At 42.5% G+C, this 60,948-nt stretch overlaps 1 protein-coding gene across 1 annotated transcript; it reads right to left on the bottom strand.

Annotated features, from left to right (window-relative positions):
- Positions 1–290: 290 nt before the first annotated feature.
- On the bottom strand, positions 291–43,770 carry GRXCR2 (glutaredoxin and cysteine rich domain containing 2; the record flags this gene model as incomplete). The annotated part of the gene is made up of 3 exons (XM_082257032.1): positions 43,353–43,770; positions 22,684–22,881; positions 291–509 (listed from the first exon to the last, which is right to left on the bottom strand). Exons 1-3 carry the CDS (start codon positions 43,683–43,685, stop codon positions 291–293), a joined length of 750 nt encoding a protein of 249 aa, XP_082113158.1. The 5' UTR covers positions 43,686–43,770.
- Positions 43,771–60,948: the final 17,178 nt, after the last annotated feature.

Here is a 60,948-nt window from a genome sequence, read left to right as displayed (position 1 = left end):
AAGTATACTGATAAAATGTACATTTACTACACATCTACCAATGTATAAATTCTCCTCTTCGAACCCTTCCCTTGAAATAATGATAATGCTAAATATCTGGTTTTATGGATTTTCTGTGTTTGCAAGATTTAGAGAAAGTCCTTTCAAAACTATTTTTTTCTTTTTAAATTCAGGGGGATCACAGACATAGGAAAAGCCTAGGTCTGTTAAATATAATTACATTTGAAATTAACACCAGAGGAAGTCTGCCATTCAATTTTATAGCTTTATTATAAGCCTATAATAAGGTTTTAGGAACGAGGGGATAGTGATGGGCTGTATCCCCCAGAATCAAAAGCACATGTCTGACAAGGCTGCAGACCATTCTTGTCACAAGCTGGACAACGCAATGCCCTGTATGACTCTTTAAACCGGTTGGCAAGCATGGTCAATTTGCTACCATGGCATAAAGCACAAGGGGAGCTTCCGGAGCCTTTACACTGTGGGCAGTGATGAATATTCTCTTCATCCTACAATACACAAACAAGAAAATACGTTAGCAAAAATATTTCAGGCTAGTAAATAAATATAAGTAAATGTATGCATCTCTAAGGTTGGCTAATATTCAAGAAAAAAGCACACTTTAAACAAAATATGGGGCCTGTTTGTATTTTATCTTCAGTGCAAAGGTTTTTGTTTTTATTAAATGACCTAATTGGGCTAGTCTTGTCAGCAATGTTTCTGTTTTCTTGATGAAGTTGATTTAGGCAATGGGCAGCTTAACCCTTTAGAGCCAGCACCTGCCGGCCCTTTAAGGGGTTTTGAATGCCGGGAGGTGGGGTGCGGCATATGGTCATGTGACCACTGTGATCAGCAGCCACATGATCGGAAAGTTCCCAATCACAAGCCGTGAAAAGAAGCTGACCGTTAGCCGACGGTAACTGTCCTGGGATTGCCCAGGGCTGCTCTCTCGGCACAGCTCTATCGGAGCTATTGCACAGAAATATATGGCCACATAGTGCCAAGGCCCAGCCGCCGAGAGGCTGCATATTTTTGTGCATTCGGCGCGAACATGTTAAACAACAATTCCAACCAAAACTATTTTATAGTTGTCAATTGACTGGAGACAGGTTAGAAACCCTGTCACCTTTGTATTGCTGTCTGTGTCCCTATTTGGGAAATCTTCTACTTACCTCCTGTCTGTATAAGGTAGGGCAGAGCAGGAAGTGAATGAGAATTTTCCTATTACCTATATTTTATAGAAAGGTATGGAAGTATGGAAAATTTAGAACCTCTGCTAGGATTTCATTTCTGTCTGTGTCCCCATGGGGGAGATTTCCTCTCACTTACTCTCTGGCAACGGTTACCAGACCAAACAGAAAAATAATCCCTTCTATGGGAAAATATAAAATCGGACAGAATTTTACAGACTAATTATAGTTTGTTCTGCACTGGGTGCATCCACCTTGGTGGAGACAGTATTATGCTTTCTTATGTCAGAAGCCTTTATCATGAACAACTGGCAGAAGGTCTGAAGTGATATCACCAAATTTCCGGAGACTAGCATTTTAGAGGTGGTAGGACCTTATATTTCACACAGTAATCATACAGCTATGAGGCTGAAGAAACAGGAGTGCCTAGGCACACTCACATATCAGGCAGTGCACAGAAACATTTAGAACTAGTTAAAGACAAATAAGTACAGTTCATGTCAAAATGTTCTCTATTACATTGCAAATCTTCACTTCCTGATTTAGGTCTATTTTAAAATTTTCTACTGCCACTGTAACTGATATAGTTGCAGTGCCAGAATATGTAAGCGACCACAGCAGCCGAGAGTGTGCTTAGTTTTTTTTTTTTTGCCAGCTCCAGTACATAGTAGAAGTGATTCAGGCAGCTTTACAGCCACTCAATCACTTCTACATGATGAGTAATATGCTACTGATCTCCCCTGGACATCTGAACATGAACATCTGTTCGCTGAGCTCCCCTGTGAATTATTAACCCAAAAGTGCTCAACTCTGTTGGTTAAGAGCTGTCAAACCCTGGCTGCTATAGCCTGGAAATAAGCTGACCAAACAAAGTGTGTGCTCAATCAGCTTCAGCAAAGGTGGCATTAGGGGTCCAATAGGGGTCTCCCAAAAGGGAATCTGTCCCCTGCACTATGCTACCACATAGGAGGCTTTTTCGCCACCTTGTGATATCAATACATACCGTAGTTTAAAAAAAAAAACATTTTTAAAAACTAAATTTTAATCAAGTTGAAAAGATATCAACATTTTTTTAAAAGTACTCTGCACCCATGTGCACATATGAACACAAATTCATGCATCATATGAAAATGAGTGAAAGCAATAATTCTTGGGGGCATCGTTCACCATTAACACTAAACTGATGCCCTGTAAATTATTTTAAAGCCATACTTCTAGCAAATTTACATATTTAGAATCTATTTACTGGACACAACCTTATCCTTTATATTTTATCAAAAAAATGCGATTAAATTGTGTTGTGTACACAAATGAAATTGAGTGTATTATTTTACTTAAAATAAAGATTTGAATACCAGTAGCGTGAGTATCATGTGACTTGAAAAAAAAGTTGCAAGCACCACTGTTTTATTTTGCAGGGTCTGTGCTTTCAGAAAATATATAATGTTTTGAGTATAAAGTTCATTTTCATTTACAAAATGTCCATTTTAGTATGTGCAAAAGGAAAAAAGGCTCTGGAAGCTAAAGGATTACCTACTAACAAGCCTGTAAAAGCTGTGCTAATCTGTGTCAGCATTTGTATGATATAAAGCACGCCATGTTATATTACATACATTTTACAAAAAAAATTAGCACTTCTAAAAACCTGTCACAAACCAGAGCAATTCAAACTCAATGAATTTTGAGAATACAAATAAGCAGAAGTTACATTCAGTATAAACTATATTCCAAAACCTAGATCCCAAGATAAATGCAGCTTAAATTCCCCTCACCAAGTCTACGCTATTGCTGTTTGGTATGTAGCTCTTGCCATAATACTTATTTTTAGTTTCAATAATTTTTTATTATTATTAGTAAATCAGTAACAATAACAGTATGCGATAAGCCGCAATGTACAGTTTACTAGGTACATCAAGCAAACAAACAATCACAATGTGCAGTGAATAAAGGAACCAACTGTCAGAATCGTATTTAACAGAATGAACAAAAACGCTTCTACTGGAACGTGGGATTTCCGCTCCCCCTGGGCACCCCATAGGGATCACACTATGCCCAAGGGAAGGGGGCCCACTATAGCATAAAAGAAAACAATATACACATTGGAATGTTAGTTCCATGGGATGAACCCATTGTTATGCCAAAGAGGTTGGGGAGGGGGGTGGGTCACACAATACAGGGGGGGGGGGTGGGAAACATATAAGGAGGGAAGAAACAAGAGGGTAACGCAGAGGGTAGCTATTGCAGAAAAGTGAATCATCATAAATGATATGCAAGTATATATTATGAGATATCAGATAGTGACAGTATATTTGCAATGTGGTAACCAAGCATCCCATTTCCTGTGAAAAGAGTGTACATTAGAGTACGTGCGAGCTAGGATGAATTCCAACTCACATTGTTGGTTCAATGTGAGAATGGTGTCTTCCATCAGGGGGGAGTCAGTAGATTTCCAAAGTCTTGTAATCATGAGTTTGGCTGCTAGGAGGAGGTGCACTATTATAGCTCTATACTTAGGCAAGATGGTATGAATATTAAGATGAAGTAGAGCAAGGGCAGGATCAGAGGGGACTTGCCGGCCACAGATATCCGATATCAAGGAGAATATTTGGTTCCAGAGGGATCTAAGCGAGATACAGGACCACATCGTATGATATAGGGTACCTTGTTCTCCACATTTCCGCCAACATAAGGCTGGAAGAGACGGGTATATTTTGGAGAGCCTAAAGGGGGTTAGGTAAAAGTGGTGGATCGTTTTGAGGTATTTTTCCCAGTGGCCGGCACATTTAGAAGCAGAATAAGTAAAGGAAAATGCTTTCTGCCAAGATGTCACAGGGAAGGACACCCCAAAATACCCTCCCATTTCTCCATTGTAGTGGTTTTGGGAGTGGAATTTTGCCAGGAGTCCATCTGATAGAATAGGGTTATGCCCTTGCACAGGGTATGGGTATTATGGAAAAACTGCATAATAGCCGTGGGTATACAAAGATGTGTGGGTAGAGGGCAGGAACGGAGAAAGGAGTGGATTTGGAGTATGGAACGTTTTGGGGGGGGGGAGATTACATTTCCTTACTAAATCAGCGAAAGGGACCAGTTCCCGGTCCGGAAAGAGGTCATGAAGGTAAATTTGTGGGCAGGAGAGGTTACTGGACGTCCAACATTTAAGGTCTATCTGAGGAATGAAGTACGACAAGAGAGTGAGTGGGAGTGGGATCCGTTGACCCGGGTCCCCGGGAGGTAGCTGTAATGGGAGATCCATCCATGTCTTAAGGGAAGCTCGTATTGTTGGGGAAGGGGTCGGAGGTGGTTTAGCCCCTATTTTAACTGCTAAGAGTGCGAGTTGTAGATTTTTCAGAGGTGTCATATTAGTTTCAATTGTGGTCCATAGTTTATGAGGCGAAGGCATCCACCAATGTTTGAGTTGGGCTAGAACACAGGCCTTATAGTAGGCTTTAATATCAGGGACCCCCATGCCACCACGTGCCTATGTCGAGTCATTATGTGGAATGAGCATCTAGAGGGTTTATGATTCCAAATAAATTTGGTGATAAGTTTTTGGCCATGATACTTATTTTTAAGGAATGCTGCCTCTGCAGTCAAAGCCAACACTCAGATATCCTTCCATCTGAATAGTTTATACTAAAAAAGAAGGGTGGCGCTCACTGGTATCTGTGTATAGTTTGGCTCTATGGATGACAAACGGGAGAGTGTCTCTGGATGATCATAACAATTTATTGAGATCAAAAAGTAAAAATAAGCATATAAAATCTGCCAAACCAGTCCCGGAGCTCCTGGACCTCCTTAAGGTGCTGTGGGATTCCCTGATGAAGAAGAGGGGAATTCTTATAGCATCAGATGGTGCCAAATGGAGGAAAACGATCCCAGTACGTCACTGTGGTGATCCCCGGCTGAACGGGTACCGTGTGCGTCCGCTACACAGACCCAGAGTCGGGTTGTCCTCCGTTCGCCGGATCGCCGGATCTTCTGCGGAGACCGGAAGTGATGCAAGGATCGCATCACTGGAAGTGACGGTCAGCAGATCGATAAGAAGCTGAGCTGGTTACAGGCATTGACTCACAAGCTTTCTGGTTGCCGCAACTACATGTTTCACGCGCCTGCGCTTTGTCTTTTTCTGTGTTTCCATCTGAACAGGCATATCCGATTTAAGCATCTTCTCCATAAGCATGCAGCAACAGCCCTGAAGAAGGGTCGAGTGTTTTTCCCCTGAAACGCGTTGGCCTGTTTTAATTTGTTCCTACCTCAAAAAAAATGTCTTTCCAAACTCACATTTACTGGATACTGGGCACTTTTTTCCATCCACTCTTCTAGATTTCATGTGGAATCGCCCATAAGGCCGTATCCCGAGGCTGCAGCCCAGGCCCTGACTGGGCCCACCATCACCTTCTTTCTAGCTGGCCACTAAACGTTGGAAGGAAATTCTTCATACCTGCCCATATCTTCACCCACTTACACACAGTGACTGATCAAGTCAGGCCAGCACAATCTCCACCCTCCAAGAGCATATTTCCCAGGGATGGGAGCCTTACAACTGACAACATTTGTAAAAGGTGTGTTGCATTGCAGCTGATATTCAGTGTGTTGCACTAGTTCTTTAAGGCCAATTTCATGTCTACAACATTTGTTACCATGCATTACATTAGGGCAGCTCATTTCTAAATGGACTGTCAATTCACTACAGTGCAGTAAAAACCACACCTGACTTTTTTTTGGAAAATAAATGCAATCCCTTTTCCTTAAAGACTTGAACAAAAGACATTGAGAATTGGGTGAGGACCCATGTGACACACCTTTTGACATCAACACAAGGTAATTGAAATATTAAGCAGAACTGATAATTTGTCAGTCACCTTTAAACGATAAGGACATTTATATGGATTTGTTTGGAATTTGGAAAGACTTCATGACTGACCTCTCATCAATATTTAAAAGAAAGGGGAGTTCCCAGAGGCCTTGGGATAAAATTTTTTCCTTATTTGGGATAGCTGATAAAGAGTTCAAAAGAGATTGGAAAGCTGTTTTAGATGAGGTCCAGTTCAAATTGATGAGTTTGATAGTAGGCTTTGAACAGTCACAACGTAAAGTACTTTAGGTCGATATACTGTATAGGTACATACAAAACAAACTGAAATAACGAATTTAAAGGAACAACATATTTCCTTTTTGGGTGATAAACTAAATGCAAAGCTAGACTCTATAGAGAATGAAGAAACTCAAGTTAAGAGATCAAAATGTATGAGAGACAGGCAAGACTATGTTAATCAGAAAGTTTATAATTGAAAAGAATGGGGGAAAAAAGATAATTTACCAATCAGCCAGGTTCAAGAAGAATTACTATCTTATGCCCCAGTGCTACTCCTACAAATGCACATAAGTGAGTCAGCTTTTCAGATACAGAAGGTGACTCTTCAGTACTGTCCCATCCCCATCATACACACAGTTTATGCGAGGTGATAGAAAAAAAAGATAATAGACACATTTGCAGATTAGAGAGACAAAAAGTCCATGAAAACAAGACACAAATTCAAAAAAAGAAAAAGGAAACGTGTGGATTGTTGAGTTGAATTATTTGCTACGCTGATTGATGTTAACATTTTTGCTACACACTTGACACTTGTCAAACACTTTGACATGCCAGGGGTATCTGTTTTACAGGATATTTTTTCTGGGACCCTGGTGCTTTATGGTATTGTCTCTGGGAGAGGTGACAGATGGAATGGTTTTGATTTTCACAATGTATTTGTACTTCGTGATTTCAGTTCACTTGATCAGATAGGATACACAAGGTTTGGCATTTACACCTGAGATTAAAGAACTGTGCTATCAGTATCAAGTCGGACTCCAGTTCAAGACCAGGGACATACGTTAGATCAGGGGTGCCCAACCTGTGGCCTGTTGCCTCAAACCAGGGAAGCACTTGCTCGGGATGGGCAATCGTGATCTGGGCTTGTCAACCCACCATCCCAGAACATCATAGTGTAGTGAACCAGCGCTGGGAGTGAAGGGAGCAGGGACCGCGTAAGCCATTGCTTCCTCTGTTTTGCTGGCACCTATCCCAGGCGGTGATAACAGGTGCACTGTGCCTCTAATCCTTTCTAGCAGCCTGGAGAGAGGTTCCAGTAGCAGTTGCAAGAGGAATAGAAGTTCAGTGTATTAAACAACACCTACACTGGGCATAATAGCTTTGCAATGTGCATATTAGCACCTAGAAAAAGGGTAAAAACTATTAGGCTTCTTTCAGACTGATTCCCAGGTGCAGCGCAGTAGACCTTCGACTTTCCTGTTGATTAGCTGCACTGATCCATAGACTTCTATGATATTCTGCGGGTTTGGTGCACTGTCAGAAAGTGCACCAAAACTCTTGAATGCAGAAGTTTTGTTGTGCTTTCAGAAAGTGCACCACACCCGCAAGATATAATCAAAATCTAGGGCAAAGCACAGCTTACCTGCAGGAAAGTTGCAGGTGCACTGTACTGCACCCATGGCATGGGTAAACTGCAGCACATCAGTGTGAAAGCAGCCTTATAGGAGGCTCAGGACAGTAAGGGATTGTTTACATTTGTAGTTTGGGGGGCAGAAAAACCCCATAGTTCATTGTGGCCCGCAACTTGTCAGCAAATCACTAACGCAGCCCTAGCTCATCAAAAGGTTGCGCGCCCCTGCTTTATATCTTTTACAAAATGATGTTGAATGTGACCATCGTGCCTTAGCAGAGAATGTAAGGACAGTAATCCCAATAAAAATAACAGCATTAATAAATAGGAAAGGGCGATTCTGAGATCATTAAAAGAGAATTCTTAACATCACTATCAAGAGCCTGTCAAGGGTGGCACAGTAGGGGACCTTATCATCCAGGATTACTATAGAGAATCACTGAGACAACTCTCAGATCAAGATGCTTTAGGAGGTAATCAGTGTTTTTAACAAAGTACTGGAGATTATTATTAGAGAAGTATCATTAGGATTTCTGGACTCCAATCTGTATGAAAAGTTAATACAGTACTTATTTTCCCACCACCCAATGTACGTTATCTCCCAAAGGTTCACAAAGGGGGACCACCGGTGACTGGCAGACTTATTGTAACCAGCATCATGTCCCTCTATGAACCTTTGGGTGATTTAATGGGTATTTTGTTACAACCTAAATTGTGGAGATTGCCTACCTATTTGTTTAGAACTACACAGGTCATTAAGCTCTTGGAGCGCAAGTGATGGTATTCAAACTATAAATGGCTGACTTGTGATGTAACATCGCTATATTATTGTATTCCACACATTTTGGGCCTGAATGCTTTGTGGCATCACTTATATAATTTATATGAATTTGAAAAATTTAATTTTAGAGAATGCCAACTTTTTGTTGACTCACTACTATTTATTGGATGGGGTGTATTATCTCCAGAGGTGTGGTGCTCTTATGGGGGCATGTTTCCTTATGACAACCTTTTATATGTATTGGCAGAAGGAGTGCCACATTTCTGGAGATGTTAACCTCTATAGAAATCACATAAAGGTATTTTTTCTTTATATCAATGATTTGGTGTTTGTTGTAAGCCATGATCTAATGGTATTAATCTTCGGTTTACATGCGAGGAAGTTCAAACTAATTATTTAGACTTGACCCTAATTAACTCTTTAGACTATCTACAAGTATGCCATAAACCTACATCTGTGAATTATCTTCTCCATTCAGAGAGCTGGCATCCAATGCACATCATTAAAGCCATTCCAGAGGGCCAATTCTTTAGAGCCCGCCATAACTGCTTGGTGACTGATGATTTTGAACAAGAAGCAGCTAAGATTGGGAAAAGATTCCTTGAAAGGAGTTACAATCCTGTTTTCGTAAAGCAGGACCATACATATTCTAGGAATACTGCCAGGGATGAATTCCTAAAAATTCCACAAAGAAGGACTATATGAAATGTAAGTGGGAAAAAAAAAATCATCGTCTGTTGTTTCACTACTCAGTTTAGAAGGTAAAACAAATAATCTGTAGATATTTACCAAAATTACAAGATAATGTTGATTAGAATCAAATTCTTTCTTCAGATGTACAGTTTGTGGCTAAAAAAGCATCCACGGTTGGTAGTGTCCTATACCCCAGGCTTTTCAATGAAGGTGAAAATCACACGCATGGCTGGACACTGTTTGGAAGTTTAAATGCAAATTTACCCCCTTCTCAAGTTGTCTATTCTTGGAAGATCCCCGCTGTGTTCAATCCTGTGAAATTGTTCCTTTGGCATCAAACAATTGGTCAGTTGTCAATATATACTAATATATACAACTATGTTATTTATTTGATTTCTTGTAGTACCATTAAGTGACAGTCAGAGGATATTTACGTGACTGTCTTATTGTCCTATGGTGGCCATGCAGTAGTCTTTGTTTTTGGGGGGTGTGAGATTACCAGCGCTATGGAGTGTGTAATGTTAATGTGAAAGAATGTGGTTTAAGCTGCCTCCAACCTACCTCTGAGGTAGTGTGTGAATATAAAGTGCAGGTGATGTTGGTATGTCGGCGCTACCACAATGTGCAAAAGAATGCCTGTGATGTGCAAATAGTGACAGGTGAATAACAAAAATCTCATAAAACCTTAAAAGATCATAAAAGTGCACTGTGCATTTATATCATACTCAGGTGGACCTGCAGGGGGCCAAGGTGCCACAACATAAAGTACTGAGAAAAAAACAAATTTGTTATAGGTTCTACTAATTGAAATTTGTGCCAGTGAATTTGTGGGAAAAGGAGTGCTCACAGGATATATCGTGCTAGTATATATGGTGCCGTTACCCGTGGCCCCACAAGGTAAAAGCACTTACCGCACAGGCAGTGTAGGGGTAAGAGCTGCACGTAAATCCTGAGTCCCACTCAAAGTCACCATAGGCACTGCAAATATAAAGTAGCTTCCATTGCGTAGTATAGTTAGGAATAAAAGATGAAAGCCATATCCACTCACAGTTGAAGAAGTTTACCGTCAGCATGCAGGGTCCGACAAGCCTGAGCGCTTCCGCGCTCCACAGCCCGGAACCACTGCCACCGGAAGTGACATATGACGCAATAAGCCACGCCCTGCGCGTTTCGTCACTACGACGTCACGCTCCAGAGTCAAACGCTCCAATGGGACTCAGGATTTACGTGCAGCTCTTACCCCTACACTGCCTGTGCGGTAAGTGCTTTTACTTTGTGGGGCCACGGGTAACAGCACCATATATACTAGCACGATATATCCTGTGAGCACTCCTTTTCCCACAAATTCACTGGCACAAATTTCAATTAGTAGAACCTATAACAAATTTGTTTTTTTCCTCAGTACTTTATGTTGTGGCACCTTGGCCCCCTGCAGGTCCACATGAGTATGATATAAATGCACAGTGCCCTTTTATGATCTTTTAAGGTTTTATGAAATTTTTGTTATTCACCTGTCACTGTTTGCACATCACAGGCATTCTTTTGCACATTGTGGTAGCGCCGACATACCAACATCACCTGCACTTTATAGTCTTTTTTTTTTGGTTAAACAAGTAGGTTGACTGAAAGAAAATGGCTCGATCCCCCCCATATACACATTTAATGTGGATGGGGAAATCCTACCAGCAACACGATTGTATTCTGACAGCAGGGAGGTTACCCCGCCATCAGAATACACTCATCAGCTCAAAATTTGGCTGGTCCTTGCTGAATCCAACAGCTCTCGATCCATGTATGACTAGTTTTAGGGATCACCTACCTTATATTCCAACTAACAAAAATGCCAATGATACATGTAACTTTATGGACATACATTCCTCGAATAGACTGGAACCCCAGATAAGGGTTAGGGATCAATTCTCTCTCCTTAGCAGGATTTTCTATTTAGAAACAAGAATCCCTAAAGAGATGAATTCTGAATGATACCCATTGTTCTGAGTAGTGTAGTTATACAGTATTTTCCCCTTTTATTATTATTATTATTGTTATTAAAGGTACTTATATAGCGCCATTGATTTAGGCAGCGTTTTACACATATACTTTATATTGTACATTTACATTAGTCCGTGTCCTCAATGAGCTTACAATCTAAGGTCCCTAACTCACATACATACAAATACTAGGGCCAATTTAAACAGGATACAATTAGCCTACCAGCATGTCTTTGGAGTGTGCAAGGAAACCCACGCAGACACAGGGAGAACATGCAAATTCCAGGCAGGTAGTGCCGTGGTTGGTATTGGAACCGACCACCCTAGTGCTGCTAGGTGTAAGTGTTAACCACCTAACACTATTTTTTACCCCTTCCCTTCCCTTCCCTCCTCCTCCTTTTTTTTTTCCCTTTTCTTCCCATTCTTTTTCAAACCCCCCCCCCTTCTTCTCCCCCTACATTTCTCCTTTCTTTTTCCCTTTGCTTTTTATTCTTTTTTTCCCCTTCCCTTTTCTTTCATTTCTTTATTTTTCCCTCTTCACTTTTTTCCTTCTTCACCCTTCTTCCCTCCCTTCCCTCTGTCTCCTAACTTTTTACACAGGGGCGTAACTACAGAGGGTGCAGGGGTTGCAATTGCAACTGGGCCCCATGCTCCAGGGGGCCTGTGTGGCTTCCCTGTACACCTGGATAGGAGCGCCGGTGGGGGCAGCTTGTCGAGAAATCACTGTCCTCCTTTTTCTCCCTGTAGCTGCAGGAGTAAAATGGAGGAGATTGGTTCCTCTGTATGCTGCCCCTGACACTCCTCCTATCCAGTTCACTTGTATTCTGCTGTCTCTGGGCCCCTGTGTGCCCCCCTGCCCCCCCCCCCACTGTACTCCCTTCCCTCTCCTGTCGGCTGCTGCAGTGGATGTGTCATAATGGAGAACCAGGAAGGGGTCGGTAAATATGTAATTTACCAGCTCCTCCCTTTTCTGCATGGACAGAGTCATAGTCAGTGACATTGTAAAAAAATAAAATAAAATGATAAAAAAATACATCTAAAAAACAAAAAAATAAAAACTACTGACACCAGTGGGTGAACTTCCATGATCGCAAAGGTCACATTTGCAACAGAGCCCTGGCATTCCACCACCGTGGGGAGGCCCCAAGCTGGCAGGGAGGGGGCCCACTGCAGAATTTGTGAAAGGGTCCCGCTGCGGGACCGTAATAAAGGGCACCACAATGAGAGTAAAGGAGGATCAGTGGGAAAAGCCCCAGGCTTGAAGGGAAGGGCCCCGGCTAGGGGTCCGGGAGGCCGTCACGGTTTCTTGCATCGGGGCCCTGAAGGTTCTAGTTACACCTCTGTTTTTACACCTCTTTAGTATATGTCTTCAGCTATCCTTATTGTTTAGAGTCTGGTCAAATACTTGACCCAAGCTTTATAGAGGCTGTGTAAATAAGAGTCAATAATAATTTATCTTTGCCATAGATGGCCAATGGGATTTATAGTACTGTGCTGATATCTAGAGTTTGAAGGCAGACATGCTTACCCTGTAGAAATTGCTGTGGAAGGGCTAATAAGCAAGTGAGAGGAACTACAAACACCAAAGAAAAGCCTCCCCCAAGACCTTAAAGAGAACTTTACTAATTGACAACACTAAGGCTTTACTACAAAAGAGAAAGAGAGAATGCCAGGATCATAAACCTATTTCCCTGCACTTGCCTAATGCTGTCTATTTGCTAAGGAAATTGTGGACAAGCTATAATGGAAGCTAAACCTATGGTATATTTCTGTTGTATAAAGACTATTGCCAATGTTCATTCACTAGAAAAGGATAGATAGATTTTGAATGTGCTAATCTGAGTCAGAGTGAGTGACTCTGGGAGGCTGGAAGACTCATCAGGCAGCAGCAAGGTTCCAGCAAGTAGGGGTACCTCCCCTACTTACTGGAACCTTGGAGAAGCTTCCAGAAGAATAGAAGGGAGGTTAGGAGGAGCTGCCTGGAGTATTGAGAAGGGCCCATTCAATGCCCAGCAAATGGGCTGACAGGGGGTAGGCCCCTCTTAACCTCCTAAATACCCAGGGTCAGGCCAGCAGGTGCAATGTAGTTCAGGTGGAAGTTGGAAATGAAGTGCTGAGGAGGCTGTCGGTGGCCCTTGGGGGGTAATCCCCCAGTCTGGGGGGGGGGGTGACCTCAAGCCTGGGGCTCAGGTGCTGGAGGGATCCTCTTACAACACACAAATGAGTCCAATCCACAGGCACGGGAGAAAGAGTGAGGAAAGCAAGAACCAGTGAGCATGTCCAGGAGGTCTCCAGGAGAAGTAAGCAGGGTGGGCTGGTGAGTGCGCAGTCTGGGACGACTGTGGGATGTAGCCAGGAGGGCTAGTTGAAGGAGCTACTGCAGCCAGGCGGGCTAGCAGAGCCTGGAGAGGTGGTGCTGGGATCAATGACCTAGGGAGGAAGTGCAGTAAAAGTGCTAGTGACACATCGTTCTCAAGTATAGGGGTTCACGGTTCTTGCTTGTAAAGGGCAATTGCTACAGACTTTTTTTTACATTGCAAATCACAGTGGATTGGAGGGCTCTGCTCATTAGAGCTTACATTCTAAAAGTGAGGGTCAAGTAAAACAAGAGGTAATAACTGTGGGGATGAGCTGATGGAGAAAATAAAAGTACAGTTGCTAGGTGAAAGCAGTGAAGAGAAGGAGCTTCAGGGATCACCTAAAAGTGGACAGAGTAGAAGATAGTCAGACAGATTTGGGAGGGAGTTTCAATGGATGGGAGAGGCTCAGGAGAAGTCCTGGAGGCGAACATGGGAGGCAGTGACAAGGGAGCTAGAGAGCAGGAGGACTCGGGAGGAACAGTTTGGTTGATATTTTGAGACTATGTTAGGGATGTATCTGGGGGCTGAGTTGTGGATGGCTTTGTAACTTGTTGTCAGTATTTTGAATTAAATTTGTTGGGTGAGGGGAAGCCAGTGGAGGGATTGACAGAGAGGGGAAGCAGACACTGAACAGTTGGTAAGGTGGATGAGTCTGGCAGCAGCATTCATGATGGAATGAAGGTGGGATATCCTGTGTAAAGGTAAGCCAATAATGAGGGAGTGGCAGTAGGTAAGAAATGACTAGGGAGTGAATTGGTAGTTTTGTGGTGTCATTGGTTAGGAAGAGGCGTATTTTGGAGATGTTGCAGGGATTGAGGCGGCAAGCTTTGGACAGTGATTGGATATGAGACTGAGTCTAGTCAGGGTCCAGGATTACACCAAGCACCCCAGGGGAAAGAGGCATGTAGATTGAGTTTGAGGAAGTGGTGTGACATGCAGACTGATATGTATTTCAGTAAATTATATGTGATGGAAGCTGCGCTAAATGACAAGAACCATATGTGATTATAAGTCCAAAAAAGTCCCAAAAAAATATATATTGATATATATTGATAAATAAATGAAAAAAGTCCAAAACTTCAATATTAGCGCTGAATCAAAGTTGCCGGCCGGACCGCCAAGTCCGGCCGGCAGCTTTGATTCAGCGCTAATATTCGTACTTATCTGTAAGTGCATTTCTTTTATATTTGTTCTTAATAAATGGTTTTACACTATGGGATTCTCCATTACTATCATTTATATGTAACCATCGGAGTCCTATATGCGGGTCAGCCTCATTGAATAAGGGACCGGATCACTCACAGTGAACAGGGATATTAAGAACATTTGCCCAGTGCCATCCGGATTTGGGATATATGCAATATTATTGCCTATTTCTGGTAAGCGGGGATATATGGTGACGGTCCAAACGGGGTCACGAGTTGAATTGAGTGGTTACCTTACACCTGATTTACCTGCATGAACCTGGTAATTGGATTGTGAATGTGGTGGTGGCTCTTTTCACGGCATAACATTCCATTGGTTTGGGAATATATAGATTGATCTGCCTTTTGTATTTTTTACCTCTGGTAAGCTGCCTGTGATGGTGGTTGTCTCTATCAGCACTTTCCTCTTCTGATAAACACGGGAGCGGTTATTACATATTCTTTTTGTATACAGTATCACGCTATGTTTTTTTATATGTTTTTTACTCCAACATCCACCAATCTGTGCTCCTGGGTCTGATATCGTTGGTGAGGAATCCCCCATAAGGTTTTCCATCTGGCTTGGCCATTTATGTTCAAGGCTTATTACACTGCTGCATCTGGTAAGCAGTATATACACCCATTGTTTGCACCTGTGGATATTCGGTTGAAGTTTTTGACTTTTTTCATTTATTTATCAATATATATCAATATATATTTTTTTGGGACTTTCTTGGACTTATTATCACATATGGTTCTTGTCATTTAGCGCAGCTTCCCTCACATATTATTTTCTTGGATGCTTGTCACATATTAAGTTGCTGCTATCTTTTTTCTTTTGATATCTAGCGCAGTTTTTTTCTTTCCATTTCAGTAAATTAGTAATGCGTGAGGAGACTGATAGAGTGAGCTGAGGGGTGGAGAGATAGGTTTGGGTGTCAGCAACATAGAAATGGTATTGAAAGCCATGTAAGGCTATCAACTGACCTAGGAAGGAGGTGTAGATCAAGAATAGGAGAGCTTTAAAAACAGAGCCTTTGGAGACCCTGAGTAAAAAAGGAATACGAGCGGAGGAAGTAGAATTGTAAGTGAAGCTGAAGATGTGGTGGGATAAGTAGTGTATTTTTGATGAAAATATTATTTGAAATTTTTGGGGTGGGGGTGGGGGGTTGTCAGGTAGGCTGTACAGGGCCCTGTGAATTCTAACAGCAGCACTGTCTTCACTTATGTATTTTTTCCAATTACGCCTACCTAAAATTAGTTTGAAATGTACTTTTCTGCACAATTCTAGATTTTAAACTAAATTTATAACATTAATGTTCTGAAATAAATCAATGTACACCAATGTGTATGGTATTTTTTATCTATATGGCATGTAAACCTTAACTTGCATGCTGTGTTAAACTTTATTATTGTTGTGTCTTGCTTTAAAAAGTCTATTTGCCTGTTATCACAGTAGATGCTTATAGATACATTAGATTTGTAACCAAGTGTCTGTTTTTTAAAGATTGGATCTACCTGTGAAGTAAATATTGTTTGGTGAATATATATATAGTTTTAGATAAGGAAAACCCAGTGTTAATCATGCCATGGGGAGCTGTTTTCGGCATGATGCTGCTGCTAAATCATTTAAGATGCCCTGGCTTATGAGGTCAGACACGGATTATATCTTTATGTGCCGGTGGTTTCATAATGCATAAGAGCTTATTTCTATCTGTCTCCTCACAAACCTGGACAAAGGCCTCATTCCAATAAACACACCATGATACATGTCCAATTTAATACTTGGTGATAGCTAGAGTAAATGTGGAATGTGGCAGTAAAGCTTTGGATTAAAATTTAAAATTGTGGTTTATGGTTATGTGCTGCCTAGCATTAAGGCTAACCCTCAAATAGATGGCTAACAAAACTTCTGTTCTTTAGTAGCAGGTAACAGGAAGAACTTTTACCATTTTAGTCATTTTGTGTTTGAAAGCGAAGTTCATGACAAAAAAATGTTTTATATTACAAATTTGAAGCTTTTATATAAAAATAATTTTAAGAACTTAAAAGAGGTACACATAAAGGGAGTAAATACTTTACTTTCTCAATGGTTTGTGCAGGAGTTTTGTATTGCACTGCACCATTCCCACACCCTAAATCATCGGCCTGCTATCAATGCAGCCCAACACAAAATCGTAAACTCACATATAAATGTTGATTTTTGGGGGATTTTTTTTGTAAAAATGTGTTTACATTTAGCAACCACATGCGGCTGAAGAACAATTTTACAGTGTCCATTTACTGGACCTTTTTAAGTTTTATCTTCTTCCAAAAAATACTCCACTCTTCATAATCACGTCTTATTCATGTCATCAGTTTTTGGCAGCACCTATATTTGTGAGCAACTATTTTCAAGGGTGAAGCACATGAAGGGCAAAATGAGAATCAAAATATCTGATGAGCACCTTGAGAATTCATCGAGAATTGCTACTACATCTATTGAACCAGATATTGTGTTAGTTTATCAAAAATATGTCAAATAGCATACTAATTTTATGTTTTCCTCTTTTACTTTTTTCATTAATCCCTTGACGCTGACGTAACACAAATATGCGGCCCCACTGCACTGGGCTTTTTGCTGTGGGGCCGCATTTTTGCGTACCTCCCTTTGTACTGGGAGCCCGCAGCACGGCACAATCCCAGCACAGTGATCAGGGTCTCCCCAAGAGCCCCTTGCCCCGTTCCAATGATCAGGACCCGCAACGTCCAATTTCAGGTCACCTGATCGCTGTGATAGCCTCAGATTGGCTATCACAATGATTAGTCGTTGTGAAGCCCGCCTCCATGTTTTCTGTCTCTGTGAATGAACGAGAAAGATACATTGTACCTTTCTCTATTCTTGCAGAGTTAGAAAAAAAGTGTGTGTAGAAAAAAAAAATAATAATAATTTAAAAAATTTAATTCAAAATATTAAAAACAATATCTAGGGTTTGATCTCTAGGTTATTGCCAGGGTTTGTGTTTGGATCAAGGTCAGGGTCAAAGGTCAATGTCAGGGTCAGTATTTTTTTGGACAGGATTTTTTTTTGTAAAGTGATTGTAAAGTCTCCTTTTGTTTTTTAAAAAAAATAACAAACATTTTATATTTACCTGCTCTGTGCAGTTGGTTTTACCCAGATGCTCCTCTTCTTGGGTCCCTCTTTGCTGCTCTAGCCCCTCCCTCTTGTCGAGTGCCCCCACAGCAAGCAGCTTACTATGAGGACACCCGAGCCAAGCTGCAGCTTCGTGTGTCCATTCAGACACAGAGCTGCCATTCGGTCCCCCTCTCTTTCCTGATTGGCTAACTGAATTTGAATGACAGCCACGGGAGCCAATGGTGCCACTGCTGTGTCGTGGACATCGCTGGACAAAGATGGGGCTCTGGTAAGTATTGTGGGGAGGCTGCTACACCCAGAAGGTTTTTTATCCTAATGTAGAGAATGCATTAAGATAAAAAAACTTCTGACTTTACACCTCCTTTAATTAGTATCAGTGTCAGTGAGTGTCAGTGTCAGTGTGTTTTAGGTAGAATAAAAAAAAAGCAATATGGCCACTATCGTTTCTGGGCTTTACTATGGGTACGTGCAACAACTAACATATACATATGTGGTATCGCTGCAATCATCAGAAGCAAGAGAATTGGTTTTTGGGTTGTTCTTAAAAACAATTTTTTTTTTTTTTACTATTTTGGGCCAGTTTTCCTTTGATAATAAAAACGAAATCAGGAGATATCCATTACCATTTACCACCAAATGAAAGTCCAATTTGTCCTGAAAAAACAAGGTATAATCCACCTGGATACACAAAATAGTTGTGATGGTATGTACGGTTTTACTAACACATGTCAAAGTTGCAAAATTTGGCTTAGGCATTAAGATTTGTTTTACCTTCAGGCGCGAAGGAGTTCAAAATATTACAAAAAATTTGTTTTTTTTACTCAGATAGTACATTATCCCTATCAGTGATCATTACCTTGTGAGCTGGCTGCTCATCAGCTATCCTTATTGTTAGGATATTTTATGTGTGCCCCAAGACAATTCCTCTTCTTCCAATGTGGCCCAGGAAGGTCAAAAGGTTGGACTCCCCTGCTCTAAATAATGTATGAAGTGGGCAAGAGACAGGCAGGGCATGGCTTGCTTCTCAACCACTTTTCAGCTTACAATTACATATGGCAAAGAAAGGAAGAGCAACCATTCACTAATTGTCTGTTCACTACTTCCTGTAATCAAGAAAGCCTTTATCATACCCCCTTTAGCATGTTTAAGTAGCAGATGCATCCCTGCTTAAAGAGGTATTAAACCCAAAATTAAAAGGGTACTATTTTGCAGCTTACCAATCCTTAAAGCGGAGTTCCGGGCACAGAAATCATTTTTCAACAAACATACCCCCGGGACAGTCAGGGCTAGTACATTCCACAATGGCTAGCCTCTGATCTGTCCCGGTTCGCACTTACCTTTTAGAAGAAATACTCACTTATAAAATTTCTTCCACAGCGTTTCCATCTCTCTTGTGGGCAGCTGAAGCCGGCGCGGTACTCTTCGGCGTCTTCTTCCGCGTCTTCTTCTCCCAGAATGCGCCTGCACCGGCCCCTCTCGTCACTTCCTGTGTGGCGCCGCATTCCTCCACAGATTCTGGGCATGCCCAGAAGCTGTTTAGCAGGGGAATGCGGCTTCGCCCAGAAGTGACGAGCGGGGCCGGTGCCGTCGCATTGATTCCTGGGAGCGATGACGTTCAGCTCCCAGGAATCATTGCAAGCCAGGAAGTGACGGCGGAGCCACGGCACAGAGGGAGGAAGTGAAGACTAGGTGAGTATATTCGATCTTCAATTACAAGGTGAGTAAATAAAAAAAAAAAACCTAACTATCCAATTCCTTTTCAGGTGAAGGGGAACAAGCGGATGGGCACAAAAAAAAAATGTTGATTTTGTGCCCGGAATCTAGGGAGAGGGTAGTGTTAGGCAGGGTTCACACTATTTGAGGAGCGGCTCACAGCAGGGGTCTGCTGCATCCCTGTTCACCGTTTCAGGGGTGAATCAGGTCCAAATTTTTGCCTGAATTTGAAATTGAAATTAAGCCAAAGACACACAGGACCTTTCTGCAGTGCGCTCCGCAGCCGCCCCAGAGATGTGTGAAATGGCTCCATTGAGAGCTGGTCACACTCTCCTGTCATGTGAATTGGATGCAGGGAAACCCGCAAATTCGCATAAGTTTGAACTCAGCCTTAGATGGACTAGCGGACTTGGATGCACTAACAAACTGAAACTGAATTCCAGCTAACACTCTTTAAGGGCCGGTTCACATTAGTGCGATCACAGAGATCGCATGTAATTCGGAGCGCACTGCTCCTAAATTACATGCGATCTCTGTGCGGTGCAAATTTCAGCCATACAGTTTGTAAGGCTGAATTCGCACCGCAATCGCACTAAACACGCACATGACACTTTTTTTTTTATCCACAGCAGAATCGGATCGCATGGAGGTTCACACTAGTGCGATCCGATTCTGTGCGAACGTGCAGATCGCACTGCGATATGCAATCTCAACTAGGGGTTTCGTTAACTTTTAATTGACACCCCCTGCATATCGCATATGGCAGTGGGAACTGCCAGGGGTACGGATGCGATGCGTGAACACGCTGCATATTCGCAGCGTTCCCGCATCGCAGAAGTGTGAACCAGGACTAAGTGGTTACAGCAACAGTTGTTTTTTCCATTTGAGATAAGGCTTTATATAAATAAATAAAAGCTGATAATTGTAAGCACCTCTGTTGGTGATAAATGGTTTGTCTCAATTCTCTAACTGCCACTTTTGCAGGTTAGCTTGTTTTTTGGAAAAATAACGGACTAAGAGTCGGTTCACACTGAGGCGACACGACTCCTTACTACTTCGGGGGCGACTTGTGCATTACATTGCACCACGACTTTGGAGCGATTTGCAGGGACTTCACATAATGGAAGTCTATGCAAGTTGCTCCGAGGTCGCCCTGAAATAGTACAGGACCCTTTTTCTAAGTCGGAGCGACTTGTGTCGGTCCTATTAGAATGGGTCCTGTAGCGGTCAATGGACCCGCGAGGGAGCGCGACTTGTCAGGCTGACAAGTCGCCTGACAAGTCGCGCTAATGTGAACCGGCTCTTATTTGCTGGATCACCAATTGAAATTAAAGGAACGAAAACCTAAAAAAAGAAAATAAATTCAGCTACAACTGGGAAATGGTAGGCTACAATATAATAAATGTTTATTTTGGGGTTTAATGCCCCTTTAAAGCGGAGTTCCGGCCACATACACATTTTTTTACTAAAAATACTCTTCTAATCCTAAGATATCCCCTATTACCCTAACACTAACCCCACATTACAGGTCATTACAGTTATTAAATAAAGATAAATACTTACCTTTAAAATTTATTGCAGAGCGCGGCCGTCTCCGGTGTGGGCATCTGAAGCCATGGTGTCCCCCGCTGTGTCCTTCTTCCTGGTTCCTGGAGCATGCGCATGCGCTGTAGATTGCGATTGGCAATCAGAGTAGCAGCTGGCCATTCCCATTGCATCCTGGGATTGATGACGCTCATATCCCGGGACCAGACTTGTATAAAGTACTCGAAATTTCTACTTGAGTAAAAGTACAAGTGCTCGATCAAAAAATTACTTGAGTAGAAGTGGAAGTGCTCGCAGAAAAAGTTACTTAAGTAGAAGTACTAAAGTATTCAACATTTTTTTTACTTAAGTATTGCAAGTAGTTTTTTCAAAAAATTTGCTACTTAAGTACTAAAAGTAAAAAGTACCAGTAGTTTTGAAAAAAAATTTCTACTCAAGTACTGAAAGTAGAAGTACAAGTACTGTGTTATGTAGTTATTAAAGAAATAAGTCAAAAGTTTGAACATCATATTGTTTTTTATTATTTCAAATGATTTATTCAAATGATTAACCTGTGTTTGTTAGTAGTTTCTTGATGCACTTTTAGCGCTGTAGCACCATTTATTTGTTTGTTTCATATTTTCTTTTTATTGGAAAGATTTGGTATAGCAACTTTTATTATACACAGCCTTTATTTTCCTATGCGCTGATTTACAAATGACATTATACACATTTTTTTGAGCTTTATGCAACCTCCATCTACTGTTCTGGCAGTGGTAATTTTTTTAAAAGTAACGAGTAACTATGCAGCACAAAAAAAAAATACTTGAGTAGAAGTATCGAAATCATCGAAAAAATGTAGTGAAGTAAAAGTAGAAGTAGGAGAAAAAAATTCTACTCTAGGAAAGTACAGATACCGCATTTCGGTACTTAAGTACAGTACTTAAGTAGTTCTACTTCGTTACTATACATCTCTGCCCGGGACGCAATGTAAAGGAGGAAGTGACGCCGGGGGCCGCGGCCGCACAAGGAGGAAGAGGAAGGAAGGTACGTTTATTTTCATTAAAAACAAGGTAAGTGGAAAAAAAATATTAACTATCCAATTCTTTTTCAGGTAACTAACTGATGCTGCAAAAAAATGTTTTTAGGGTGGAACTCCGCTTTAACTAGTATGACAAGAGAATTGCAGAACCAACATGGATAGTGAAAGGGTATTGTAAAATTTATTTGAAGGGACAATTTTACCCACGTATGTTTTCTTAATAAAAGACATAATCATGGTGGTCTTCTGCAGTCACTCGGCTTTGGCATAGAAAGGAATGGGGCCTTGATGTGCATGTGCAGTATGAAGTGGCTGTTTTTGGAAGAAGGACTTTGTAGCTCTGAGCCAGGTCTTATGATGAAGAACAATAATTGGAGAGGGGGAAATGTATTTAAGGACAATTGTACAAAAAGTACAGTTGTCCTTTTAAATACTCCTGTTTTTAAAACACTACATCTGAATATGAAGCTATCTTTAAGATATAAACATTCTGAATATTGAAACACAGATTTATCTCTCATAAATATTGAATACAATCTGACTCAGGAATATTCCTAATATTTTAAAGGGGAAAAAGTTGAAACAGTATCCTTGAAAGAAAATATATTCTAGCATCTCACCTGAGTATCTTGTGACTTTATCTCAGGAATTTCATAGTCCTCCATCGATCTACAGCATAAGTCCCTCTCAACTGTTCCTTTTTGTTTAGGTGACCATTTTGGGTTGTCAGAAACATCTTTATTTATAGCTGGGGTTCTTATAATCTTTAAATTGCTGGTGTAGATTATGATCTTGCCAAAATCTATAACATCAGAATTCTGAAACAACACAAAAACGAAAGGAAGAACATGTTATCAGAAAACAAGTGATTTTTTTTTTTTCACCCAACATGCTCATACACTATTTAGCACATTTATAGTGATATCCCCATTACTGACGAACAGGTGATACTATGAAGAATTTAATGAATACTCAATATTTGCTTTATTAGTGTAGCACCCTCCTAGGTAGATGCTAGAGAGAGAGTATAGTTTTGGATCCTTTCTGCTTACTAGACGGATTGCCAGGTAAATCTATATTGTTCTCTGCCTACCAGAGAGCAGGATCTGCTAGTGAGGTCTGCTCATTGGGCTCAGGTGCAACTCAGTTTGTCTGAAGTGTTTCACACTGGTCTAATAGGGAGGCATATTAGACAGTGGAAGGAAACCTGACAAATGAGTGCACAGGCATTTAGTACAGCCCTGGTGATAGGCAGAAGAGATTGCCTTGGTGCATGCTGAGATACTGTATAAATGCCAAGAGCACATGTGCTCCGGGTCTTTCAGCTGGAGTGCTCCCGGAGGGAAAGGACCGCTGCCTCCTCCTCTGTAGTAGTTGCCATGAGGCCTCAGGTGGTCGACCTGAGGGCCTAAAGGGCTAGAGAGGAACTCAACCCGGAGGTCCTATAGAGCTGACTGGAAGGGAGACACTGGAAAGGATTTGATTCTGCATACAGTGAGTACAGATCTGCATCAAGGGGCCTGATCTGAGGGAGGGGGCATCCCTGTAGCTAGAAGAGTCAGCGGACAGGTGTCAGTAAAGGGGATGCAAGAGAGTATCCTGAAGATAATGTAGTTCAAGTCTGTTGCTGGAGAAAGAGCAAGGAGACTTAGCCCTTTTCATACACATGGCAGTATGGTCTAACCAGTGTGACTGTTTTTACAAGTAATTTGGTGAGGCCAAGTGAGAGCTGTCCTTATGCAATGTACATAGTTCAAGTTGGAGTATCCCACTATTCCCTTCTCCCACCAAAGCTCCACAATAAATATCAAAAACCAACACTCCTGGACTGTTTATTGACTAACGAGCCAGTAAGGATGAATGTGTGAACTGTATCCTAAGTGACTGTCTGCAGGTAATCAGAGGAGGCCCAACAAATCGTACAGCAAGCCCTATGGGGACAGTGCTACATCAGCATAATTAAATAATACATCAGGCATTTTTTTCAATGCACCTGATCTCTTCTGAAATAGATTCTGTTCTCCTGGAGAGGTTGTTCTTAGTGCAAAGCAGTTTTTTTTTTCGGGTATGTTCCCATCCCCACATGTGGAGTGTAGTACCATTGCTATTTGTGGTCTCTCTCCTCTCCAGTTTCCTGTTGTGATGAGAGGTTTCCTCAGTGTTACAAATGTATTTTTGGCCTAAGTAATTCCCAGATGAAATAGAAGACAGGGATATGCAACATCACCAGGATCATTTATTATATATTTCTCTGCTTTGTTGTTTTATGTCAGTACATTGGAGTAGAATGCAAAATAACACACCTCGTACTTGGGATGAAATGTAAATGGTTATTACTTGGCATTTAGAGATGCATGGGCCAATGTTGAATGTAAAGTGAGTATTCCAGCACCATTTTCTGAATTTTATAATTAATTCATGGCCATTTGAAATGATCCTAGGATCTGTTTTTACATATCCAAACATCGATTCACTCTGGTGTGTTCACTTTTTCACTAATGGATTTGTGATCAATCAAACTTTTTCCCTTGCAGACTTGACCATCCATGATAACTAGCTCTTCATGAAATTTCCAAACAGTTGACTCTGCTGCAGTACATGAGTAGTTTGCCTATGGGTAGTCATTCAGGATCATATTTTTCAGTACCTATAGTTTTGGAACAGTAGCTATGTGACATTTTTCTCTTTTTTTAGTCTGAAATGGAAAAAGCTAACATAATTAAATGCACTTGAGTCTCAAATTGTAGTGGTAGTAGTAGTAGTGGCTTTGTATCTTAGTGTAAATGTGCTTAAAGAGGAACTTCAATCTGTAGGTGAGGTGCAGTGTCAGGGGCTGACTGGCAACTTTCGGCCCAGGGGGCAAGTACAAACCAGAGGCCCATATTGCCTCTTCTCACTCTTCCTCTTTGTGGCCTCCTCTTGCCCCCCATACCAGGCTGAAGCTCTGCTCCAGGTACTCTCTACTTACTGGCCGGATCCAGGTTCCTGACCTGGCCACCAGGGTGGAGCTGGGACAGCTCAGTCAGCGCTGCCCAGGGGAGGAGAGTCTCCAGTGGGGCATGAAACCGGCCTCAGCTCAGACACAGTTTAAAACATCCACGTTAGGGGGAGGCCTGCGCTCTGTCCTTGTCTTCATCCGGTCAGCGGTGGGGACATTTTACTTCTCTTCACCAGGAATCCTTTAGGCATGGCTGTGGCAGAAGCAGTGCAGCCTTTTTACGGGGCATCAGAGTGGGGGGGGGGGTTGCCCCCTGTCCCCTGGCCCAGTACTCCCCTGTGCAGCGTGCTGCGGCGGCAATAACATACACATTACCAGTACGATGAATTAACTTGTATCGAGATAACGCAAAGACAGTTCACAAATACCCAGTGGGAAGGCAGCCCAGCCAGAGCACTTACTATTCCAACAGCGTGTAGAGAGCGGTATTCAGCCGAACTGACAGAACCTGTTAAGAGGGGCAGAATGCAATCTGGCAATCTTGTGCCCTAACAGGAAGGTGTCCAGGGAAGTTGCGAGCCCTGCGCTTTCCCTCTATGTCAGGAACCTTTCCCTGCCGCTAGTTCTGTCCCCACTAGGCGGGGTACCTATCCCTATGAACTGTGCATCCCTGTGCGTGTAAACACAGGCTTGCAGAGGTGTATGCTGTAGCATGCTCCTGTGAATGAGGCCATCCAGTAATACTTTTCCTGTCTTAGGGTGTGTGCATTCTTGATGAAGTAGTAAAGCAAACACCTTTGGACAGAAGCCTGGGGAGAGGGGAATTTGAGACTAGCAGATTTAGATGGACTTAACTAACAAATTGAAGCCAAACTCCAAATTAACCCTTCGAAGTAGCTTACAGCAAACCATTTTTTTTCTTTTAGGATAATGGTTTTACATAAATTAAGAAAAACTGACCATTCTAAGCACCCCTGTTAGTGTTAATTAGTGTGTCTCACCCCCCTAACTGCTACTTTGTATGGACAGCTTGGTCTGTTAAAGCAAGCTGAAAAATAACAGAAGTTTCGGTTCGGTCATCAGGTGAAAATAAAGGAAAAAAAGCTAAAAAGAAAAAAAACAAAAAACGAAAGAAGCCATCACATCTAAGAATTTGTAATTTGCAATTTTTTATACGTTTTTGTTTTTGGATTTATTACCTTTCTCGTGAAGATCAATTCCAAATGATAGGTTGGTGAATCAGTAACTGTCTTGTGGTATGTTAAATGTGATAAGCAAGGAGCTATCCTTCTCTAGCTTTATTTACCAGTATCTTTCATGGCACCAAAACAGTTTGCAATGACCAACTCAGAGGCATAACCAGAACCTTCAGGGCCCCGGTGCAAGAAACCATGAAGGTCCCCCCGGACCCCTGGCCGGGGCTCTTCCCACTGATCCTTGGGCCCTTTACTCTCGTTGCAGGGCCCTTTATTACAGTCCTGCAGCGGGACCCTTTCACAGGTTCTGCATTGGTCCCCCTTCCTGCCATCTTGGGGCCTCCCCACGGTGGTGGAATGCCAGGGCCTGTCGCAAGTGCAACCTTTGCGATCCTGGAAGTTCACCCACTGGTGTCAGTAGTTTTTATTTTTTTGGTATTTTAATTGTATTATTTTTTTATCATTTTATTGTATTTTTTTACAGTGTCACTGACTATGACTCTGTCCATTCAGAAAAGGAAGGAGCTGGTAAATTACATATTTACAGACCCCTTCCTGGTTCTCTATTGTGACACATCCCCTGCAGCAGCCGGCAGGAGAGGAGAGGGAGCAGCACAGTGGGGGGCCCAGGGGAGCACACAGGGGCCCAGAGAAAGCAGAACACAAGTGAACTGGATAGGAGGAGTGGAGGGGGCAGCATACAGAGGAACCAATCTCCTCCATTTTCCTCCTGCAGCTACAGGAGGAAAAAGGAGGACAGTGATTTCTCTACATGCTGCCCCCGCCGCCCCTCCTATCCAGGTGTACAGAGGAGCCGCACAGGCCCCCAGGAGAATGGGGCCTGGTAGGCAATTACAACCCCTGTAGTTACGCCCCTGATTAGTACAGTAAGGAGGAGGAAAAAGGAGGACAGTGATTTCTCTACATGCTTCCCCCGCCGCCCCTCCTATCCAGGTGTACAGAGGAGCTGCACAGGCCCCCAGGAGCATGGGGCCCGGTTGCAATTGCAACCCCTGCAACCCCTGTAGTTACTCCCCAACTTGCTAGTTGTCTTTCCTTGTGTGTTTTCCAACTCTTTACAGCAAACAGCATTTTTCTTCCTCCTCTTTGTTTTAAGGATCTATTGTTACAGTTTGTGTTCCCTCTGAGACAAAGTACATAGTACTTTGTCTCAAGTTGCTAAGTGCTTCCTAGCCCTAGTTATGAGGTCTGACCTGCCCCCACTTCCCGCCTGCCATGCCTAATTTGACAACAACTCACTGCAGGGCCGGTACAAGGATGGGGCCAAGCGGGCACCTGCCTCTGGCGCTGTGTTGAGGGAGGACGCACTCCTGGTGCTGCTCCTCACTGACGGAGTGATCCCGCTTTCACTCCTGTCACAAGGAGCAGCTGCCGACACTTGCTTGAGAGAGGACTAGGCTTTTTCCTCCCTCCAGCCAGCAGGGGGTGATAAACAGCCGGCAGACTGTCCTTCCTCTTCCCCCATATTACATGACTGGAGAGAGGAAGGAGACAGTACCTGCATTCCAGGAGAGCTATGAGTAGATGTGGGGTGAAACTGATATAAGGGGGTACTGTGATGAGGCAGCTGGTGTAAAGGGGGATTCTGATGAGGTCATCTGATCTAAAGGGGGGCTCTAATGGGGACACCTGATCCAAAGGGGGACTCTAATGGGGGCTCCTGATGAAAAGAGGGTCACCTTCTGTAAAGGGGGACTCTGATGGGGCTCCTGATGAAAAGGGGGCATCTGATGTAAAGGGGGAAACTGATGGGGATACCTGATGTAAATGGGGACACAATGAGGACGTCTGATGTAAAGGGGGACTTTGATTGGGACACCTGATGTAAAAGGGGACACCTGATGTAAAGGGGGACTCTTGGACACCTGATCTAAAGGAGAAACTGATGAGGACGTCTAATGAAAAGGGGGACACTGATGGAGACACCTGACGTAAAGGGGGACACCTGATGTAATGGGGACACTGATGGGGACACCTGATGTAAAGGGGGACTTTTATTGGGACACCTGATGTAAAGGGGGACATTGATGGGGACATCTGATGAATAGGGGGACTCTGATGGAGACGCCTGATGTAAAGGGGGACACCGATGGTGACATCTGGTGTAAAGAGGGACACTGATACACCTGCATTCCAGGAGAGCTATGAGTACATGTGGGGTGACAACTGATATAAGGGGGCACTGTGATGAGGCAGCTGGTGTAAAGGGGGATTCTGATGAGGTCATCTGATCTAAAGGGGGGCTCTAATGGGGATGCCTGATCCAAAGGGGGACTCTGATGGGGGCTCCGGATGAAAAGGGGGGCACCTTGTGTAAAGGGGGACTCTGATGGGGCTCCTGATGAAAAGGGGGCATCTGATGTAAAGGAGGACACTGATGGGGATACCTGATGTAAAGGGGGACTCTGTTGGGGCTCCTAATGAAAACCCCCTTTTCATTTGATGTAAAGGGGGACACCGATGGGTACACCTGATGTACAGGGGGGCTCTGATTGGGACACCTGATGAAAAGGGGACACCTGATGTAAAGGTAGACACTGATGGGGACACCTGATGTAAAGGGGGACACTGATGGGGACACTTTATTTAAAGGGGGATACTGATGGGGACACTTGATGTAAAGGGTAACATTGATGAGGACACCTGATGTAAAGGGGGACACTTATGGGGACACCTGATGTAAAGGTGGACACTGATTGGGACACCTGATGTAAATGGGGACACCTGATGTAAATGGGGACTCTTGGACACCTGGTGTAAAGGGGAAACTGATGAGGACATCGAATGAAAAGGGGGACTCTGATGGAGACACCTGACGTAAAGGGGGACACTTGATGTAATGGGGGACACTGATGGGGACACCTGATGTAAAGGTGGACCCCTGATGTAAAGGGGGAGTCTGGGACACCTGATGTAAAGTGGGACACTGATGAGGACATCTAATGAAAAGGGGGACTCTGATGGGGACACCTGATATAAAGGGGGACACTGATGGGGCCATCTGATGTAAAGGGGGACACTGATGGGGACATCTGATGTAAAGTGGGACTTTGATTGGGATGCTTGATGTAAAGGAGGACACTGATGGGGACACCTGATGTCAAGGGGGACACTGATGGGGATATCTGATGTAAAGGGGGACAGTGGTGGGAACACCTGATGTAAAGGGGGACTCTGATGGAGACAACTGATGTAAAGGGGGACTCTGATTGGGACACTTGATGTAAAGGGGGACTCTGATTGGGACACCTGTTGTATAGGGGGACTCTGATGGGGACACCTGATGTAAAGAGGGACACTGATGGGGACACCTGATGTAAAAGGGGACTCTGGGACACCTGATGAAAAGGGGGACACTGATGGGGACATCTAATGAAAAGGGGGACTCTGATGGAGACACCTAATGTAAAGGGGGACACTGATGGGAACATCTGATGTAAAGAGGGAATTTGATTGGGACACCTGGTGTAAAGGGGGACACTGATGGGGACATCTGATGAAAAGGGGGACTCTAATGGAGACACCTGATGTAAAGTGGGAACACTGATGGGGACATCTTATGTAAAGGGGGACACTGATGGGGACATCTGATGTAAAGGGGGACACTGATGGGGACATCTGATGTAAAGGGGGACTCTAAAATTTGCTGTAAAGGGGGACTCTGACGGGAATACCTGATATAAAGGGGGACACTGATGAGGACACCTGGTGTAAAGGGGGACACTGATGGGGGACATCTGATGTAAAGGGGACACTGATGGGGACATCTGATGTAAAGGGGGGCATCTGATGTAAAGGGGGGGGACAGTGGTGGGGACACCTGATGTAAAGGGGCACTCTGATTAGGACACCTGATGTAAAGGAGGACTCTGATTTGGACACCTGTGGTATAGGGGGTTTCTGATGGAGACAACTGATGTGTAAGGGGACTCTGATGGGACACCTTATGTAAAGGGGGATGCTGATGGTGACATGTGTTGTAACGTAGGGGACTTTGTTTGGGACATCTGCTGTAAAGGGGGACTCTGATTGGGACACCTGATGTAAAGGGAGGGCACCTGATGTAAAGGGGGACTCTAATTTGGACACCTGATGTAAAGGGCAGCACCTGATGTAAAGGAGGACTATGATTGGGACATCTGATGTAAAGGGGGACTCCATTGGGACACCTGATGTAAAGGGTGAGTCTGATTGGGACACCTGATGTAAAGGGGGACACTGATGAGGACGCCTTATGTTAAGTGGTTTTATTTTCTTTTGCTTGAATTGTGGATGTGATTGGCCTACTGTAATGTTTTATTAGAGAGAGATTTGGAACTGTTAGCAAATGTACCTGAATTTGAATTAATACTCTTTTCCCTAGGTAGACGATTGTGCCATGCAGGAATGTGTGCAAAATTCCTGCAATACACAAACGCACACAGCTCCTTTACAGGTGTGCATTGGCAATGTTAATTCTCAATTGCACAACACACATCTTGCTTTTGCCACTCATTCACCTGCAACAAAACGCATGATAACAAAGTACCATGCATTTTAGTGCAGTGGGATTTTTAAAAAAGGTTCTTTTGTGCATCCTTCACGCGTAGGGCAGCCCATTGAAAAGAACGTTTTAAGAGACTATGTCAAAGAGAGGCCTACTGGATTTATACCCTGGATACTTTAGTGCCGGGGGGTTTGAATGAGGAAGTTGAGACCAATTCTCTCATTTGACCCTATCCAATTGGATATATAAAAATATATAAAAATATATTTTTTTGGATTAGACTTCTGAAAGATATGCCCCTTCATCTTATCCATAGTACTCTTGTACATTTATAACACTCCTTTTTGATAGTCCCTTTCCTAATAGTCACATATGGAGTCAGAATAACTTAATGGGATATATCAGTGGATGGTCATATTGGCTGATGGCTTTTTAACAATTTTTTAAACAATTTTTTAGATAATTTTCAGATATTTTCGGTGGTTTTAATTATGGTGGTTTTTATAAAATGAATAGCGTTATAAAATGTATAGCGATATAATTTTATATATATGTTTTTTAATTTTTTTCTGAATTAATAATTTTTTTTTTTTAATTAATTTTTTTTTAAATTTTTTTCTGAATTAATAATTTTTTTAATTAATTTTTTTTTTTTTTTTTTTTTTTTTAATTTTTTTTTTTTTTCTGAATTCATTTTTTTCTGAATTTTTTTCTGAATTAATTTAAATATATCCTTATGTAAGTGTAATTTGACCAATGTTGATCATTGCATTTTTGTTGACTACTGCTTTGGTTGTATGTTCCTAATGCACCTAGCCCCAGTCCAGTGTTATAGAGGGTTTCTTTTGAGCAAGAATTATGGCACCTTTAGGACCCAGCTGGCTCTGCCGCTCTGCCCATTTAAGCCCTTGTCCAAAATGGCGCTTTATCGGCCTGAGGAAGGAGCGCATGCTCCGACAACGCGTCGCCGGCGCCAGTACGCATCCCGGAAGTGACGTCAGAACGGCCGGTGCTGTGTCCCTAGTGTATGGGAAGTATCGATCTTCCATTCGCTACTGCCCAGGGCTTCGAGACCGCTTGTGCCATCCTGAATCCGGACATTGGGATCATCATTCCACTTTGCAATACTGCCATGTTGTTTTTATTACACCGCTTGTGAGTACCTGTTCACTGTGTCTATTAAACGTATGATCCTGATATACTGCACTCAGTGTGGCGCCTGTTTTCTCCCTGCATTGAAATTAATGGACTGCCCTATAAGTGCTGTGCAAAACACGCACACTCCAGAGGCGTAACTAGAACCTTCAGGGCCCCGATGCAAGAAACCATGAAGGGCCCCCCAAACCCCTGTCCGGGGCCCTTCCCTTCAAGCCCGGGGCTTTTCCCACTAATCCTGGGGCTCTTTACTCTCGTTGCATGGCCTTTTATTATGGTCCCGCAGCAGGATCCTTTCACAAGTTCTGCAGTGGGCCCCCTTCCTGCAATCTTGGGGCCTCTCCACAGTGGTGCAATGCCAGGGCCCGGTTGCAAGTGTGACCTTTGAGATCCTGGAAGTTCACCCACTGGTTTGCTACTGGGCCCCCTGGAGCATGGGGCCCGGTAGCAATTGCAACCCCTGCAACCCCTGTAGTTACGCCCCTGGCACACTCTATCACATATGAAAAGGCGTAAATGGAGCCTTTGTCTTCATGCACCGCTATTAGCCCTGCCCCCTCCACCTGGGAGGGGCACCGTTTGCCATCTTTGCACTGGTGCGGGATTACCTTGTCCCAGGTCTGACTCACTGTCAGGATTTCATTCCTGTGTGTGTCCCTATCAAATCAATTCCCCGATTCTCCTCACTTCCTGTACAAGTAAGGGATGTCAGACCAAATAGGAAGTGAGGAGAAATTTGTTTAATAGAGGCAGAGATTGCATATAAAACCTGACAGAAAAATGTAAAATGATTTATATTTTCAAACCTTTTAACCCATTCCTGCTCTATCCAAAACCAAAATAAATTTTTATCCCATGATTTCTAATAAGTACAATTCTTATCTGTGTGACTTCAAGTCGCAGCTACTTCACAGTAGTCCCTGCACCACTTTGGACCGACTTGGATGCGACTTGAGATCCATAGACCTCAAGATTACACAGGCATTTAAATACATAGTTACATAGTAGGTGAGGTTGAATAAAGACAATAGTCCATCCAGTTCAACCTGTGTAGGTGTGTGTGGCTGTAATCATCTCACATACCCCTGAATGTTCTGATCCTTGAGATGTAAGTCTAAGAGTCTTTTGAAAGCCACCATACTACCCGCAGAAACCACCTCTTGTGGTAGAGAATTCCACAATCTTGTTGCCCTAACAGTAAAGAACCCCCCACGTTGCCTGAGGTTAAAACGCTTCTCCTCTAATCGCATTGTATGCCCTCGAGTCCTCATGCAATCCCTTTGAATGAACAGCTTTTTTTCTAAGCTGGGATCCCCATTAAGATATTTATAAATTGCTATCATGTCCCCCCTCAGACGTCTCTTCTCCAGGGAGAATAAATCGAGCGATTGTAGACGCTCTTCATAGTCAAGGTCCTCCAATCCCCTAATTAGTTTAGTTGCCCTTCTCTGGACTCTCTCCAGCTCCAACACATCCCTCCTGAGGACTGGCGACCAGAACTGGACAGAATACTCCAGATGCGGTCGGACCAGAGTTTTATAAAGTGGAAGGATTATAGTCTTATCTCTGGAATACATCCCTTTCTTTATGCATGCTAATATTCTGCTGGCTTTGGCAGCTGCCGCTTGACATTGCATGCTGTTGCCTAATCTATCATCAACCAAGACTCCCAGATCCTTCTCCATTTTTGATTCCCCCAGGGGTTCCCCTCCTAAAGTGTATTGTGCTTTTATGTTTTTAGTCCCCAAGTGCAAAACCTTACACTTCTCCACGTTAAACCTCATTTGCCATGTCGTTGCCCACTCTGTTATTTTGTCCAGGTCATTCTGTAGGATATCTGCTTCATGCTGTGCAGTTATTGCCCTGTCCAATTTTGTGTCATCTGCAAAAACTGATATCGAACTACTGATCCCGTCCTCAATGCTGTTTATGAATAAATTGAACAAGGTTGGTCCCAGGACTGAGCCCTGGGGCACCCCACTTACAACCTCAGACCAGTCTGAGTATGCGCTGTTTATTACCACCCTTTGGACACGCCCTTTAAGCCAATTCCGTATCCAAGAGCAAACTCTGCGGTCGATGCCTGCAGACCTTATTTTATAAATTAAGCGCTTGTGGGGAACTGTATCAAACGCCTTAGCGAAATCCAAGTACACCACATCCACTGGTCTCCCCCTATCTAGCTCACAGCTTACCTCCTCGTAGAATGCTAAGAGATTGGTTTGACAAGAACACCCATTTGTAAACCCGTGCTGATTACTGCTGATGATGTTGTTGTCTATAGCAAACTCTACGATATAGTCCCTTATCATCCCCTCCAGAAGTTTACATACTATTGATGTCAAACTGACAGGCCTATAATTTCCCGGGATATGCCTCTGGCCCTTTTTGAATATCGGAATTACGTTAGCTTTCTTCCAATCCCCTGGTACATCTCCTGTCCTAATACTGTCAGCAAAGATCAGGAACAGTGGTCTGGATATAACCTTACTGAGTTCCTTGAGTACTCTCGGATGTACGCCATCCGGGCCTGGTGATTTGTTTGTGTTAAGTTTATCCAGCCTTTCCTCCACTATTTGTCTCTCAAAGTTGATTTTAGCCATCTTGATTTCGTGTTTACTTTTCTTATTTGCCTCCTTGTATTGCTCGAAAGCTGATACTGTGCCCTCTGATTTATATTTCCTGAAGGCCAATTTTTTTCCCCTAATAAGTTTTTTAACGGTACGGTTTAGCCAGCCAGGTTTGGCTTTGTCTCTTCTAAATTTATTTCCCATAGGAATGCACTGCAAGATGCATTTGCCTAATATGTTCCTAAAGCATTCCCATTTTTCCTCTGTGGTCAGTGATCCCAGGGTTTGGTCCCAGTTTACCCTTTCCATCAATGAGTACAATTTTGGAAAGTCTGCCCTTCTGAAGTTTAGGGTTCTTATGTTCCCCACTTGCCTTGTTATATTGTTATTTACACTAAATGTGATCATCCTGTGATCGCTAGAGCCCAGGTTGTCCTGGACTACTACCTCCGAGATTAGGTCTGGGTCATTAGTGATCAATAGATCCAGGACTGCATTTTCTCTAGTCGGAGAGTCCACCAACTGTGACATGTAATTATCCAGTAAGGTTTCTGTGAATAGGCGGGCCTTCTGTGAGTGTGTAGTCCCCTCATCCCAGTCAATGTCGGGATAATTGAAGTCCCCTTATATGATGACTGATCCCAATTTTGCCACTTTACTCATTAGTGCTAAGAATTCCAGCTCTACCTCCTCCCCTTGGTTAGGTGGCCTATAGCAAACCCCCACAATTACTTTCCCCTTTTCTCCTTCCCTATGGAGTTCAACCCACACAGATTCTAACTCCATACTCATCCCTTCCGTAATGTCACTCCTTTCTATCACCTTTATATTGTTCTTGACATAGAGACATACCCCTCCCCCTCTTTTTCCTACCCTGTCCTTCCGGTACACCGAATACCCTTGGATATTGGCCAGCCAGTCATGTGAGGCATTGCTTCATGTCATGAGACTTTCAGGTCGTACAAGTGTGAAAGAGGCCTTAACTGGATTTGAGCCCTTTCCTCTTAAAGTGGTTGTTAAGCCACTTATGTAAAGTCATCTAATGCCCTCTGTTATATATCAATAAGTGTCCCTGTGTTTGCGTTATAGAACAAATATGCCGATCTGTACCTATATCAGAGCAGTTCCCAGCACTCAGCTGACCACTCGGTTCTCTCCTCTGCCTGGCTGAGAGCTCCAGTGGGCGGGCCCAAGCACTGCCAGTGATGTCAGTCGGGGAGAAGGGGAAGAGAAGAGAGAGAGAGCCAAGCCATCACATGCTCGCCGGGAGCCTCGGATTTAGGTACAGATCACAATTTTTTTCGATAACACAGACACAGGGGCAGTTGTTGTTCTGTTACAGAGGGGATGGGATAATTTTTTATTAAATATGAGAGCAGCAGGAGGGGAAGGCCAGGCACTGTCACTAGCTGACAGACAGGGAGGGGAGGGGGGAGAGGAGCACAGAGGAGGACAGTGCAGGGCTGCGGATGACAGAGGCAACGTAAACTGACCACGGTGTCAGGGCTCAGCAGCCATGATACACCGTAGTTAGTTTACAGGGGGGAGGGTAGAAACTGGCAGGATCAGCCAGGTTTTTTAGGTGTTACAATGGGCCAAATGACACAGCACAAGCACTGTGCTGTATAACATGCTTTAAGGGTTTAATTTTTTTTTTTTTTTTGTGTAACAAATGCTTTAAAGGTTTATGCTGGCTGCTTATACTCCAGCAATCTCCATTTTAATCAAAGGGGAGGGCATTATATTGCTTGAAAAGTCTGTAAGGGTCTCCTGCTTCTGAAATAATTGAGTGCTTCTTGAGTATCTTCTGGAGACAAGACACAGGAGACAAGCTTGATAACTATATTCTGCAAATATAACAAGAATAAAAATGACTCCAGCCAGTGGAGTCAAAACTGCCATAAAACTAGCATTTTCTGAAGGAGTTTAGCAATGGTAGCCAATATCTCTCTCTCTATTGTGACAGTGTTTACTGTCAGTGTTAACAGAAAGGTTACCCTGTTTTTTTTTGTTTTTTTTTCAAATACCAAACATGTTATACTTACCTGCTCTATGCAGTTGGTTTTGCACAGAGCAGCCTGGATCCTCCTCTTCTCGGGTCCCTCTTCACTGCTCCTGGCCCCTCCCAAGCAGCTTGCTATGGGGGCACCTGAGTCGAGCTGCAGCTCCGTGTGTCCATTCAGACACGGATCTGCCATTCGGCCCTGCCCCCTCTCTCTTCTGATTGGCTAACTGACTTTGATGGACAGCAGCAGGAGCCAATGGCGCCACTGCTGTGTCTCAGCCAATCAGGAGGGAGAGTCTCTCGATGGCCGAGGGACTCGTGGACATCGCTGGACAGAGATGGGGCTCAGGTAAGTATTAGGGAGTGCTGGGGAGAATGCATTAAGATAAAAAAAAACTCTGCCTTTACAACCCCTTTAAGAGTTACAATAAATATAATATATAATAATATATTCTAATAATATAATATATTAAAATAATATATTAAAATAATATATAATAATATAATATATAATAATACCGTGCACTGCCAGGGGTTATGATCAATAATAATGTTGCTTTAAAACTGAAGATTGGTGATTCACTCACACCTTCCACACTCTCAAAATAATGTGATACAGCATATATATTAGATAATACAAGTGACGCGCTTCACCTTGTAAAATGAAATTTTAAATTTCAAACCCTGTGTGTGTACTGTGTATATCAACATGGATGATGCCACTATATTGCCTTAAACACCTTGTACCCATTAACTATAATAGTGTAAACCTCAAATGATGATACAGATAAAAGTATAAGCAAATAAAATAAAATGAAAATTGAATACAAATGAAAATAAAAATGAAAGTCCATCAATGACAAAAGTCCAATAAAGATCGACTAATGGTGTTAACACATAAATCCCTGTTCCTGTGGCGGAATGCGTAGGGAAGGGGTTTTGATGTCATAACGCTCTACCAGAGTATACGGAAGAACACTGAGGAACAGGGGTGACTCAACATCTCTATATTTCATGCTGGTGTATATAGCTGAAATGCGTTTCATAGTATGGTGCACTGCAAAGCACCTTCTGCATGTGAGTGTAATGTGTGAAGATTTTTAGCAATAAATGGAGTGTTTTTAAAGATAAAGCACTATTGGCGTTTTTATATTTATATGTACTTGGCTGATGGAAGAGACTGGTAGGAGAAGGAGGAAGTGATTCCAATATTGAACCACAGGAACTATACATCTAGTCCCCTTGGGAGGGACACAAGCTTTATTTAATCATATCAATATATATGAGCCATTATTCCAGGTGAGAGCATTCCCGGTGGAGGAATTGAGCACTGCATGCAGCACGATTGAAGCACATTTAATAGATTGTCAATTGTTTGAAGTACACTAAACAATTACGGGATTTATGTGTTGGGCCTAACACCATTAGGCAATATTTATTGGACTTTTGTCATTGATGGACTTTCATTTTTATTTTCATGTTTATTAAATTTTTATTTAATTTTCATTTTATTTTATTTGATCATGTTTTTATATGTATCGTCATTCGAGGTTTGCACTATTATAGTAAATTGGTGCAAGGTGTGTAAGGCAATATAGTGGATAGTATAATGTGCAAGAACAGTTAAAATGTTTTTTAAAAAAATATATATATACATATATACAGTATATATACAGGGCTTGACAAATTTGCTTTGAATCTAGGAGCCAGCTAAAAAAGTTAGGAGCCAGTTTCTTTTTTTAACTAATAAAGCTTAGGATTAGAACTTCCAACATGTTTCAGAAGGTGAACTTATCCTTTAACCCTTTCACAGCCAGAGCAGTTTATTTGCATTTTTTTGCACACGTTTAAAAAATTATTTTATTTGATCATGTTTTTATCTGTATCGTCATTCGAGGTTTGCACGATTTTAGTAAATTGGTGCAAGGTGTGTAAGGCAATATAGTGGCAGGATCCATGTTAATATATACACACACACAGGTTTTTAATTTCAAATTTAATTTCATAAGGTGAAGCGTGGCACTTGTATTATTTAATATGGTCTTTGGTAAGTGGTATATTGTTAGGGCCAGCCTAAAATGAGGTTGAGTTTTTGGAGTCTGAGAGGTGTAATAGAACAATTTTTTACTTGTATTAAGCACTGACATTCCTCACCAAACTATTGGTGTAACATGCAACAATCAATATTGCATTCAAATTCGTATTTGCATTTTTCTGTATTATGCAACAATTTTATTTTTGGTCTGACTCTGGGCTGATTTACTAAAGGCAATTAGGTTGTTAATTTTGTAAAGGGAATTCCCCTCGGCTTAGTAAATGCGGTGAAAACTTTATTTGCAAAGAAAACAAATCATGTGCAATAGAGCTGCCCGATTAATTGTTAAAAAATCGCGATCTTGATTCACACCCCCCCTCCTCACGATCTTAAAATGGCATGTCCTCAATTCTTACAGAGCTTTTTCTCTGCTCATTGAGGGTCCATGTACACTGCAACTTGTAAACGGCCGTTTAGGAGCAGTTGGGCGTTTTTTTCAGAAGCCCCTGAACCCTACTCTATGTTATCTTATCTGTTCATGTACACAGGGTCGTTTACAGTCATTTGCAGGCAGTTGAGTTCAGTGTAGTTTTTTGGAAAGCAATTATTTGCGTTCAGGATGTTCAGAACGCGTGTTTACCGGTGTTTCAAACGCAAAAACACGACCAAACGTGACCGAACGCGACCGAACACGACTGAACGCAACCGCACGCGATCACCCGCGTTTAGCACTCGCGTTTTTCCATTTTAAAGGGGAATGATTTTTTGACCTATAGAAGCGGTTCTGAGCGCAAACGCCTGCTAAACGCGGCTAAACGCGGCATACAAACGCGACGCAACGGACGTTTTAAACGCCCTTTAAATTCCAGTATTCAAGGGACTTTTTAAAATGTCCCGTGTACATGTAGCCTAACGGTTGTCAAAAAAAAAAAGAAAAGAGCCTCTGGCAAATGTTTATCAATATTGTTAAGGCTGCTAGATAACTATAAGTGCCGGTTCACACTAACGCGGCACGACTTCGGGGGCGACCTGTGAAGTTGCGTGCACCGCGACTTCGGCGCGACTTGCACGGACTTCATATAATGAATGTCTATGCAAGTCGCTCCGATGTCGCCCCGAAGTTGTACAGGAACCTTTTTCTAAGTCGGAGCGACTTGAGTCACTCCTATTAGAACGGTTCCCGTAGCACTGCATGGACCGCGATTTGTCAGGCTGACAAGTCGCCTGACAAGTCGCGGTAGTGTGAATGGGGACTTAACACAATGTTTTACAATGTATCATTTCGTTCTTTTGGATCAAAGGAACAAGTCTGTAAATGAGGGCAGTTTAACCTCTTAGAGTCGGTTCACACTGATCCGACACGACTTCGGTCGACTAATGCAGTCGCCCGTGCACCGCGACTTCGGCGCGGCTTGCAACGACTTCACATAATGGAAGTCAATGCAAGTCGCTCCGGCTGCAAAAAAAAGGTGCAGGAACCTTTTTCTAAGTTGGAGCGACTTGAGTCGCTCCTATTAGAATGATTCCCATTGCACAGCACGGTCCGCTACTTGTCAGGTGACCAAGTCGCCTGACAAGTCAGAACAGTGTGAACCGGCAGTTAAAGACTAAGCCTTTTTCTGACACTTGTTGCTTACAAGTTAAAATCAGTATTTTTTGCTAGAAAATTACTTAGAACCCCCAAACATTATATATATATATATATATTTTTTAGCAGGGACCCTAGAGAATAAAATGGCGATTGTTGCAATCTTTTATGTCACACTGTATTTGCGCCGAAGTCTTTCAAACGCAGTCTTTACACTTTAATGAATTAAAAAAAAAAAACGAAACAGTAAAGTTAGCCCAATTTTTTTGTATAATGTTAAAGACGATGTTACGCCGAGAATCGTGATCTTTGTTCTAAGCAAAAAAATTGTGATTCTCATTTTATCCAGAATCGTGCAGCTCTAATGTGCAAGAACAGTTAAAATGTTTTTTTAAAAAAAATATATATATACATATATACAGTATATATACAGGGCTTGACAAATTTGCTTTGAATCTAGGAGCCAGCTAAAAAAGTTAGGAGCCAGTTTCTTTTTTTTTTAACTTATAAAGCTTAGGATTAGAACATGTAACATGTTTCCGAAGGTGAACTTATCCTTTAACCCTTTCACAGCCAGAGCAGTTTATTTGCATTTTTTTGCACACGTTTAAAAAATAATTTTAGAAGATTACATAAAACCCCCAAATATTATACGTTTTCTGAAAGCAGATACCCTAGAGAATGAAATAGTGGTAGTTCTGAATTTTTATGTCACATGATTTTACCGCAAAGGTCAGGGAAAAACAAAATTTCAGTAAAAAACACATAAAAAGTTAATTTTAGGTGGCACAAAAACACAATAAATTACCCAATTTTTTGGTAACCTTTAAAAGCCAAGATTGCACTCAGTAAATATGTTAAACCTAAAATGTGCCTGCACCTGTGAAACGGCGAAAAACTTCAGTACCCTATATTTTTCATAGGCAACGCTTTAAAAGCCCCCTATAAGTCATCAATTTATAGATACGGTAGAATTATTGCTCTCATTCTGGCACGTGCAGTGATATGTAACGTGTATCACAACCTTTTCAGGTGTAGGCGCCCCGCTGCATGCGTTTACAATTGTATGTGCATATACAGTATGTGGGAGTGGGGGGGGGGGGGCTCAAATTTTTTTTGGGGGGGGGGGGATTTTATATTCTTGGATGTAACCTACATTTTTTACAATTAAAAACATTTTTTTTTTACATCACATAGGGGGCAAAAAGTACCATATGTGATGATTTTTTTGGTGACAGGTTCTCTTTAATGAGACATCCAGGGTCTGAAAGACCCTGCATATCTCCCCTATGCACCACTGAATGTACTGCAATGCAGATTACACATTTTTTTTTTACTCAACTTTTTTTTTTTTTCCCATCACATAGGGGACAAAAAGTCCCCTATGTGATGATTTTTTTGGTGACAGGTTCTCTTTAATGAGACATCCAGGGTCTAAAAGACCCTGCATGCCTCCCCTATGCACCACTGAAATGTACTGCAATGCAGATCACACTGCATTACATTCTTTCCCGGCCTTGATGACTATGTCCTAATATTATTTTACTTTGACATATGGTTTAAGGAAACAAATTTGTTTTTTTTAATTGCTAAGAACAAGTATTGGTGCTACATTTTGACATGGTACTCACTATACTCACTATACATCTTCTTAATGGCGGCACTAAGAAAGTGTAAAATTGTCTCCACAATCGACTTTATTTATGAAATAATCTAAAAGTTGATCCATGCTAAACAAACTGCCTCTCAAACCCAAGTTTCTGTCCTAGAGGAAAATACATTTAACCGGTTGCCGACCGCCGCACGACTATATACTGCGGCGGTCAGCCCCGGCCAGGCAGAGTGACGTATGGATACGTCACTCGCCTGTCACTGACTTGCGAGCCAATTAAGGGCGGGCGCGCGTTTGCCGAGGCGCGCGCCCGCTGCGGCTCGTTCACAGACAAGTCAGTGCGTGTGACCGGCAGACTCGATGTCCGCCGGTCACACTACGATCGTCGGTAGAGCGGGAGAAAGGCGGAGCGGCTTATGTAAACAAGCCGCCCGTCATTCTCCCTGGTGTAAAAATGAAGATCAGACGGTTCTACTATGTAGGACCGTTGATCTTTGTTTTTACACCAATAGCAATGTCCCTGCACAGTTAGAATCACGCCCCTAGGACACACTTAACCCCTCCCTGTCCAATAAAGTTAACCCCTTCCCTGCCAGTGTCATTTTTACAGTAACAGTGCATATTTATAGCACTGATTACTGCAGTAATGTCACTGGTACCCCCAAAAGTGTCAAAAATGTCAGTCAAGGGTCCGATCTGTCCGCCACAATGTCGCAGCACCGAAAAAAAAATCGCGGATCGCCGCCATTACGCGTTAAAATAAAAAACACCAAAAATGACAAAAATCTTTCCCTTTGTTAGTAAACGCGATAACTTTTGCGCAAACCAATCAAAATACGCTTTTTGCAATTTTTTTTACCAAACATATGTAGCATAAAACAAATTGGCCGAAAATGTTAAAAAATTTTGATTTTTACATTTTTTTGGGGGGGAATTTCAAATAAAAAAATGTGAAAAATATAGTTATTTTTGCAAAATTTACGCTCTTTTTTTTGTTTATAGCGCATGATCAAAAAATCGCACAGGTGATCAAATACCACCAAAAGAAAGCTCTGTTTGTGGGAAAAAAAGGACGTCAAATTAGTTTAGGTACAGCGTCGCACGACCGCGCAATTGTCCGTTAAAATCACGCAGTAAAAAATCGCAAAAAACCCCCTGGTCTTTTAGCAGCCAAATCCTCCAGGGCTTAAGTGGTTAAGGGACAAAATATTTAGGAGCCAATGGGCAGCTTTGAAGCTATTGTACATTATTTTCAATACTTGTTTTTATAAGTGTAAATAGATCATTTAACCTAAATGATCATATCAGTAAATGATAATTTTTTACAAAAGCATTGGAACCAACCACTTTTAGTCCTTCTACTAAAATCATTAGAAAATACTTTTTTAAATGTTATGCTTTATGTTATTTTCTAAAAACTTTGGGTTGTTTCCAGTTCTGTGCTAACCTGTACAGCTAGCAATTTGATTATGAAAAAAAAATGTTGCTGCTTGATATGGGCAACAGAGTTTATATTTTAAATGAGGTTACGTCAACACTTTACCTTATATTTGACATATTTTAGTTTATTCCTTCGCTTTTCGTTGCATATAAATATAGAGTTTATGTAGTACAGAATACAATTAACAATTCATATTTTTGGTGAGCACCAATCAGTAACTCAATAATGACTATGAGACTTACGCTTTTGTCTGTTTCATGGGTGCCAGAAAGCAGAGGGTCACTTGCAAGTCTGTAGGAGGTACCATCTCTAAAGACACTTATTCTCTGAGCTGTCAGTCGAGCTGTTGGGTAATACTGTGGATGAGCTTCTCCTGAGCTGAAGTAATGTTCCGAAGTCTCAAAACTGTCATGCAGAAAGCTATGGGGATATTCTTCATCTGGGGACTCCAATTCCTGGCCATCTTCAAAGACCTGTTTCAATACCCGGCCACTGTATGCCGAAGAAATTTTAAATCTCACCTTCCGGGGTCTCTCTGCATATCTTTGGTTTAATTTCTTCTGAAGCTCATCCATAGAAAAGTTTTCCCTGTGTTATATTCATTTAATTCTTCAGTAAATACATATACCTGTGTGCGTAGTTGCAGCTTCCCGGTACTATGTCTTTATTTGTTCCTGCAAACGATAAATAATTCACAAAAGGCTTGAGATCCTCTCATGTAACTTCAGACTCAACACTACCTTATTAAGTATTAATAAATGCTCATAAAAGAGGTAATCTTATATACATGGTGATGAATGCAGCACCTTTGCCTTTGCTTCCTTTAGGTGAGTCAGTTTACAAACACATCAGAAGCAACAGGCCAAATATGAAATAAAGCTTTTATTTACAGGACTATGACCTGCAAATCAATGTTCGTATGCTGGATGGAGTAGAAATTCTGCAAGGCATTTCCTACCTGCTGGTTTGCTATTAAATTTGAGCTTCATTTACACCTGTTGAACATAGTTCCAGTGGTTTGTTTCCTGTGTTCTATCTATGCCCAGGTGTTAACATATGTGGCTTGTATTTTGCTGAATTAAGCCTAAACCAAAGGTATCTCAGAATGAACAAGCTGCATGTAACCTAGTTCAACTCAGGCTTCATTGTAAATTTTCTCAATAGATTGAAATGTTTTTCTTTGGTCTTAAGCCCGGACCACACTATCAGTTATTTCATTGTTCAATCCAGCGAGCTGAACATTAAAAAACTGAAGAGCTCAGGCAAAGATCCCATACTAACAATCTGATGTTAATACAGCGATCTTCCTGCTGAGTTAAGCCTCGTACACACGCACCAATTGTTGGCCGTGAATTTTCGATCAACATCCGATCGGCCGATTTTCGGCTTGTTAGTATGATGCTTCCGACAACCGACTGCGACTTTTCCGCCGAAAAAAAATCTGGTGTGCAGACTATAAAATTTTTGTTGGCCGTCAACAGAACGGCCGATTGTTCGTCAGTCAGTACAGATTTCGACAGACAAAAATCTGATGAGCAAGACTGGGCATGCTCAGAGAAGAAAAAACACACGGAAAGTAAACCAGCACATGACATCACTTCTGTAGTTGGTTGTTGTTGGCCGACAAAATTCGTGTGCAGTCTAGAGCACATTTCAACCAACACAACAACACTGGACAAAAGACGGCCAATCGGTCGGCCAACAATCGGTGCGTGTGTACGAGGCTTTATTGTGTTCTGACACAGGGACTGCCCCCCCCACCAGCACACACCAGTCAGCGCTCTCAGCCATTGGCTGAGAGCACTGATTGGAATGCTAATTGGTAGACATTTTTCAGTCATGCCCCTTCAACAGAAGTCGGATGTTTGGCTGGCTTCTGTCAGACCGACTGTCATACACACTGGTTGATATTGCCCGATATTTGGCACGTGTGTACGGCACTTTATTCTTTTTATTCTTCTTAACAAATCTTTTACAGTGTATTAGTGATAATTAAGGGAAGGGAAAATAAAGGGAAAATAAAGGGATTTCAGCCCACTAAACATGTTCCAATTAGTGAGTAAAACACAGATTTCTGTCAATATTGATAACCCTTAGCATTCTCTCCAAGAGCTTTTAGATTTTGATGATTCAGTCATTTTACTTTGGTTGTATAAACATTAGTTTAAGATCTTTTGAGCACGGAAAATGGAATAAGGGGAAACCTTTAACCCTATTAACATAGAACTAAAGCAGATTAGCTCCTGTGCTTTTTTCCTTGAGTCCATATTTAGTGTCCTTCCCTAGTTAGGCTAAATTTAGTTTTTGGCTCTGCTTATTGCAGTGGTGACCTGTTTTTATTTTTTATTTTTTGGTCTGGTCAGTTAAAGTAGAACTAAAGTAGAACTATAGGCAATTTTTTTTCCATTTTGGATAAGTAAGGGAGGGTAATAAACCCCCTGTCAGGTTTTTTTTTTTTTTTTTTTTGCCATCTGTGTCCCAATGCAGAGATTTCCCTTCACTTCCTGTCCCATAGCCAAACAGGAAGAAAGAGGAAATCCCTGAAAAATAAGGGGATACTTTGGGGACCCCCAGGTCACCAGAACTAGTGTCCCCATTAGAAGATTTCATCTCTATTACTTCCAGAGAATAGAGTAGGAGGGTCAGCTACTGAAGTTCTAAATATTTGTCTGCTCTCAGACACTTCTGGGAGGAGCACTTAGAAGTTGAGAGGGGGAGAAGATAAATGTTTGAGAGACTTGCTTAAATGAGTTCTTGCCCTGGGGCTCCTGCCCTTGGGATGCAGTCTGTTTACTGGAGTTGCTGTTTGTGCCTCAGCATGTGCTCGACTGAGAGCCTAAAGAGATCTGATTGAGAGACATTTTCTGGAGGGTATTACCTGCGGAGCAGGGGCGTAACTACAGGGGTTGCAGGGGTTGCAATCGCTACCGGGCCCCATGCTCCAGGGGGCCCGGTAGCAAACCAGTGGGTGAACTTCTAGGATCTCAAAGGTCACACTTGCGACCGGGCCCTGGCATTTCACCACTGTGGGGAGGCCCCAAGATTGCAGGAAGGGGGCCCACTGCAGAACTTGTGAAAGGATCCTGATGCGGGACCATAATAAAAGGCCATGCAATGAGATTAAAGAGCCCCAGGATTAGTGGGAAGAGCCCCGGGCTTGAAGGGAAGGGCCCCGGCCAGGGGTCTGGGGGGCCCTTCATGGTTTCTTGCATCGGGGCCCTGAAGGTTCTAGTTACGCCTCTGCTGCGGAGGCTGGTCTGCAGACAGACTCTTTCTTCCTCACTGGAGAGTGTCGCATGAAGGCTGGGTGGCAGACAGCTGCTCTTTGACTTTGTAAATAAAACTATGATTATGTATCCAAAGTGTGCATGTGCTTAGGGATGGATGTAAGTACCGGAGGTTGCTGTAAGGACTGGGACTGCTTGCAAAGAGTTCCAGATTAACTGCCCATTACTTATCACCAGAAAAGGTTGTTACAAGGGGATTTTGTCTAAAGTTTGTACTCCAGCTAATTTTTACGTTTTGGAGTATCCTGTACCAGTACCCCTCTCCTGTTTAGGTTTGCTGCAATAAATCCACAAAAAGACATGCCTTGGACTGAGCCTATATTTGTCGGTGTACTTGGAAATGTGTGTGGGTCTGGCAGCCTGTGTGCTTTAGCAAGGAAGACCTGTTCATTCAGCGGCTCCTCCGGGGATAGCACTATACATGTTGTGTTAGGCGGATTAAAGAATCCAAGAGAGTAAACCGATATACAAGTAGGCTGATTTACTAAAAGAATTGAGAATCTTTATTCAAATTGTGTGACTATTCACTTCAAGTATCTAATTTCATGCTTATAAAATAATTAAGTGCTTTTCCTATGCTTGAATAATTGCAGTGAATATTCACACAATTTATTGAGTAAATATTTTCATCTTCTATAACAAATCAGCCCAAACCTATTACCAGTCTATCCTTGCCTACACTCGAAGTAAATTTGTCAGTTATATGTTTAGGTGATGCAGGTGCCATACATACAGAAAATGTACAAAAGAAATTGCTTCTCTAACATACAAACTATGTATTTGCTTTTCTAAAGCTGCTGATCACTTTTAAAAATACAAAAAGAGAGCAGTGCTTACAGGGCTGGTCTGCATCCGGTTACATTTCTCTGAGGGTACTGTGGTCAATGCCATTTTTTTTTTGTGTGTTATATGGGGAAACCAAAAAACTAAAAAAAAAAGCAAAAACAAATGCTGGGTGGCCAGAGCAGCACATCAATCTCAGAGAGGGTGTTCCCCTTACAGTGGCAGTTCAGAACCATGTGAAGGCTCCTTCCCTGCTCTTGAGAACCTCTCCTTACTCTGAACTGTTGCTACAACTGGTCTGGTGAGTTTAAGGGGGGAAATGTACTGTACAGTATTGAGAGGTCTGGTAGGCTCCCGTCGGCAGAATACAACACCTCGGGGGGTGATTCCCCCATCCGCATCACACATGTGGATGGAGGGATGGGTTAATTTTTTTCAACCTGCCTGTTGATCAAAAAAAGTATCATGTATGGCCTGACTTTATTTATGTGAAAAGAAAGAAGTTGCAATGAGATACTTTTGTATTCTGATGCCGTCCCCCATCAACAAAACTTTCACTCCACGAACCATGAAGTTTATACTATTGGACCTCTTATTCTGTGCTTTGGTGCTTACCATATTTCTAAAGATCTCCAAATTGGCAAACAACTATGGGTTTTTAGGGCCTTTCACTCCCTGGGCACCTTTTTATCAACAGTGTCTTAATAAATTAATTTCAGCTCATCCTGTGTACTGACTCAATGTCTGTACAGTTGTCTGACTTTACTGTTGCTGGGTATTTTACATCCTCATGGTTACTTATACATATACATACAGTATATGGGTATATGTATACCCTTTCTCTCTTTCTCTCCTCAAATATGTGCCAAAGTATATCGGGAGAAAACAATGAAAAGACACATTGCACAAAATTATTTATCTTGTGTCATTGTCAGGCCCTGCCACTGCAAAAAGGGAAGTAGATATGATACGATACAGGTTTTGGACATATGCAGAGTATGGGGCTCCTGAATATTGACTCCGAACAGGGAAGGGTGTTTTTCCAACTTTCTCCAGGTTTTGAGCTTTGGAGTTTGAAGGTTTTGAAGAGTTTTGGGAGGGAGAAAATCTCCTGCCTAGTGTCCGGGTCTTGCAGGAGAGCATCAGGCTGTGAGTGCACATTTGCATAATGAAGGACTTGGGCATAATTCAGGGCTCCCCTCAAGAAACAGCACTCCATGCTGAATATATTCCTTGTCTTTAGCTATAGGACTGTGTTGAGATGACTAAGCAAGTCTGGGAGACAGAGAGCCAAGACGACTTGGTAGGTCCAGGGGACTGAGGGAATCTGGAAGTGTCAGAGGCCTGAAAGAATATGGGGGCCCAGGCAGCAGGGTGCTGCAACTGAATTGGCTGGGGGAGCCAGGAGTTCTAAATCAGCCAGGAGAGCTGGGAGAGGGCTGCAATTGGAAACACAGGGGTACTGTGTCAAAGTGTAAGAAAATGTGGTCATGAAGGGCTCTGCCCACCCGAACACATTACTCATTTACAACACTATGTGAATGGAAATGGAATGAATGAATGGAAAACAACAAGGCCTGGCAGCCTTTGCGGCTGTCGGCATGTAGTTTTCAATGAATTACCACGGCACTGTGAGCACTGTGGTAGTTTATTCATGCTTCCTGTTAGCATGTATCAGCTTCCTCATATGAGGTACAAGCAAACCTATACAATGACAGGTCTGCAGGATACCTGCATGGCATCAGCAATCTTATCGGAAGTGCGGTCATTCCTTTTGTTGTACTGAGATTTTATCACCCCAAGTCTTATTCAAGGGAGAAGCATACTTTGCAAATACTTTAGCAAGAGGCTCCCACTCATTGTTTCTGGCCCAGATAGGTAAGCTGCACACTCCCTTCTGGACACCAGACCTCTCTGCAGCCTTGCTTTTCCTAAACAGCTTACACAGCATTTCTACCCAGCACAAGCTACACAATACACCACAGAAAACAGGTCTGCTTCAGTTGAATTTATAGCGCAATCCTGGCACGAGCCCCCAACTGTTTTGCCTGCGTTTCTAGCAAGGTTACTTTGCGGTACAAACAAGAAAACTTAGACCTTTGCGGTGTATAAATATACTTTTACTAAACAAAAGCATGCTGTACATACAAACTATTGCAATATTAGGAACATATCACACGACTGGCAGATATAGCAATGCCTAACACATGAACAGCCTATGGTCTGTAAACAGCAGAAATACGCTTCTTAAACATACAACCCTTGTCCCAAGAATATGGAATAAATACTTAGCTCTGGTGGTGGATTCAGCAGCTTCCAATAGATCTCTGTAGCAACACAACAAAAAGGTCCTCGCCGCATGTTTTCTCCAACTACAAACGAACAAACAAGCCAGGCTGCATCATGGATATTTAAGGGCCAAAAGGTGAGGTAGAAAGAGGGCTTTTCTCATGCAAATTGACCCTTTTATAATCCTGTACACAGAAAGACCTCCCAGAGGATGTGGTCATATCTTTTGACCACTCCTAGGTCACTTTGAGTGAGGTCATCCACACATGGCTGCACCTCCCCCCTACAAGCACGTGGTTCATTAAATATGCGGCAGCCATTTTAAAACTACCTGTGGGTGAGAGAAATTATTTACACATGGATGGGAACATTTGTAAAAAAATCCACAACTGATACAACTGGCCACCTCACCAGGGCCTCAGCATGCCAGGAAGGGGAATTCTATAAAATTGCAATATCAGAAAATGTCTTTTCATTTAAAAATGACTTGATTATATTTTGAGATCAGCATGCAGAGCTGCATGCACCAGAGCTTTTGAGTTTTGGGGGGGAAAGGTCCACTTTGAGTGTAGAGTTTGTCTCTTGGTAGCTCAAAGTGTAGCTGTAATAATCAGTGTACTATGTAACTGCCATGTAATCCATTACTGTATACAGCAACAGTCTCCAAACTGCAGCCTGGGAGTCGGATGTGGCCTTTTACTTGCCTTTATCCGGCCCTTGGGGAACTCTTTCATCCATAACTGACACTAATGATGGAGCACTTTTGCTCCCGCTGACACCAAGGATGGGGTGCTATTCCTCCCACTGATATCAACAATAGGGAACTATTGAGCAGGAAGGGGCTATGGAAGAGACTCAGACTACATTAGGCTGAGTGTCACATGGTACAAAGTCAACACTAAACCAGAATATCAGGAGATCTGCAGACAACAGAGCAACATGGTACAGAGATCTGTATCTTTATTCCATATGTGACCCGAGCACCATCTGTCACTGAGTGATACTCCATGAGGATTTGTGATCCTATTGAAGTGCATTAATGATGGGGCATTGTTTACTTTTCCTGACCATTGGGCATTTTTTTTCTTCTACTGGCCACAGTCCAGCCCCTCTAAAGTCTTTGTTTAGAAGGTTTGGAAACCTCTGGTATATAGTATATAATATACTGTATAAAGCGCAACATGTGTACACATACCTCCCAACATTTGAACTTCAGAATGAGGGACACTGAGGGGACAGAGACCGGCTGCCATGTGTTGCTCACGGCGTGTGAGAACCAAGCTGCCCGCACCACCGTGGGCATTCCGGGACTCAGCCCCGGGACACAGACCATTTTCCGGGACGGTGCTGGCAAATCAGGGACGGTTGGGAGGTATGGTATACATACAGTAAGTACTGACTTAGCATAGAGTTTTTGACTGACATGTTGTAAACAGATCATTTAGGCATGCAAACACAATATAGATTAGAATAGAAAAGAACCGGTTTGTGATGTTTGTTTTAACAAGTTACATCAAACCTTTAGTTTTTAAGACCATAACATTAATACATTTTAACTTTCAATAGGAAAAGATTTAAACAATAACCCAATAAACCATGTCATGGCTTTTACTTATATTTACCTGTGTGTAGAAGTAAATAATATTTTCTCACCCAAGGGAGATAAACATATCTTCAGGCATTTAATACACTTTTAAAACCAAATAACCCTATCATTTTTCCTCATATTTTCATTAACAGCGTGCATTGTTCTGCAAGAAGTAGCAGGCATAAAGGATATCCAGAGCTCAGTATCAAATAATTGAGCCTAAGGCTTAAAAAAAGCACTTCAATCTCACTAAGTGAATTCCCTCTACTAATTAAGAAAAGAGAGCTTACCATACAGTGAGGCCATTAGCTTGAATTAGACACACATTCTTTAAAATATGTTTCCGTTTGGTTATTCCTTGTGGATATTCTGAGAGATGCCAGTTTAATTTTCAGCAAATGGTCATTGGGAATTCAGGTTTACACATAGTGTATCCAGTTTACCCATAGGCAGTTCTGTATCATAACCAAAGTGGTCTGTCCTCGTAAAGGCCAGGCATGTGCCAGGTGAGAACAGGGAGGATCAGCCGAGTGAATTCCAATTAGGAAAGGAATGTGAAGAGCAAATGGAATTTAATGAGGAGTTTGTTGAGTTTACAAAGTTTGGCTACGTCCATTGCAAAACACATGGCTATGGTTATGCAGCAATATTCAAGTTAAAATGTATGTAAGCCCAAAATGTAAATTTGATATTATGCCTCACTATACACAGTATTTCTAATGGAATAGTAAACCTTTCTACTCGCACATTCTGCTCTTCACCTGCATAAGATGTGCAATGATCATGTAGCAGGATTTGTTGGCCTGTGCACATAGCCTATAGAAGAGTAAATATTCACATTCTTGTGTCAGTGGTTTCTGCTTGTGTTCAAATACAATACATGCATCATGCACTGCACAGGTTAATGCATGACCTCTGTCTGTAGTCTAAAAACTGACATTTACTATGAAGAAACTATATACCCCACAATCCCTGGATCTCTCAGTCTAGAACTTGTGCAGATGAGAGCCAGACAGTAACTAGATCTGACACAGACACAAACAGGCAAAACAATTAACAGAGATCTCACTGTGCTGGAAGAGATGTGTTTTATCCCATTAGCACTCCCACATTTGTAATGCAACACAGAGGAAATGGCTAGAAATGCAGTGGTCTCTGTGTTACCTGGGAACAAGAAGTTGCCTGTCCCTCTGGTCAATAGGGACAAGCTAGTTGAATAAATACATGGACATAGGCGAATTGATCAGCCATGACACTACAAACTAAAGCCACTACATGTGATTATGAAGTAAGGCAAACAAACAATACAGAGACTATAACTACACTAATACCTAGTTAAAACAGTGAAAACATTTGAAAGTAACCAATGCCTTTAACCCCCCCCCTAGCGGTATTCCTGAGTGTGGCTCGGGGCTTATACAGTGTACCAAAAGCGGTAACCCCGAGCCACACTCGGGATTACCCCAGAAGCACACTCACCTTCCCTGCTTTCCCCGCCGTGATCCCCCTCTGTCCTCCGGCCATCCTCACAGTCTCTCCCTGCTCTGTGCTCGCAGAAGCTGGCACTTGCCTTCCGGTTCACTCCCCTGCGAGCGTCGCGACGCATGGGGGTGGGACCGGCAGCAAATTCAAAAGTGTAAATAAAATAAATGACTTGATACAAAGCTGCGATCCTAATTGATTACATTGTATCAAGTCATTTACCTCAGAAATTCCCCTACTGACTTTCCCAGTGTCCTGCCTGTGATTTTCCAGTTCTTTGTGCCTGGAAAGTTGAGAACGACCATGGTGTCCAAAAAGCTCTTTTTTTTGCGCAAAAGTGCATTTAGACGACCTAGAAAACAGCGGCAGCGAAATGGAGTTACTTGAAGAACTGAGCGATAGCGATTCATGGGAGAATTCATCATCCGGTACGGAAAGTGATGATGACAGCGACGATTCTCCGACTGAGCTCAGTGATGTGCGGACTTGGTGCTCTATTGACTGCGGTACAGATCAGGCAGCACCCCCAAGATTTCCATTTACAGGAGCACCTGGTATAAAAGTTGATATTGACCATGACAACCCCTTGGCATTCCTCCAATTAATATTGACCAATGAGGTAATTGAAAAAATTGTTACCGAGACCAACTAGTACAAAGACCAACAATACGCTACCTATCAGAGGTTTGCAAGATGCAGAAAGTGGGAACCAGTGACTAAAGATGACCTTTGGAAATTTCTGGGCCTAATTATTCTTCAGGGAGTGGTGGGAAAACCCCTGCAGAAGTGGTATTGGACAACCAATTCATTATTCGCCACTCCATTCTTTGGCACGGTCATGTCAGAATACCGATTTCCCTCATAATGAAATATCTGCACTTTGAAAATAATGAAGAATTTGATGAAACTACCCATCCTGCATCAAAACTAAAAAAAATTTGGGAAGTATATCAAATGATTATTCAGAATTTCCAACGGAGCTATGTGCCAGAAAGAGACATCAGCATAGATGAAAGTCTAATGGCCTACAAGGGAAGGCTCAGCTGGGTGCAATACATTGCATTAAACAGGGCACGATTTGGAAAAAAAAACTCTACATGCTGTGCAAATAATCAACTGGCTACATTTGGAAATTAATGATATACACTGGAAAAGGAACAAAATTTGATGAAAAATACAGTATTTATGGAATGGCAACATCTTCTGTTCTCTCACTAATTGAGCCATTGCTAAATCAGGGATATTGTGTAACAACAGAAAACTTTTATACGTCTCCTTAACTTTATGAGGTTCTACAGCACAACAAAACTGATGCCTATGGAACCGTAAGGGCATACCGGCATGACGTGCCGCCAATGTTTGGCAAAAAGAAGCTGAAGACAGGAGAAATGGTTGCCTGGCAGAAAGGCAAAATGATGGCACTGCGATGGCGGGACAAGAAAGATGTGTGTCTAATGAGTACAGTGCATAACACCTCCACTGTTATGGTACGCACAAAAGGTGGGAAAGAAGTCATGAAGCCACAAGTAGTGATAGACTACAACAACACCATGGGAGGTGTTGACAGAGCCGACCAAGCAATGAAATTCTACCCAGCTATGAGGAAGCAGCAATAAAAATACTATAAAAAGATCTTCAGACATCTTCTTGAGCAATGCTTGTGGAATGCATACATTCTGTTAAAAAAAAAAAACGAGTGACAAGCCTTTGATTCACGTAGACATTATTTGAAAAGTTGTCGAACAAATCTTTCAGAGTCACCAAACACCATCAATGGCTGTGAACAGATCTGGACGTCATGCTGTTGGCGTTGTCAATCCAGAACTCCTGACTGGTCGACACTTCATGGACTACATCCCACCAACTGAGGAAAAGTCGGCACCTACAAGGATGTGCGTGGTTTTTTGCTCGAAAAGAGATGACAGTGGAAAGAAAATAAGAAAAGAGACTAGATACTATTGTCCCGATTGTGACGTCGGACTTTGTGCAGTCCCATGTTTCGAAATACTGTATTTCATACCCCAGATGTTTACTGAACCTTTATTACAATGACTAGTAATATCACACCCCTTGTTTGTACACATTTCAGCGTTTTTGGTTTGATTATATTATTGAATAAAATATATTAGTATTATATTATAATTTTATGATTTCCTGTTTCAAACTTTATCATACCTGAGATGTCTACTAGACTCTTGTTTGGACAGATTTAAGTGGGTTATTCCTAAGAATTACAGGCCTAAAATATAAAACAACAGATTTCCATGCAAAACAATGTATCACTTTTAGCACAAAAATCCTGACATAATCAGACCGCCAGGGAGGTTAAAGGAGAAGTGTGGAAAACAAACAAGTAAACATACATACTATGGCTGCAGCTGTCCCCCAGTGACTCTAAACCTGAGAACTGAGCAATCACGTGACTTCTGATCACCTAGATCTCGGGTCCACTCTAAGTAGAGAATGGTGACTGTAGGTCACCGCTCTATGCTCTGCTCCTCCAACACTCACTGGAGTTCCGGGCAGGAGGAGGGCAGGAGCATTTGGCTGAGGCATCTAGTTGGATCCTGACATTATTGCTGGCATACATCCAGAATCTGGAGTAGTTCTGTAACATCAGTCGACAGCGGACTTTCACTGGAGCACCAGGTGGGGGCAGGAGAGGCTGGCTCAGGCATCTGGGGGGATCCCAACATTATTGTTAGAATACATCCAGAAACTGGATTATTGTTAGAATACATCCAGAAACTGGAGCTGCTCTGTGATGTCAGTCAACAATGGGCTTTAGCCCACTGTCAGCTGATTCTGGGTCACAGGCATGAAAAATATGATCAACAAATTTTGGCAAACTTTCAGCGAATACATTTTTGTGATTCTGTTGCATAGTATTTTACCTAGAGCTCCTGCCAGTAACAGCACTTACTGGTTCACAATGCTATTCTGCTGCCTCACACTTTGCACAACTGTTGCGCAAACAGTTTGCCATTAGGCTGCCTTTCAGGCTGAACTTAGGGGGCTCCATCAGAAAGCTAACAAAGATGCGCCTAATTGTGAAGCACTGGCTTAGTGTTGTCAGCCTGAACAGAAAATTCTATTATTGGCAAGTTCTCCTGGTACAAACTTTGCAACAGATTCACGAAAAAAATAATTTGTTTTAGGAAACTGTATACAGTGAGGCATAATGCTAAACAAAGTGAATACATTAAGTGATCGCTCTACTGTGCAGACTCTTTCCTTTGCTCCCCTGAAGCTCTTTTCAGCCACTGGTCTTGATGAAAATACTTAGTTATTTGGGGTATTATATTAAAGCTTGTGCACCTCTTCTTCTCATTTGATGCCATTGGTGCTTGTCCCAGAGCTCTTGCATGAGGGTAGGGAGAACGTCTTCAGCCATTTATAAGCTGTCACCAGAACAACTCAGACCCTACACAGGGCTTTCTTTTCTTGATCCCGGTAACTGAATTGAGTGTCAGAAAAAGGGAGGATGGCATTATTGAGAACCTGTTGCTTTGCTCCATATATAGGTAAGTGTTACTATATAAATGCTTTAGCAAAACAAGGGTTGTTCATACATGCCCTCAAAAGTATGTTTAGCAGCACAAGCTGGAATAAACAAAGAGTGTTTTATACCTTTCAACTAAAAACAAATGTACATAATTGCTCAAGATCTATCAACTTTTAAGTGAACATAACATCTCAACTGGCCTGTATTATTGCTGCTTATAGGAGTCATGGACCCTATTTTCTATACGAGTTCTGCAGCAGCCCTGCTGTGTATCTGGGTGCTGATTCTTAAACATGCACTTAAAAAGCCACTTGCTTTGATTCAGAGGGCTTCCCTTACTAATCTAGTTTACAGACTGGTGTTTATTTAGGATGACACAGTGGTGACTATTATAACAGCCTCTTTCAGTATATATTTGTTATAATGTGTTCATTAAGCACAATTCAGACAGACTGGGAAACCGTAATGGAGGATAAGACCTTAAAAACTTAAAAACCACTCTGCAATATCTGAACGATGTAGCGCACATTTATGTTGAAGCTTTGCAAAATGAATAGTTTGCTCACTTCCAGTCCACATTGGACTTACTGGCTCCTTTTCTGTGATTTGTGACAGGGTTTGGGGGCCCCTGAAACCCAGCTTAACTTCGAGAGGTGGAGAAATCCCTCTCTCAGCTCCCTAGGCCCCTCTTATGTGTAAGTCACCCTGTGTCTATTAGGGGCACAGGGTGACCAAGAAAATGATGGACAACTACTTGGTGGACACGGAGAATGTGGTTTTGATTGCTTCAAATGGGACAGTGATATTTGTCTACAACAGGGGTGGGGAACCTATGGTTCGGGGGCCGTATGCGGCCCCCGAAGTGATCTGGTCCGGCCCCCCATGCAGCTGAGTCTGCGTCTCTCAGCTGATCTGTCAGAATGGAGCTGATGCTTCCTGTATAGTTCCTGCTCCATTATGACAGTCTGAGTGAGTCACAGGCGGAGTTATATCAAATGCACTCCGCCTGTGACCAATACAGGAAACATCACCTCTTCCTCCAGCGTGGCGCTGCTACACTTCTCCTAGCCAGCATTTCCCGCCAGCAGCACACACAGCAGTACCAGCCAGAGCCAGCAGTACCAGCCAGAGCCAGCAGTACCAGCCAGAGCCAGCAGTACCAGCCAGAGCCAGCAGTACTCACAGCAGTACCAGCAGTACACACAGCAGTACCAGCCAGAACCAGCAGTACCCACAACAGAACCAGCAGTACTAGCCAGAGCCAGCAGTACCAGCCAGAGTCAGCAGTACCTACAGCACAGTACCAGCCAGCAGTACCAGCCTGAGCCAGCAGTACCCACAGCAGTACCCGGCTGAGCCAGCAGTACCAGCCAGCAGTACCCACAGCACAGTACCAGCCATCAGTACCAGCCTGAGCCAGCAGTACCCACAGCAGTACCAGCCAGCAGTACTCACAGCACAGTACAAGCCAGCAGTACCAGCCTGAGCCAGCAGTACCCACAGCAGTACCAGCCAGCTGTACCCACCAGCAGTACCAGCCAGCTATACCCACCAGCAGTTCTTTTCAAAACTTACCACCACAAAAAAGTCGTCTGCGCTCCAGATTGACCGATGCAAACCTGGAAAACCTGTTGCGAGTAGCAACATCATCAATAACAGCTAACATCACACACCTCACCAAAGAGAAGCAGTTGCAGCCATCACATTAGGGGTGAGTTAATTAAATGTTTGACCAAATATAACAGGCTAATTTTTAAGGTGATAATTTTGTACGGCCCCTGAATGGTTTTATAAATACCCAAATGGCCCTTGGCAGAAAAAAGGTTCCCCACCCCTGGTCTACAATATCCCTCAAGAAATCTAGGATACATTAATTCCATTGTATCAGAATGATAGATCATTGTATGAGCTTTGCCTCATAGACTGTTGTAGACCGTTACTATGAAGTCTGTGACTTCTGAATGGTCAGGGCATTGCTTGTATGTGGATTCCAGGTTCTTCAATGGTAGGAGACGGACAGTCTGGTACTGGGGGTCTTCTGCTATTTTCTGTTTAAGAAGGTGTTCTGTGTTTAAACTTAGGATAATGTGTAATGTATTTTGTTTTAGCCTTGTTGCAGTGCTGAGTTAATTAACATGTTAATTATGACATTGTCTAGATGGGGATTCCCATTCACCTATTGTTTCTGTCCAGATGGCTAGATAATTAGATCAGGTTAATTATATTTCTATACACAATTTCATCTGCATAGGATAATGTAATCAGGCACCTGACCTGGTGGGGTAATCTGATCAGGAGGGGGATGTTCTCCTTTGTGGTATATAGTGTGTGTGAGCTTATTCAATAAATGGACCAGATCTATACAAGCTAAGTTCCGCCTTGTTTTGTATGGGGCACTGTAATATCTGATATCACTGTTCAGACTGAAGGAAGCGGTATTCTGACGGAAGCGCACAAGCGCATTGTGGGGGTCACGATTTCCATACATGATTGAATATGAAAAGTCTTCAGTTGGCTTTTCTAATGGTCATTGGGGTTAAAGTGATAGTCATTTTTTACCTAAGTGACAAGAAGGATGGGATTTTTCTTTTTTTTTCGAGTGAACAAAATTCTAACTGTAAATGTGATTTTCATTCAGAAAAAATGATATATATTGTAATGAAACCTTTTTATTACATCAAAATAAAATGTAATTAATAAAATATCATGTATTTTTAAAGAAAAATGAAGTGCCAAAGTTCATTACTTTCTGAAATGTTTTGCAGTTTAAAAAATGTGCATTTACTATATATTTATTTTAGGAGCCTGGAAGGCATTTCACTAGTGATTAGCAGATCCCTGGTGCCATGCAGGACTCTGCAGACTGTCAGTGTAAGCTGCCTGCCCATACATCATACAGGCAGGCAGTTTTAGACAGGAAGAATCAATGAACTACCAGAGCACTCAACAGCACCATGTTAGTAAATTGAGAACTACAAGCTGACAGCTGCAAAGGATGTCGGTATTTGTAGTTCATTCACAGACCTGCATGAATGACGCAGCCATGTGGGCGAAGCCCCGCATGTCCGCACTCTTTTCAAAAAATTACAGCTGTTGCGGGTAACTTCTCCCTGTATTGCTGTAACACCAGGTGCTTGGATCCCCAAGTGGCTGCAGAAATGGGAATACAGTATGTTACATGTTCCACCCTAAAAAGGGGTGGAACATGTAACATGTTCCGGAAGGTGAACTTATCCTGTAAGTTCATTTATGTGTGATGTTTTTGCTAAATACATGTGTAGCACCCTACAGGTAGGTGCTAGGTAAAGATACAGTATAGTGGGCCTTGTCTTCTTAACAGTAGGGCTGTGGTTTGTTAAGTAGGGTGTCAGGGCTTCCAGATGTGCCTACTGAAGGGAGAAGGATCCCCACTAGCTCCTGTGAGAGGCTTCTCATAGGGCAGTGTGGGAAGCCCAATCAGGGGACACATCCCAGCTTGCAACTACCCCAGAAGGCAGATTACACTGCAAAGGATTCTGGGAATGGGTATACGTTTTGGGGAAGTGCGTGACAGGGTGTCTTTGGCGGGAGCAGAGTCCCAGGAAGGAGAGGGCTGCTGTCTCTCCTCCTGTCTGAGGAAGGTGGATGTCTCAGGGTGTCGCCTGAGTGTCCAGAGCTTGCTGAGTGAGCTGAGGGGATCCGGTGTGCTGAGAGAGCCTGCGGAGAGAGAGAGGGGTTCAGTCCCAGGAAAGCCTACACAGGTCGTGAGTACTGAGGATTGCCCCTGGGGGTCTGCCTGAAGCTAGAGGGGACCACTCCGGAAGAGGTTCTAGGATCCAGTGCCAGCTAGTTGTAAAGGGGGTACCTAGGTTGAGGACCCTGAAGCTACAGAGGGGGTACATAGTCAGTGGACCCTGACGATGAAGAGTTCAAGTAAAGGGGGCATCTGCAGTCGGGCCCTGAATTGTACAGAGTGTGCCAGTTGCAAGTACAGCTATACAGAGTTCTATTTCATACTACCTCAAGCTGGACAAGCGGAGGACAGTGAGTTATACAGCAAAACAGTGTCAGGAGTTCTAAAGTATTCAGTCCTGGATCTTCTGGACTCATAGTCGAGGATTCAGCACTTCTGTGTTCAACGAGGTGTTCTCAGCGTTAGTGAGCGTTGGCTGGCGCCGGCTGGCGTCTAGGAGGCGCCAACGGGCATTTTTTTCAAGGATAAAGTGTGTATAGTTAAGCCTCAAGGAGTATCCCACTCATTCCCTTCTCCCATCCCTTTCAAATCAAATAAAAACCACAAACAAAGATGCCGGAGTTGTCGCTGCTTCAGTTGTCACACCCAGGGTCACAGCTTACATGGGCTGGAGAGAGTACCGGTACTAACGGTAGACCCACATCAGGCCATAGGCCTGGAAACCTTGCTACACATGTAGCGCTTTGTGTTAACAATAATTAATGGAAGCACAGTAGGCTACATGGCAGTAGTACAGCAAATGTGATTTGATATGCATGTTCCAATGTAATCGAGAATAAAGTCCACCTACTGCAGTATAAGATATGAACATAGAAGCAGTGTGCATGTTAATACAATACTACTCAGAAAGCTGCAAAAACTCACTGATCATATATCATTATATTGATGCGGGGCTCCAGTATACACCTATTTGCAAACATGTAGGTCTGCATCATAGCTATGATCCGAGGGTCATTGCGTTCTCTGTTTTGGAAACAATTCCTAAAAGTCCTTGAGGAGTCGACCTCGACAACCAGATACTTGAACAAGAAGTCAAATGGATATATAGTCTACAGGCGACCTCGCCACCAGGACTTAACACTGCCATGTCCTTTAGGTCTTTTCTCTAGTCTAGAGTATTTTAGCTATTATGTTTGATATCATTTAAAAAAAAAATTGCAATCATTCAAAT

Source organism: Pelophylax lessonae, assembly GCF_965119305.1.
Source record: "Pelophylax lessonae genome assembly, chromosome: 4".
NCBI classification, from domain to species: Eukaryota; Metazoa; Chordata; class Amphibia; order Anura; family Ranidae; genus Pelophylax; species Pelophylax lessonae.
The sequence above is the reverse complement of the archived record's forward strand: the minus strand, read 5'-3'. Positions and strand labels throughout refer to the sequence as shown.